Source organism: Grus americana, chromosome 6 (assembly GCF_028858705.1).
Source record: "Grus americana isolate bGruAme1 chromosome 6, bGruAme1.mat, whole genome shotgun sequence".
Classification (NCBI taxonomy): domain Eukaryota; kingdom Metazoa; phylum Chordata; class Aves; order Gruiformes; family Gruidae; genus Grus; species Grus americana.
The window spans coordinates 22709735-22770682 of NC_072857.1; the positions used below are offsets into that span (position 1 = coordinate 22709735).

Below are 60948 nucleotides of genomic sequence, written 5' to 3' on the forward strand. Positions count from 1 at the left end.
GGCAGCATAAAGACAATTTCAGTATGGGAAGTGTATTGAGACCTAATTTCTAGAATTTCTGCGCTAAACTTGTAAGCATAGCAAATGCTGACTCTCAGATTTTTTGTATTCTTGAAAAGATGTGTATGAATTGTGGAATAATATATGCATTGCTTATTACATTTGTATGGCTTTCCAGGTGGGTTATCTTGAAAGAATACTCGCTCTAGACAAGTATGTTCTGGACTTAAAAAAATAGAGCTTGCCTGTAGTGTAACATGAAAAGCTATGTGCAGTTTACTAAAGTTGTGACACATAATGACTACTGCCTTTCTATTCATGAGCCCTGCTACCTTGCACTGCTCGAGGGTTCACAATGTTAAGTTAGCTTGGGTACCACATTAAAGACAGACATTAAACATGTAACAAAGCAGCACCAGTAACATGTCCAGGAGAAGGCATGCCTCCAGGCCTTCTGCTTTCTCCCATATGGAGGCAAAAGTAGCAGCAGCTCCCAGCTCTGCTTGGGGCTGCGTGTAGCACTGAAAGAGACTGAGAACTACTCAGGCAATACCTCTTCTGGACACAAATGGTGATTCAAATGTTTGTGTGCGCCTTTTGGAAGGAGTATACACTTCTGGAGTGGGCACATTATGCCGAAACTCTGAGGGTGGTTATTAAACTCTCTTTAAAGAAACTTGTTTCTGTCATGTCCCTATACTATTATAACTGGACTCATAAAATTGTTAGTTTGGATTTGAAAGATGAAGGGAAACCTCGTAGAACACTAGATACATACTCTGAATTTTGTAGCTGTAGCATGAACTTTTACAGTTGAATCTTCTATCTCTGGGTTTATTTCTTGGAGTACCATTTTCACCATCCTTATAACCGACAACATAAATACTGTATGATTTGATCATGCTGATGGTGATTTGGTGTTTGTGGAAGCCACTGATAATACTGATCTATTTATAGACTTTCAATGACAAATAATTGAGGGGATTTGAAAGTTCCATAAGCGGAAATAAGCCTTCCTTATGCTTCAACATAGTTACTTCATACACTCACTGTTTGGAGCACTTTCACTTGTTTAAATATGTTTTCAGTGTCACTCTCAACCATTAAAAAGGGGAGGCAAATATCTGTGAGTTGTAAACAAAAAAGTTCAAGGAAGTGAATGGAACTGCTGAGAGATGCAGAGTCAGTAAATATGATTTCTACTGTTGCCATCATTTAATACATGTCAAAGAACAGAATGATGCTGTCGACCCTAGATGGGTACTTACTGCGTGGGAGCTTTCTGTGCCACAAATTATATTTAAGTGAAAAACATACATGCAAAAGAACCTATTCTTGGGACTCATGTTCAGATCACAACCTTTTTTGGCCATGGTACAGACTGGAAGCTCACTAGCTTTGTTCAGCAAAAGCTGAAAAATACTGTATTTTTATTGGGATATTATTATTATAATTTGGGGGGAGAATGTGTTTTGTTTTCTCTGTGTGGAAAATAATTGTTTTTTAGTATAAGGCAGTTTAGCATTTGGACCACAAGTGGTAAGCAATGATGTCTCCCCTGCAGAACAAATCTCTAAAATACCTATTGAAAAATAGGTCTGATTTCACCCCTCTATGTACTTTTGATTACTAAGTGCTATGTAAATATTAACAGGAAGGTTTTTGAATAGGTGTTAAGTCCTCTGAACAATTTAGGTAGTATCCAGTTCTTTCAGTGGTTGGTCAGTGGGAGGGCTGTCAACAGGAGGTGGCTGATGGCCATTGGGAGGAAATGTTCATTAATAAATCTTGCCACACTGACCTCTGTGGCTTCTCTGTTCACCTGTTCATGACCACAGTCTTGAACTACAGGTTAGCAAGATGTGCCGGGAGCTGTATATTTTCTATCCCAGCTTTTCTTTCTGATAATGGTAGGTGTCCCGAAGAGACTGGTGGCACAGATGAGGCAGCTGCAGTCAGCATGATCTGCCATTGCCTAGGGTGAACACAAACAGAGGGGAGAAAAACAGCATTTCAGGCAGCCAGAGAAAACAAGGTTTAAGCTGCATGGTTTTGTCTGCTGGACATGACTTAAAAATAAGCATGGTCTAAAATGTGGAGGTATTGTAAAACCTTATTTTTTGTCAGTGAACCCAACTTTGATCTGGGTTGCCTTGAAATTAATTGCAAAGAAAAAATTCTTTATTCATTATACTCCTTGAAAAGCTTGGATAATAGAAGGCTTGTTAAAATGTGAGATAAAATTTCTTTTTCTTTGTGGAAAGCAAGAAAGGAGAAAGGTAGCAAGCTAAATGACTTCCTTTCTGATACTTTATAAATGAGGAATTTTCATCTTCCGGAGTGGGTTACTAAGGCATCATATTATGTCTAGAACTATTTTGTCCTTCATTTTCACATACGTTCATTTTTCAACGAACCCATTTTTCTGTAGAGAATTAATATTTAATATAGGATTATCACAAATCAGTTATCGTAAATTTTGCTGTGGCTGTAAAACCTCATTAGAGATCAGTTTGGTGAATAATGATGCAATTTTTAGTATTTCTCTCATTTATATGCTTGGGATTTTTTTGTTTGTTTTTTCCTTCTTTTTTTTTCCCCACTACTGGAAAATTTTTTGTAATATAGGATGTTTCATCCAAAAGTGTGAAAAAATAAGAATTCATTCAGCATTCTTCCCCAGATGATATAAGAAAATACAGGTATGGTTTGTATTAAAGTTATCTATGGTTTGTGGGGGTGACTGTTCAACTGAGACACTTATGATGGGTTGATTTCTAGTAGATGTTATAAGCAACTTGTAGTTGTACTGCTCAGTTGTGCAAAAGAATTTTAATTTTTTTCCCTCAGGTCTGAATATAGTGTCTTGGCACCTAGCTGGAGAAATTTTCACCTGTGGGATGAGTTCTTATCTCTGTAAAGCCTTTGCCTGTAAACATACTTCAGGTATGGGAACTATGTTTTTTCATTCTGTTACCTCCTGAATATAGCTCTGTAGAGAATAGTCTTTTATGTAGTAACAAAAAGAAAACATTTGGCTTTTACCGGTGTGTCGCAGAATTCAATAAATACATGGTGGATGCCATGCTAGATTGACATGGAACTAACACCTGATGGCAGACATGCTACAGAATAATTGCTCCAGAATAAAGTTTGTACTTTCTGAAGCTGGAAAGTCTGAAATTCTGATTGCATCAATAACTTTGTGTGGCAGACAAGAAGATTTGGCCAGTGTAAAGAAATTCTACAGAGGAGTTCAGTGAAAATTTCATTTTATATCTCTACAGACTATAGAAATAAAGTTACTTTTTTAAAAAAAGTAATACAATGACCAGTTATTAAAACCTTATTTATATTACTTGTATCTAGAAATCAAAAATCAAGGAAGTTGGACATGAATGTTTAAAGTGAAGTGTACTTTGAGTTATTGTTAATTCTCCATGTAAATATCTTCTGTAGAGTTCTCTTTTCCACTTTGTTTTTTTCCAAATTTTTCCTTTTTGGCATTAATGATTAAGTAAATAGCCACTATGGAGAAGGGTTAGATGCCCAGGGAGGGATGCCTGTAATTCAATATGTTGAGCTGAGAAGCCTCCTAAGCCAGTAACCTGGAAATAAGGAGTTTAAGTCTCCTCAGAAGAGTTTCCATCCTGAGCCTTTTCCAAGAGTTAGGCACCCACCCTTTCTCCTAGCACAGAGGAAAAGATGGAGTGAGAACGCTGTTCTCCCTTTTCCTGAAATCTGAGCAGTTGTACATTCTGAGGTTTTTTGAAACTCAGTTCATTTTGCCTGCAGGGATTTAAATCTCAATTCTCATTCCTCAGGGGAAAAAAATCAAACCAAATTGTATACCATTATGGATAGGGGCTGCGTTGTACATCTGCTGAAATTATTCCTTTTCCCATGATACTATTAAATATTTGTCATGCCAGCAAGGAAGGAACAAGTGTGAGAATAGCTCATTACAAATATCAAAATGCTGTCACAGGAGTCAAAGACATAGGCAAGGTGTGAGGACAGAGGTAATGTCTTTTGTTGGACCAGTTTGTATAACTGAGGAAAAGTAGATAAATACTGGACACAGAAGCACTTCTTCAGGTCTCATATTGAAACAGAAGACTTCAAAGCTAAGTGTAAGTTAAGACTAATGTGGTCTGAGTTTAAACTGATATCTGTTAGTTAGGCTGCAAGAGGTAAGATGGTACTTTTGAAATAAATGGGGTATTAAAGGGATGGATGGGAGAAGTAAGGTGGTTATCTCCTAAGGAAAATGCACCAGATTTCTCGCTCCTATCTAATTCCATCCAATCTTGTTCTTGCATACTCCCCTCTAAGCATATGCACCCTCTTCTGATTGTCTTCATTCCTGTACGCCTGTCCTTATTTGTGTGGACCTCTAAGTACATGCAGGCTTGAACTAAAATATGTGATTTTGTACATTCTTTCCTACTGCCTTCCCAGTTGGGTAGACCTAAAATACATAGTACTGAGTCATTCCCTTGACTTTGCTTTGTTTTTCTTACCTGAACCACCATCTTGCGTGAAGGGTTTGTCCCCAAAATATTCAGAGAAATTTTTGAGAAATTACTTTCTTTAAAAATTGACAGTAGATGCTCCCTTTCACCATAGTTTCCAAGGAATGAGGGGCCAAACTTTCTTGAAAATAAGCCCCTTGGGAAAATGGCAGAATTTAGCTTGTGACTTTCCATTGAGAACAGCCAATTTCAAAGGAAGGAATTTGGCTGTATGCATTTTACTAAAGACAAAACTCTTTAACAAGCAAATTTAATTCTTAAAAGGAAAAGAAAGAAATACGAACTTTCCCACAAGATTGCAGTGAATTCAAGCTGTCCTAGAAGTCTGAAACAACATACGTTTTTATGTAAGTACATGTTTAGTTTTTGTGGTCTGTTTTCAATTTAGCATTATCTTCCAAATTGGTCAATATATTTTCATGTGTTCTGAAAATTATTTGTATGATTGAAAAAAAAAAATAAATTGTGAACAATACACGTTTTTTCATCTAAAGTAAAGATGTCAATTTTCTCTTTTAATCTGTGTAAGTCATTGTTACACTGGAACTGCAACTGATGTCTCCATAAAGGTGTTCTGGTCTGCATCAGTCCTTTGACATTTTCATATAAAAAAAATTGAATTTTCTTTACTTTTTTTTCACTTGCTACTATATTTTTGATGACTACTTTTACAAAAAATTATTCGCAACTGAATCTTATGGGACAAAGCTGATAAGATTAATATCACTGAGACTCAGTTGAGCCCAGTAATGTGACTCTGTTTGTAGCCTAAGAGTGATTTTTAAATTCAAAAATTTAATCATTGATGAACATTCATTCATTCATTCATTCATTCACATTCATTCAGCTTTTTGTCCTGGGTATCAACAGGAGGATTGCATTTAAAATCAGATGGGTGTATAGACAAGAGAGATTTAGACAGCTACCATTTTGAGTTCTTACTAGTGGAAGATGCCATCTCAGTCCCATTGCATTCTTGCAGTAAGAGATTATTATTTTTTCTTCAGGTATAATATTAATATCTTTAAAGTTCATAAACTCTTTTAAGTAAATTTTTAAAAGGAACCTTTGGATGTAATCATTAAATAGAAAATATTTAAAACTATGTACAAAAAAACCTTATCGGTGATCATCACTAATGAATAAATGTTTCGGAGTTAATCTGAATATATAACATGCTCTGCAAGTGCTATTGTTGTCATTAATAGATTATTCTGCTTTTTTAATTCAGATGAAAAATAATCTAGGAACCTTCAGAAAGCACTCAGTAATGAACTTGATGCTGAAATTGAGCCAAATACTATTGAAAATCAAAATAATTATGAGCCACTAGGAGAAATATCAGATGATGATGAAGAAAGTAGCAATGAACAAAGTGAAAATGAAGAGGGAAAACTTGCTGCACCAATAGAATTGTTGGAAGAGGTAAATTTTCTTTATTAAAATAACAAATTAACAGCATGACTAAGTATTATGGAGTCAGGTAAGCTGAGGTACCAATTCTGCAGTGAATGCTTCTTAATTCTTGTCAAGATTTGTCAGCAGTATTAATTACCTAGTTAGCTGGCCTTTCATTCCCAGACCTAGGTTTACATGTGATTTTGGCTTATAGTGAAAACTACTCATTGATGAAAATGATACATCGTGTCAGTTATTACCATGATTTCTCAGCAACAACTCCTGGTAATAAATATATTTATATATTTTGCTATGTTTGCCAAGCAGCACAGCTATGGAGGCCTGGTTGGTTGGGTTACAATTGTTTCTCTCTTGCCTGCCTGCTTGCCATCAGTTAATTGAGTAGTTGTCTTTAGTACTGTATTCTTCGATCTCAATTGCTGTTGTTTCCAAGTCACCTCAGCTGGTTTCTCCTGGCTCTTTGTTCATTACTTGGTCACCAGCTCCTGCATGCACTGTTCTTTAGGATGGGGAAGGGAACCTTCATTTCAACTAATTTTTGTTTTTTGTAGAAAATGCAATAGAGAGGGAAGGTTGATAAGGGGAGGAAGGATGGCAAAACCCAAAATACTGGGCACTTTGCTGTAACAAGAACAGTGAATTTTGTACTATCTTGCAAAAAAATGCAGTTGCACAGCCACTGTCTAACTGAATCTTGAGGGATTTAATTATGGCAGGTTTCACCTCAAAATTATTCTTCCATGTGAAATTTTTTAGTTTAATTGGGTTTTCTCACTTTATGGTGCATGTGGTATGCAAAATAATATTAAAGCTTTTTCATGTCTTACTATTTTAGGGTTTCTTTCAGGTTTAACCTGGTGTCTGAATTTTCTGTTATTCTTATTTACAATATAATTATTATATCAATTACGATCTTTATTTAAGTTCTTTATGATCTTACTGCTCTTAAATGTCATTTGTCTTCTTTCCATTCTAATGCTAGAATTAAAGTTTAACCTGGAATTATTAATGCCATTAGCTTTTTTTTTTTCTTTGCATTGCAGACATTACTCAAAGTTATGATACTACCCAAGAGCAGAGGTTGTAACAGTAAGCTTGATAGTCTTCAGGTTATGAATATCCATTTCTGATATGTGTATATGTAAAGTTTTTCATTGGTATAACTGCACTTTCATGAACGATAAGTGCAGACTTATTTCTGTTTTTTCCTGTTTATTTTGTCATCATGTACATGTTTGCGATATATTATGTTGTCACATTGCAGTTGTAATCTATGAACCAGAAAATATTGAGACCAAGCAGTTTTTTCCACTTCTTGCATAAAAGGTGTTGATGGATAAGTTTGAGAATCGCAACTGCAATATTTATTGTAGAGGCATTCTTGCCTTTCACAAGGCAACACTGAGAATTACTGTACCAATAGGAACCTGACTATGTGTTTAAAAAGTCAGTAATTGAGAAAATACTTGTGTTACATCTGGATTTTCTACATCTTAAATAGGCTGCCTCTTCTTACAAATATAGAAACAGTCTTCTAAACTCAGAATAAGTAAAATGGACCAGGTGAGTTCCCATCATCTGTCTCAAGATAATATCAACTAACTTGGTCCAAAGCATCAATAAAGACCTTAAACTAATCTGGCTCTCCCTGCACTGAAGTGGAAGGGAACATTTAAAAAAACTCTTTTAGCACTTGGGCAGGAAACTTCCAGCAGAGAATATGTAAAAATTAGTAAAGGAAATCAGTTTTTAAACTACCCCGCATAGATTCACAAAAAGACATCTGATGACAGTCTGAGATGTTACCTATGATCAAGGCAATTGAATTGTGCCAAAATGCAAGCCATGTTTGCCATGAAATGAGTATTAGGCTGAAGGGTGTTAACCTCAAGAAGACCTTCTGAATTCTGTAATATGAGAAGAAAATAATTACAAAAATAATTTAATCCATCTTTGGATACTCTCAAGCCTGGTTTAGATGTACATTTTCTTCTCTCACATATTAACTTTAGCATACACCACTTATTTGTGATCAAGACTTCCTAGTCCTGTATCAATTAGGATATAAAGATACCTGGGGCAGGGGGTAGAGAGAGGGGGAATATTCTATTCTCTTGCCACTCTGCAGCTACAGGAAACAGGAACAACAAAGAAGCTTAAACAGTGGCTTAATTCATCTGAGCATTCTCCCATAAATGAGTGATTTTCTGGTGACCAGCTGTGCTGGTTTTGGAGCTGTGTTGAGCCAATTCCAAGTGCAAAGCGGTCGCAGCACTTTTCAGGATACAAGCTGACTTCATAGTTCTAACTCTGCAGTCTGCCACACAATTATTGCAGGGCTTTCTTCACTTGGTAGAAAGGATTAATCAGTATTTAATGACTTAATTGAAAATAGGTGAAACTAATTGCTCTACTTGCTTCTTTTTAACTTCTTTTTAAGAAGATGCAGTGCAGCAATGAATGTTTTTGTGTATTTTTTGTGGTAGAAGTAGCACAGAAACTTGCCAGTGGGAAGAGTGAAGATGATGAAGAAACAAGTGATGAAAGCTGCGATAGCAACACTAAGAATACTAACTGTTCAAATAGCAATAATGAAGAAAAGGAAGACAGTCCTGATGATTCCGAGAAAGATTAGTCGATGATTTTGATTCTGCAACAGGCATGTTGAAGTATACTGTTTAATCATAATTTCTCTTAGAAATGTCAGTAGTCTTCACTAGCATTAATATCAGGTCTTAGAATTTTTGTAGTCCTTGTAGTATTTTCAAAGTTAAATGTGCAAAAATCACCTTGTACTGTAACTTGATGACTCACGTGAACTTGATGTATGCAGAAGTAATTGATAAAGTATTTTCCCACTGGAGTAGCAAGTCACATGGAAACTGTGATATAGACTGTGAGTTGAGCAACACATAGTATTTTAGGAATATTAGACTTGCTACCTTCCTTTGCACCACTTGAACAGAGGAAAATTAATTTTCCAGCATGATTATATGAAACTCCCTATTCTGCAAAATGATGATGTAGTTTTGAGTGACATAAATGCTGCCTTAAAATAAAAACACTGCTTGCTGAAAATTGTTGTGATTTTTATAGCCTTGACAGTAATGAAATAGCTGTTAAGAATACTTTAACAGAAAAGCCTTACCTGAGGTCTTTGTAAAAATGTATTGCTTCAGTGACAGACTCTTGTCCAGATTTCGAGATAAACCATATAGCACTGGCAGCTGGCACTTGAATAAGTGCCAGTTGTAAAATTGATCAGAAAATCTACATAATTGATAAGATTGTGACTTGTACCAATTTAGTATTTGTTTATTGTTAACATATATAGAAGTTATAGACTGAGTTATAGAACTACAGTAGCGATGGCAGCTGTCACTGTGGTGTGAAATATTCAAACTCAACTGGGGAAGTTTGAATTCACACTCCTGGTGAGTTTGGTCTGCATAAAGAGATTATAGGATTGAGACTCTTGAGTAAATGTACTGCAGATATTCAGCTGTTTCTGTGGCCACAGCTATGCTGTAGAAAGAACAAAAGTTTAGTTTCTAGAAACAGATAAAAGATAAGTAAGCCAGCTGCTTTCCAGAGAGAAGTGGAACACCTCCCTTCTCACTTAAATTGAAAGGATTGAAAATGATCAACCTCTCTGAGGTTGTGATTCCTGAATTACTAATACTCATTTTAGTGTCCACATCATTCAGCTTCTATTGCTTGGGTTTTTTTAATTTGGAGATTTTTCTAAGAGGGAACAATTTGCTCAAGACCTAAATGAAGTCATATTCATGCTTTTAAAAATGACAGGTAAAAATCATAGACTGGTAGTCATTCTTCCTACTTTATAAATATGCTGATTTTTCTGGACTGGCATTAAAACTTTAAAATGACTAAGATATGCTCTTGAGAGTCAAATTCCCTTTTAGTAGAGTATCTCAAGAATAGATTGTATATATAAACTCAAGATGGTTTACATTTTGTGCTAATATCTTCTGCCATTTTTAATGCAGACATCTATGTGGGATGTCTGCCATATGTATTGCCTCAAATCAGTTGGTGTCCACATGGAGAGGACTAAGTGAACCATGTTAGAACACTGAAAGAAATAGATAATAAGTTAAATGTTTTTAAAAGTTTGGATATAAATTGGCTGGCATGCCTATAAAAAGATATGCATCTAACTCAACAGATAGTGCAACTCTCTGGCTTTAAAATGATGAAAAAATGCTTTGATTAAGCCATGCTACTGCAGGTAAGGCTTGTACCCAACTCTTACTGTATTTACAGTTTATTTTTTAAAAACAGTAAGAATTTTACTGTACAAAACCTTAAGTTATATGGGGATGGAGAATTGGACTGAGTGTAATCACATTCAGTAAAGTCAACTAATGAAAACCAAACGTAGCTAACATGCTGTTCTGGAGTAGGCAGAAGAAAAGATAGAGTAAACGTATTTTATTAAACAAAGTTTAGTATTGCTTTTCACTACAGAAATTCTAAGGCCTGATATTAATGTTTAAGACTATATAGTAGCCATTTCATGCTATAATTTTAAGGGTGTATTTTCCTTTTACCTCAGTGTAAGAAAAAAGTGTTTACCAATGATCTGTCTAAACATTATTGAATAAATGCTTTGTGTGTTCTTTTTCATATGAAAAATAAATGCTCAAGTAATAATGAGACTATCCAAGTTTATAAGTCTTGGAGCAATAATTGGTTAATATTTTCACGTGTAGATAGATGTGCCTATATATGAAAACTTCTGCGGTTTCTTATTGCCTTTAGCTGCTGTGGTATCTCTGTGTTGTGTTATTTTTATTTCAGTAATTCCTGATGCAGATCTGTTTGGGTAAATATGACAGAGAAGATGCTTATCAAATACTTGTGACTCTTAACAGGACTTAGCTTTGCAGTGTCTGTTTCTTTGTTTAACCCCAGCAGCATAAAGGACATGAAACCACAGATTTTGAGATAATTTATTTTACTTGAAGAGATCTTCCTGTGTTGCAGAGGTGCCTTTGCAGTTCTCCAGTACTTCATCTTGGTACAAGGTAAATGTGTCTCTATCTCGGAGGCATCTAAGACCATTCCTGGAGTCCCTGTCATTTCCAGTATATTCTTGTTCTTCATGTTTCTTGTAGAGAATTACTGCAAAGTGAAAGAGAAGTATAATCGTGATTTGGGTTTTTTAAAATTACTTTCAAAATGGGCATGTCATCTGCTTTCACAGTCCCATGCTCAGAAAAAAACCGAGGTGCATGTCACAGTACTCAGAAAATGCCCCTCTGGGAATGGGGAGTGCTTAAGGTGCTCTGAAGTTTGAATGATTGTCATAGCTATTTTGTTTTTATCTTTATACAGTGTCCATAAATGAGACTAGGTGAAGCTCACATACTGATACTGAGGAATTGGACAGAAAAGCATGAGCAAAGACAAATGGACTAAAATGGAGGGTCTCTGAAGTCCTCTGAAGTTTTACTGAAACTAATTCTGTCTGGTTAATCAAAATGAGAAATTAATTAAATATCTTGGGTCTCATTTCTTATGTCTAATGACACAAGTTACATTGATAACTGTAAAACACAAAACTAATTTTCATTCTTTGCTGAATGTGCGGGGTTTTAAACCTCATTAGTAAACACTTGTTTCTTGATCTTTTGAGTGGCTGAAATTTGTCAAATAGTTTCTGAAAGGACTTTGCATCTTTTGTGGGTTTTTGGTTTAAAATTTGCATTTTCAAACTGGCTGTTGATCAACAAATATTTCAAAGTAGCAGATTAATCTGTAATGCCTTTATCTGATGTACCTAAGCTTTAAAAAGCTTTGTTGTGGCCGAATATGAACTGGTAAAGGTGGCATGGCTAAGTTGTGTTTCTTATTCTAGTGTCAAGTTGCTAACACCGTCCCAGATGACAGCGGCTCTGCTTTTTCTTGTGGTCACCTTCTTCTGGTGCAGCTATCAAAATGCCAGCAAGAGGAGTCAAGAGCATTAGGTAAATGTGAGCTTGCAGAGAAGTTTTGAAGGGCCAGAGTAGGACAGGAATTTATTTATAAATAGGTCTGAATATGTGTCTGTAACATGACAGCTCTAATCTGATTTTCTCCCTGGGGGCTGATGTCTTCAGTTTGAATCACCTGTCTCTTGATCTGGGAGAAGTGTTTTTTCCTTAAAATTGCCCCTCGATGCTCTCGTAATACTCCATACTAATACTGAAAAGAGGCGTGTGTAACAGCTAATGGCTTTGCTTAAAGCTTATGCACTTCTCCATTACCTCTAAATAGGAATCTGTTTATTGTGAGAATGCTAATGAAATCAGCTTAGATTAGGGAGTATGAACTACTCAGAGAGAAAGAATCTTTTTCTTAGCTACCCATCTGTTTTCTGTGGTGGACAGACTCGGTATCTAACCTCTCAGAGTGCAGTGTGCCTGTTGTCCATTTTTGTAGTTGTTCATATTGTCCTGATTGTGTTTCTGTGCTATGTTTGCACCTTGTTATAAAATTTAGGTATTGGTTTTCTGCTTAAACCACTTTCATTTCAATCATGTGCACTTAACCTCCCTTTTTGGAAAAGGTTTTTTGGGTTTTTTTCAATTTCTGTAATACTGTAGCTAAAAAGATACCAGAAGGGTGAAGGGTTCCAGTTATGGTCATGCTGAAGGCATACTGTTTCACAAGTACTGATGACTATTCAGGGTGAACTGACAAATTCATCAAGGCAAAACCTGACTATCTACCACAGAGAAAAGAGGGAAAAGAAAAAAAAAACAAAAGCCCCCAAAACCTGAGACTTAGGAAAGCCCATACCTAAGACTGAGTTACGATTTGAGAAGTAGAAAAGTAGCAGAAAAGCCCATATTTCTTGTCTCCTGCACATTCTTTATGAAATATGCTTAATTTAAATAAGGTATTAAAAAATCCCAGAGTCCAGCTTTCCAAATTCATTCTGAGATTGGAGAGCCAAACTGCATTGTCTCCTACAGCAGCGTTACTGAAATTACTGAATGTTCTCATTGTAAACTGATGCCCTCCTATGGGATAAAAAGATATAATTCAGTGAGACATGTAACAATTATAACAACATATCACAAGGGGAAAACCCGGCATTAGCTGTCTTGGCTCTACAGGGTTATTGGGGGAGGCAGGAAATAAATTTTATTTCAAACACAGGGTAAACAGTTGCAATTCCCTAAAACTGGTAGAGAGCAGATTCACTGAGTGTACTATCACTTTTGTTATCATATTTCATGCTGCAAACACAGTTCCCCAACTTAAGTAATTTTGTTTGATCCATCTAGATAAATAAGGTTTTCTGTTGGGTTTTATTTCGTTACGGTTTGGAAGAGGGTTCTTTGCTTACTTCCATGTTTGCTTGGGGGTTTTGAGAGTTGGGATTTGCTGCTGCTGTTGTTTCAGGATGTCAGCTGTTCTTTGGGATGTTTTTCAGATGAAGCAGATCAAAATGGACAGCAACACATGCCAGCATGGATCAGGAAGGGGACATCCTGAAACAAGAAGCCACAAAGTATGTAAAACAATGTGGTTCAGATTAGACTTTTCTAAGTGCCCTTCATCACTGCAGTGCTGAATGTTCTAGCTGGCAGCTCTTCTTGAGCTGTCTTTGAAATTTGAGTGATGGACATGATCCTTAAATATGGGACAGTTGGGTACATCAATGACTGACCGATCATAAAACCCAAAGAAAACATATCACTCATCTTCAATACATTTTTATCCAGTGCCATAAACCAGCAAAAGTTGTCTGTAGAGTAGGATTATAAATCCGTAGTCCTCACCAGTTTTCCATTTGTAGCATTTTCTGGACAGGGCCATATAATTAGAGCAATAGTTTGATTTTTTTTTTCTTGGCATGTTCTTTTTTTTTTGTTACAGATATACAGTAATTTATATCTGTATTTTTTAGCTCTGCAGGTGATAGCCAGGAAAGTTCTGAAATATGTAGTTTTGAACAGTTTTCCAATTTTTCTTTGTCAAGAGTTAAGGAAATCTGTCATTTAAATTATTCCATTCTGTTAAAGATACAGGTAAATGAGACATAATTGTGTGCCAGAAATGGTAGAAAAAGAAACAGATAGCTGATGCAATGAATATATTTTGTAGTAATGTACTGGATTACAAATTATTGTAACTGTGCAATTAAAAAAAAAAAAAAAAGAATCACAGCCTGCAAAGATGAAAATACAAACCCACAATTTCAGGAACATCCCAGAAGTTCAGTGTACATACTGTTGTATACGTTTTTAAAGAAAGAGTGTGCCTGGTACCATCCAGCTAAAATATTCACAATCCAAATAAAATGGCAATTAAAAGGTATCAGAGAGAGAACACTCATGGAGGAAAAAACAACAATCATAATAATCACCAGAAGGCCAATTTACTGCCTTGCCTGCAGATAAATGCATTTATAACATCACTACAGTTCAGAATATGAAGAAACAAGAAACATTATTGCACAGTGCCTTTCCCCTATTTGCTTTTCCATTGGCATGTAGTTACACTGTGAATCCTTACAGTGTAGGCAGGAGGCACTCCTGCTGTCAAAATACTGTATGCAGCTTCTAACACAATGACTCTTCCACAGGCTGTAATACAAATATTAAAAAATTTTCCTCTGCTCAACAGTCACAGTTATAAACACTGTATAATCATTGAATGGTCTTTGTTGCTAAAGATATTTATTGCATCACTTTCCTTCCTGTGCCCATCCAGGGTACTCAAGATGCGTATTTTAGCATGTCCAGTTAGTAGATGCAGATGAACTAAAAGAGACCCCATGGTCTGGCTTTTTTAAGTGAATTCTAACCAATGTGCTGGTTACAAACTTGGACTAAGGGAATTATACATCTACATCCTGCTTCCTTGCTGATACTGTGGGTCAGGTTTTTTTCCTGTGTTTCACATCCTCAGTAAATGTCAGGGTTCAAAGCAAAGATCAAGTCTTCTGGGGCTCCAACCTGCAAAGAGATTCTCTGTAACCCGTGCCTACAGTGCACTTGAGCAATAGCCACAGGGAAGGGACTGACACATGGAAAGAGAAAACAGCAGAGAGGGGTTGAGCAAAAAACTCGGGCAGCACAGCTAAAGGGAAGGCTTTGAGCTCTCTCACTGAAACCGGTCCCTCTCTGAGTGGCCTCGCCTGGGTGTGTACATCTGGCAAGAGTGTTTCAAAGGTCTCAGTTAGTGTGGCGAGCACTGAATGAAGCTTCCAGAGCTGGAGTGGTTTGGGTTTAGGTCGGATTTTTAAGGGGGTCCGTTGCAAAGGAGAGTTACTAAGCGTTTCCTTGCGTGGTGTACAGCCGCCCTGTAGATGAGCGGGGAGAACGAGGGGAGAATCCGCGGAGCCCCAGGGTTTGCTGACTCCCGCTCCTTGTCGCCGCCGGGGCCAGGACGAAGAGACCCTTGTCAGCACAGGCTCCGAGCAGCCGCAGCCGCTCCGGGCGGGCTTTGTGCAGGCCGGCTTTGCTGAGAGTCTGGGCTTGAGATACAGCACCACCTAGAGGGGACGTGGGGCGGGGAGCCGGTGCCGGGCTCGGCGGGGTTTGGTTTCGACATTTTTCTGCCCGCCAGGGAGCGAGGGCGGTTGTATACCCGCCTGGGGCCGTGCGGAGCTGCTGCCCGCGACGCGTCCCCCCGGGCCGTGGGGCTGACCTTGCCGGGGCGGACGCGCCGCGCCGGACCGCCGCTTGCGGGGCTGGGCGGGGCGGCCGCCGGGGGCGGGGCGGCCGCTGTCCGCGGTGCTGAGCGGAGCGGCCGCTCCCGGGCACGGGCGGGGCGTGGAGGGGCGGGAGGCGCCGCGCCGCCGGCGGGATCGAGGTGCCAGAACGACTCTTATTTCCAGTATGCCGCGGAAAGCCCGCTGGTCTTAATTGTCTGGCTCCTTCCCCTGACGGGCCTCAGCTTCTCCAAGGATGTAAATATTTATGTTAAAGCATGTCTATTTACTCCAGACACACGCACTTCTGGAAGGCCAGAAGGGAATGAATGGGGGCACATGCTGTGTGCCTGCCGGGCAGAGACACAGCCGGGTCGCGCCTTGCAGTGACCGATGGCTCAGGAGATCTTTGCGTGATCTTTCGTTGACTCTTTGTACTGCAGTCCTGCCACGATTTCCTATGAATGTTTGTTTGCGTTTATAAAGACAATTAGCTACAGTTATATTATTATTTCTTACGCTCTGCACTGAGCAAACGTTTTGCCCGATTGGTTGAAACCACCTTTAAAACGATAGCCGGGAATAGATGGGTAAAAGGTCATGTCAGCTAGGGCTTTTAGTACCTTTAAAGCTATGTTTACAAGCTATATTTGTGTTGTCAGTGTTTTCATAACGCATCCAGTTCCTAGACAGTAGGTGTGCTCGGCAAAGCAATCGTCTTGGCTACTTAATGCTGTCTCCGGTCAGTCTCCTTTCCAAATAGGGCTTGTAAGTTTTTGCTCTTCTCTCGAGTCCTTCAAGAAGGACACATCCCTGCTGCTCGTTGGGCTGCCCAGCACCCCCTGCACCCGATGAAATTCTCTGGCTCCATCGGGCTGTTTCCCCTCCTCCTGTCTCAGTGCAGATTCCTTCCAGCTCCTTACGTGCCATCTTTGTGAGAAGGGTTTGGTTTAGGCACCTGCGTAGCTACCGCGACATGCTGAAATGTAGCACCGCGGTCACCACCGCAAAACGTTGGCGAAGCATGTTCGGGGTGTGGGGTGGAGAAACACAGATTTGGGGTTGTCGAGAGTACAAAAAAAATGTTGGTCTGACGTTTCTTGTTTTAGCAAAAGGATGTCTGGTATGAAAATGAGGGCATGTCACAGAAATCCAGGTGTTCCCCTGTGGCCGGGAAGACAAAAAGAGCGGCAGTGCCTGTGCCTCTGCCACCCTCTGGCGGAGAGCGGAGCGGAGGGCGCTGCTGGCAGCCGGCCGCGGGGACCGCGGAGTGAGCCGGCGGGGCACATCGAACCCTCGGCACAGCGAAGGGGGGGGTGGGTTTGCTAAGCTACAGTTCACACAGACCCCCCGGCTCACTCGTGCGCCGCATCGTGCGCAGGGGAGTGCCGGGGCCGCAGGGACGGTCCGAGCCGGAGTTCGCACCCGTCGCCTCTGCCGGTACGCTGATGTGTGCGGCGCTCTGCCGCCTGTTAGCACAGCCCGCGACCTCGGGTCAAGCCAGTGCTATCTAGGGAAAGCCTCCGGCACCGTCCGCACAAGGGACTCAACGGGGTACTCGCAAGGCAGAAACCCCTTCCTGGGCTGACGCCCCCGCCGCTGCTGGGCAGCCCTACCCGCAGCGGGAGTCAGCCCCGCCGCCCTGGGGCGAAGCAGACCGCCGGCGGCAGCCGAGGCCGGGTGGGCCGCCCCTCCCCGCCCCAGCCGGCCGCCCCGGCGGTCCCTAGCCCCCGTGCGGAGCGGCGCGGAGGGGGTGGCGGCAGCCCTGTGACTCATGCCTGCGTCGAAGCAGATCAACCGGCGATTCACGCTTTTAAAAAAGCAAATCCGAGCACTTCTGGAAAAAAAGGTCATCTCGCATTAAATTCCGCGGCGCGATTGGTATTCCGACGTCGTTTCTGGCGGAGTTTATAAGCGGCGGGTCGCTCCCAGGCTGGAGTCGCCTTGTCTGCCTGGACTCCGGCAGTACGAGTGGTCCACTCGTCCCCTCGGTAAGTCTCCTCTAAACAGCTTCCTATTTTTCAAATCTTTGGGAACCTCTTTCAGGATCTGGAGCTTTTTTTTTCCTCTAAAATCGGTTTTGGTCGCCGTCGTACCTATAGAGAGGTAACGGGTATTTTGGTACAGCCAGAGCCTTAGACATTGTGTTAACCTGTTACTTCACTTCCAGGCATTGTCTAGAGAATCTCTTCTCCTTTATGGTTGTTTTCTTTTTCCTCTTAAAAAAGTGAAATACTTGTTTTCCATTGAAATCATGGATCCGTTGCGTTTACACGCGGGCGTAAATCCGCCCAGCAGTGGAAATGAATCGGTAGCTACCGACTTGAAAAAAGCCGCTAACAAAGAAAGCGTTCGTTCGTTACCGCGACCTTCATTTTCTTTACAAGGGGAATAAAATAAATCGCAGGTAGCCGTGGGGACAAAGAGACGAGCGGGGCAGTGACCCGGCAATTCTCGATCAGCGACCCTGTATTGGTTATCGGAGCGCCGTGTCCGCCAGGAAGGAGCTGAACATCTGGCGAGGAGCGAGGGCTGGTCCGGCACCTTCCTTCTCCCAGACAGACATGCCTTCTCCTGCCATTTGTGCCGCTAAAGCGAGCGCGGGCACAGGAGACCGCTGGTTAGTGCTGGAGCACGTACTGGTCCCGATTTGCTGGAACATGTGTGTGCAAATACACGTGTGCGGCGCCTGTCATTGGACCTGGGCAAAATGCACCTTTGTGGTGGCGGGGGTTTATCCGTCAGTCTTTCCTGAATGCTTAGCCTGGCATGTTTGGGGCTCGGATGATAACGCACAGAAACGGGCTCCGTTTGGGATTGTAGGTCGTTTGGGCTGGTAATTTCTAAACCCGCTTTGCACGTTGCTTTCCATTTGACGCGAGTCACATAATTGCCCTGCTCAGCGGCCACCGATATAATTGCGATAGACTTCATGCTCCGCTAAATCCGTCACTCAGGCGCGCGGGTTAGCGCCTCGGCATCCAGCGAAGGGACGATTTTGCTCTTCAGCCTGTCGAGGCATTTTACCGGCGCGCCGCTCGCGCCTGGCCCCGCGGCCCCGGCGCGGCCGGCTCCTGGCCGTCCGGTCCCTGCTCGTCCTGCCGCCGCCCCGGGACCTGCGCGGCTCGCGCTGGGCTGCAGACTGCCGCCCGCCGGTGTCCGGACGGGACTCCTGTGCGGTTCTCCTGGAGACCAGACTACTAAAACCGCCTTTTCTTCCTTCCAGCAAATTCCTTGCTGCCCACCCCTCAGAGGAATATCGGAGGAAACCCGGGCTACGGGGACTGGGGCTTTTCTGAAGGCATGGCTTCTTCCGCTCCCTCGTCTTCCAACGACGCTCCGGACCCCACCCCAACTAATTTGCGACCCACAAGTAGGTTTTAATATTTTCCTCGTTTAAAGAATTTTGGAGGCTTTCTCCACCTAGGCTTGGAAAGACCAATTTCGAAACGAAACGACAAATCCGTGAAGCCCTGTTCCGTGCCGTTAAGCAAGGTGCGGAAAGTGCTCTACACAAAGAAACCATCTTCCTGGTGGGAGCGGGAGAGGTTGGTCCGTGGCGAATAAAACGCTAGTAGGATAAGCCCACCTCAGCGACCAGCGCTGGCTTTATCGTACGGCCACATTTGAGGGATTTAGACAATAAACTGAACACCCAGATGGCCAAAAAAATCGAGATCTTGTAAGGGGTGTGGAGAAAATCAATCAGTTAAAGGACGAAGTTACACCAGTGGCTTAAAGCGGGTGTTCCCCCCCTTACATTTTATAAATGCTAATGCTGCAGCTTCCTTTCAGCCTACGCTGAAGCCTGTAATCAAGCGAAATTTGGATGCTAATTGTAGCTTTTCAAAGCCTTGTATTCCTAATTGCTCTGAATTCGCCTTGAGTTATTGAGGTGTGAGTGGGAAGCAGAGGCTGCTGCAGGTGGATAGAGAATCAGTTTATAGCCCTGCCAGGCAATTCAGACCGTCGCCTGCCGAAAATAATACTAAAAAAAAAAAAAAAAAAAAAGAGGCTCGATGCTATAAAGCATCAGAGACAAAGAGCGGGCAACAGTATGAAATGAAAGGTTGTCAGGCACAGCAAAGCGGGGAATAGCTTTTACCCTGAAAGGGCTACGAGGCACGAGCATCGGAGTCATTATTGTCATTATTCTGCAACTGGAAAGAACGGGGGAGGGGGCGAACGGCAGCACTGGGTCTTGTTCCAGGCGGGGGTGACAGGCTCTGCTGCCTTCGTACACGCAGAAATCGAATTAACTGGCAACGCGGCTAAAAATGAGATAACCTCTGTCAGCGGCACCCCGCCTTGCCCGCCCGGGGCTCCCCGCCTGCCGGCACGGGCAGCGCCCCCGCCGAGAGGGCTCCGCCGCCCGGCGGGCAGCGCTGAGGCGCTTACCCCGCTTCTCCCTCCCCGAGGGCCCGGCCGCTGCCCTCCCCGCCCAGGTGAGCCGCCCACGTCCCAACCCCTCTGCCGCTTTCTCCCCTCACGCACCAACGCCACCCCGGCCCCTCAGTGCCACCGTCCCCGGGCACCCCCTGTGCCCTGCCGCGGCCGCTTCCCCCTCCCCGCCGACGGCGGTGCCCGCCGCGGAGGCCGCCGTGGGGCCTCCCGCCGCCCGGCGGGGAGGGGCGGGGGTTGCGAGGCACGGCCCGTGCCCCTCCGCCCGCTGGGGCCTCGTCTTAGCGACAGCCCCACGACTCCACCGCCGGTCCTGCGGCTGCCCCGGCGCCGCGGGCGAGGGGGTCGGAGATGCTCGGCTGTGCTCTGGGCCGAGGCCGGCACCCCTTCCACTTCAGCCCTGGGCTTCGCTCCTCGCTTCCCCCCGGCTCAGCTGGGGCCAGCCGTGGCATGGCCGGGCTGCCGCTTACAGGGGCTGGGAAGGAGCTTGTCCTCTCTGTCGATGCGGTCGCGCCGCCGGCGCTGCCCCCGCGCAGGAGTCTCGGCAGCGTCTCCTCGGGCGTGCAGGGCCGGCGGGCCAAGGGCTACCGGCACCGGGGCCACCATATAGTGGGCCGGAGCGTCCCTAGTATGGCCGTCGGCGGCCCGTCAGTCCGGCCGAGGCTTAGTCATGCAAGTCCGATCATCTAGTCAAATACTATTTTTCACCCAATTAATTCCTGAACTCTTTTGTGACCCCATTTCACGCCATTTTATTTTAAGCTGCCTCTTCCCTGGAGCCCCGCCAGTAAATTATTAGATGTTCGGGTCCCGGGTGCCTTTCCCTCTCCTCTCGGCGGGCCAGCGTGTCACTTCGCTGTCACCCGAGCCTCAGCTGCCCCGCGCGGGGCACGCTCCGGCGCCGCCGAGCTCGGGAAGCAGCCGTTTCTCCCAGACCTCGTGGAAGGGGGCGCGGGGGAGTGTGCAGCGGAGCGGCAGGGCGGCCGGGGAGACCCGCCGCCCCAGGGGAACGTATCTGTTCTCTCTTCTAGCTTACGACTCGTGGTGCGGCGTGGCTCACGGGTGCACCAGGAAGATCGGGCTGAAGATATGCGGTAAGTCCGCCCGTGCCTCGCCGTGCGACACCCCAAACACACCCTCACGCTTCGCGACGCGCCCTGCCCCGGCCGGGGCCCTCCCGCTGCGGGTCGCCACCAGCACCGGGGGCAGCGGTGACCTCGGGCGCCCCCTGCCGGCCTCACGGCGGCTCCGCGGCCCCGGCCCGGCCGCTGACACCGGGCGCCGTGCCCTCCCTTGGATTTGCGTGGGCCGAGGCACTGTCCGCCGCGGGAGGGACGGCTGTGGGCCCCGCCGCCCCTCCTGCCATAAACGGGGGTGTGCAGACGCCGGCCGCCCCCGGCGGGGGGAGCGCAGGGCCCGCCGGGGAGGCCGGCGGCGAGGAACTAGCGGGCGGGGGTTTGGCCGCCTCTCACTGTCTGAAATTTTTCAACCTTATCTGACTAGAAAATACGGATCTCCTGGGGGAAAAAGATTAACGAGAGCCTTATTAAAGAGCAATTCGTCAGCTTGCTGCGCTGGTAAGATAGCGCTGGCAGCCATTCAGCGCGCAGGCACATGAAATGCAGGAAGGGAAACAAATGCACAATCAGATCGCAACGTTATAGCAAGAGATTCATTTGCAGATAACAAGCTGTCTTCCTTTTCCAGATTTCTCAGTAGCGCTTTCGCAGACAAACAGCCAAATATTCATTTTCTGATGGGGAGAATCGTTCAGCTTAGCCCGTGCCCCTTATGAATAGAAATTATTTCCCATTTTCCCCAGCTACCTCTTTTTGGGGGAGTGGAGGATTATTTCGTGGGAGAAACGGGGCTTTTTTCAAAGCAAAGATATATTTAAACCTCTTGCCCTGCTTGCCCGAGTCGAAGCTCATTCGCTAAGGGTTTTGTTACATGGAAGTTTGGACTGGAACAGAATCAGGGTGCGAATGTTTAGCCCTGTGTCTGTTCGAGATTTCATTGGCACCCGCAGGCGACATTAACGAGCAGTCGCTTAGTTCTATAAATAGCTCCTGATCTGGGTTTAATGGACCGTTTCCCTACCCGTCCCTTCAGTGGCTGGAGCGATGGGCTTTTTCATCATCATTTTAATTTAGCCCGGCAAGCAGAACTGATAAAGTAACGCACCGTTAGGCTTGTTCCGTGTTGCTAGACTACCGGGGTTACAGAGGGACATCGCAGCTTCTCTCAATGAGATCAAATACACTGAAAATTAAATATTCCACCATTTTGGATTTGAGAAAGGCAAAAGAGAGTACTAGAGGCTTTGTGAAGGGAATTCAAAACAAACAGGGCTGCTGTGTTTTTTGCTCGGGTTTGGTGCTCGGTTTTTCTTTTCTGTTTTATATGAAAAATATACTCTGAATAGCGACAGTGATTCGGAACAATCGGATTCGATCGCAACCACTGTTTTTGATCGTATGGACCCTTCCATTTGAATCTAACACCTTCACAAAGACAGAGAGGGAAGGTTGCCTTTGGTAAATACATACAGCGAAGTGTTAGCGTTGCCAAGAATCCTGATTAAACATGCTAAACAAGTTGACGTTTGACTATTACAGATGATATCCCCTCGTCTTTACCTTTCATAAGACATCATTCCAGAGCCTAAATATTGTGCAGACACAAAGCTATAGTAAGCCAGGCGCCTCGGAATTGTTCTTGCTGTATCGCACAGAAATCGATTAATTTTGAATGCAAACTTTAAATGAGGGTTATGCTCAGAGGAAAGACAGGTCTTGAACAATGAGTCGGTTTTTCCACCTGTGTTCTATATTGTGTGTTTGACATTTTCAGCAATTACATATCCAAGATGTATATGTCATTTCTTCTCAAACAACTGACCGATTTAAGGATTAGCTCCTTTCCTTTCTGGTTGAAAGCCACCGCCTGAAAAGAGCCCTGCTGCTGCCACACCCCCACGCTCTTCGTCTCTGCACATCTGCACTTAAAGAAAAGAGAACATATTTTAAAGCGGTTTAATGAACTGTCACGGTGGGCAAAGTGCGGGCAGATTTCCCCGTGTCTGGAGTTACATGCTACACCTTTCACTGCCACCTCGGCAATGATTATCGCTGCTGGGACCGATCCTGCTAACATTTGCTTGGCGTCAGTGGAAATGCTCAGGTGCGTCTTTCAGCTGTTTGGCCCCAGCAGCTGATGATTCCCAGCCCGGCGAGCAACGCAGGAGAGTGGGATTTCAAAAGCAGCCATGTGAGTCAGAAACCCGTTTCCGGAGCGACTGGGATTTATGCTGCCAAGTCACGCAGGCGGTGCTGAACCCCCCGGCCACGGAGGGAACCAGAATTTCCTGCAGCTGCCACCAACGTGTATTGACCCAGGGCACGGACCGGGACCCGGCAGGTCTGTCCCTGCCTCGGAAGCGGAGGTTCCCACAGGGCAGCGAGGCCGAGGGGGGTTCACATGCCTGCCTTGTGCGAGGCGTGATGTGAAATCACGCCGGATTTGTGGTCACGTTAGGGACCGAGGAACTCCTCGCCAGTCTGGTCTCACTCGGCTTTTAAAAACTCGGTCTCTTAAAGCGCATCGATGAAAATACCTGTCAGTGGAGCACCTGCCGGAGGTAGCCGCTGCTGGGAAAGGCTGCGCTCTCTGCTGCTACAGGAGAAGCAGCGCGGACGCTGTTTCATGCGCTGCTACTTGCTGAATCTCTCCTACACCGACCTTACTTTTCGCATAGGATACAGACGAAAGGTTTGCTACAGTCACGCGCTTCCCCCCTAGGCGCGGAAGGAGCCCTGGAGCGCAGGGTGCCGCGCTTCCCTGCAGCCCAGGACGCGGGTCGGTGCTGGGGACCGTCCCCCACCCTCACTTAAGGAGGAGGAGCGCGGGGAACAAGAGGGTCCGGCGGCTCCAAACTGGGGGGCAGCCTCTGCCCCGCTGGGGTCCCCCAGGTACCGAACCCTCCAGATCCGCGAGATACCGCCGTGGCCGAGGGACCTGGGCGAACGACACGTTATCTACAGCCGAATGAGCGATGCCGGGCGGCAGCGGCTTCCTCCCTTCAGGCTTTTTTTTTTTTTTAATCTCCGCCCTCGACCCGCCCCACGCGCGACCGCGCAGCCCGCGGGCCCCGCGCGGCGTACGCTGACAGGCCCCGTGCGAAGCCGCTCAGAGCCCCAGCTGATCCCTGCCGCCTGAGCTCGCTGCCTCCGGCTTCGGTAGATAATAAGGGGAGCCCCCGCGGGGAAGAACCGCCGCGAAGTCGTTTGGGCAAGGGGTGAGCTCCGTGCCCCCGGCGTGCTGTCACCGCCGCCTCCCTGGCTCAGCTCTAGTTAGTCCAGATCCTTCAGGGAAGACCCGGCCTCTCTGAGCCCGGTGTGAGCCGAACCGGAGGCAACTGCAGCCTTTCTCGGTTACTGAAGCGCTGCCACCTCCTTTTCCACCGCAGCCTCCGAGGGACCCGTGTCTGCACGCCGAGAAGAGAGCCAGTTGTGCGGCGAGGAGCACGGCTCTCGGGGAGACTGCTGCTCTTCTTGCAGACGTCTCTTCCCACTGAGAGCCTAGAAGAAAGAAATGGAAAAATAAAGCAAAATGAGGCCACAGGACCTGGGGAAAGAGGATCGCTCCGGAATTCAGTCTAGACTGCGCCTGCTTCGGTATCAGCTGCTCCACCTCACGAGCAGGCGAATAGCACTAGCTGTTGCAGGAGCTGCAAGGACCGTTAAAAGCAGTAACAACAAATTTTATTTTTTTTTAAAAAAAAGGTAAAGTCATCGATCCTGGACGGCTAGTCCTAATTTATGCACAATGAGAGATTCCCTTAAATAGTTTTTTCTCGTATAACTCTTGTTCCTAAAAGCATCATAGAAAGAAACTAATTAGTAGAAGATCAATATTAAAAGGCAAAATGTGAAGTATTCACTGAAAGGATGGGCTAGACAAACCTGCCTGCGAACAACCATCTTAGAGATTCGTTTGGGTGCCCGACTGATGCAGAAGGGGCTGCCGACCGGGGGCTACGTTTTCGGTAGCTTTTACGGGACTGTCAGCTGGCAGCAGGGTCCGAGGCACAGGTACCATGCCAGGAGCCATTCGGCCAGCGGCTCATCGTTGCTCCCTTTTCTCCGCACGGAGATGCGGCCCCCAGGGCCTGCCCAAGCCACAGGGGACCCGGGAGGGCCGGCGGTGAGCGCCCGGCGGGATGAGCCCGCAGTCCCGGTTCGCTGTCGGGGCTGCGGGCGGCCGGAGAACGGGGGCACATGGCCGGAAAGCGGAGGGCATTGGAGAGAAGCGACATTAGGGGACGTGGAGGAACGAAATTACAGCGTTGGTTTTCCTCCCTGCAAATTCCTCCTCTCTAGTGGACACCCCCAGCCGCGACGTGCTTTGGTTTCAATGGTTACTTGTTTAAAAAAAAAAAAAAAAAAAAAAAAAAAAAAGGCCGGCGCTGCCGTACTGTCTGCTCCAAACATACAGGCACGCTCGCTGCAGCCTGGGAGGTCAAAATCCGTTGCCTTCGTTAATAACGAAAAGCCCAACACTATGCGTGCTTTAGCGGGCATGGATTTAGTAGATCAAATCCCGAAAATTAATTGTTCTCTCTGCTTTGTTAAAGTAGACAGGTCTCGTTACTCGCCGCGGGCCCTGAGTGGCGCCCACCGCCCACCTCTTGGGGCGAGAGGATTTATGCTGTTGCACATAACAGCAATTGGGATCGTGTCCTGGGCGCCAGGGCTGCGTCTCCAGTGAGAGTGGAGCTCCTGGAGAGCTCGGGGATGATTAGTGTTAGTATCAAAGCATCTTTTCAGGTGGAAAATCCGCATCTCCTGGACACGTGCTGGTACGTACTGATAACAGAAAGGTGGGGTTGATGAGTGCTACCGGTGTCCTTAGAGCTCTGGTGCTCTCAGGATGGCTGCTCCAGAATGGCTGCTTGTTCTCATGCCTTTTGTGCGTGAGAGCACCATGAGGAGAACTGAAAGTGGCCCTGATTTTAATCATACATCATTGCCCCTGTCTGCTAGGTCCATAAACTTCGCCTGCAGGCTGAAATAGCATTGACTCATCCTGAACTCTCTTCTAGCAGCTGATTACTGAAGTGGAATCTGTCTGATCGACTTAATAAGAATTTACCACTGCACTAAATGACGAAAATTTGTTTTTTGCATGGCTGGGTTTTTGCAGTTGATGGCATTTTGAGCTCTCCCTCCTGGAGGCAAATAATCCCCATAAATACTCTTATTCCTGACCTCATTAGTCAGATCCAGAGCCAGCACTGCTTTGAACTGTTGTCTAGAGAGCTGCTTTAGATATTTCTAAACATGTTGGGAAGCGAGAAAGCTCTGACTTGTGCACCTTGCAATAACAATGTAGGGTTCCTGCAAAGGACCAACAGTCTGGAAGACAAGGGCCGGATCGTCAGCTCCCTGAAGGAAAGGCAGTCCTCCAAGAGCCTGCTGGCGTGCGAGAACAGCGAGAAGGAATCCAGGTTCCGGCGCACCGAGACAGACTTCTCCAATTTGTATGCCAGAGGTAAACGCCCTTTACAGCTTCTGCTTGCTGTAGCTCAGGCACACCCCTTAGTAGTCTGTCCTCACCTCCCATGGAAGTGCAGCCATGTTCAGACTGTGCTTTTGCCTGGTGGTTTTTGAAGGAAACTCTCTGTGTCTATGTTTGCTGAGAGCTGCACTGGCGATGCGTACAAGTTTTTTGAAATGCAATTTTGCGCACTTTGGGCTGTTCCTCTGCAGCTCAGCTCCAGCAGTTCCTCCAGGGTCACTCAAGATCCAGCCTTTGGGAGGAGAGTGATATTATATCTTATTTTCTCCTCAGTAAAATAGCAATGAAACGGTCTGTGATTGCTGGTACGGCGCCATTGACGAGGAGGGTGGGGAAGGGAAATCAATCCCTTTGTGGGTCGTTGGGTGGGGAGCATTGCAGGAGAAGGGCAGGTGGGGGTTTGGGGGTGCTCTTGGCCCCCGGGATTGGCAGGGGTGCCTCGGAGGTGCCCCTGCTGTTCCTGCGGGAGACCTGGGCTCGCCCTTGCCCACCGGGTGAGAGGGGCCAGGAGCCCTGGGCACAGCGGCGGGTTTCACTCGCCTGGGAGAGAGCAGGGCAGCCTGGGGCCAGCCGCCGGCCCTGCTACAGCCAGGCTGTGCCGGGGCTGCAGCTTCCAGGTTCTGGGAGAGCTGTGGGCAGCCGGGGCTGGTTCATCTCCACCTGTCGGTCCGAAAGCAGGTGCTGACATCTGGTTTGCCCCACAGATTTGCTGCCCGCCAAGAATGGTGAGGAGCAGACCATGCAGTTCCTACTGGAGGTTGTGGACATCCTCCTCAACTACGTGAGGAAGACATTTGACAGATCCACCAAAGTGTTGGACTTCCACCACCCGCACCAGCTCCTGGAGGGCATGGAGGGCTTCAACCTGGAGCTCTCAGACAACCCTGAGTCCCTGGAGCAGATCCTGGTGGACTGCCGGGACACGCTGAAATATGGAGTGAGGACAGGTAGGTTCTCACACACTACTCTGGAGAGTCCCTCCTGGGGCTTTTCTCTGGCCCAGGGTGAAGGGAGGGGGTTTGAGCCCACGGAGGTAAGCCCACACCCTCTCCACACCCCTCACCTTGCCTCTCTGGAGGCTCAGCTCCAGGGCTGTCTGCGGGCGCTGGAAGTGTCTCTGCTCAGAAACTTCAGTTATTGATGCTCCATCTGTCCCTGACAGGTAGGGCTCAGTGCTGTTTGCAGTGCTTAGAAACAAGTTTTTAAGACATAATCTCTTTCACTTGATGAAATGCGAACTGTATCTCCAGGGAGCAATATCATTAGGTAAATGAGGGCATAAATGACACTGAATTTGCAGTTTTTCTTCTTTATGTTCACCAGATGTTTAATGAAAAAGAGACTGAAATTCTAGGAATCCTCAGTAAAGGAACCCTGTGGATTTCAGCCCATTACCCAGGAGCCCTGCCTGTCCAGGTCCCTCTGATTCAGACAGAAATGCCCATTTATACTCCTTTTACTGGGTGAGCTGTGGCCAGGCTCTAAAAAAAAGCCTTTGCTTTTTCAGGCTGTTTGGCCTGAAATGTTTTACATCTCTGCCAGCAGAAAGCTTGGCTGGCAACAAGCCCTGACTGCTGTACATACCCAAGCAGGTGAGGAACTGGACCGGAGCGGGGGCCGTGTCTCCCCTCCCCAGTCGTGCTCCAGCATTTCAGGGCTGCTGAGTTCTACCCGGCGAGCTGCCCTCTTCAGCACGACACGGCTCGGCACTGCTGCCATGACGGGCGGCGGTCGTCCCGTGGAGCTGAAGCAGCGGGAGCTTGCAGGGGGAGGCTTTTGTCTGGCAGTCTCTGGGTAGGCAGCTGCGAGCAATGGCTCTTGAACGACGGGGCGCTGCTTTCTGCACTGTTTAGTTATGCAGCTGTGAAAAACCAACGCAGCGCACTGAAGGAACAAAATCTTGACAACTAATGTGGCAGACAGCTTCCTGTCTTTTCCCATTTACATGGTGGTTTTATTTATTCAAGAGTGTCAGGGGCATATTTTGATTTAGTATCCTTAATCAAAGGGACTGTATTTCGCTCCCAGACCCGTGGTCATTGAGCAGGTGGCCAGCAGCAAAGCCAGAGTCACCGCGGCCTGTGTGCCTGCGTCGTTATTCAGGTATTGATTGCGCCGGGACGTGCAACAATCTCTTCCCCCCACCCTCACCTCCCTTGGAGCTTTTGCGGGACCGGCAGGACCTGTCCCCGGGAGCTGAGATGCAGGCAGCCGATCAGACACAAGCTCTGTTCAAAGCAGCACCCGATGCAGCTTTAAAGAAGAGCTGCTAGGGCCGTGTGACGACCCAGGACACACGCTCTGGCTTCCCGGGCCCCAAGGGCTCACGTTCTCTCCCCAGGCGAAGCTCCCTTTAAAGCCAGCGGAGCTGAATCTGCAGCCCAGCTTCAGGAGAGTGCAGGCTCGGTGACAGCTTTGGGAGGTCAGCGAAATGTCTCTTAAAATAACTTCCCAAACTGTGTGTCATGGCAAGGGGAAGAAGTGCTGATTTGCAAAGCAAATAGCTAAACCATGGTGATATTTCTGGGCTTTAACCCTGAGCCGCTTGGCTCCCTGGGGCGGGAGCAGCCCCGTCGCTTCGCCTCAGTGTTCCCCCAATTTCCGCGGCAGCCTCCTCTTCAGGATGTGCCGAGACGCGGCACTGCCGGCAGGCTCACGCCTCCAAAAGGTTCCCGCTGACATCGCTCGGAGTAGAATCGCAAAGGTTTCATTTATTTCTTTATGTCAAAAGATGCTGATGTTCCCAGTGTTGAGCCAAACGCGACGTGACAGGGTCCCTCCGGGCGTCGAGTGCCGAACGGGCTGAGCTTTCCTCAGTGTGTTATCTGCGTGTCCTTTCCCACGACAGCAGAGATAAGGGTTAAATCATGACCCCTTCCCCCTCCCCTCAAAGTCCGTCATCATTTGTTAGGAATTTCATCTCTTCCTGCTAGAAAAGTAGACCCCCAATAGTCGGGCTTATTGCTTATAAAAGTTGTTAAAACAACTTTGGCTGAAATACAAGAATATGATTGACTTCGGTCTGACAGCAAAGCCTTTCTTTGAGGTGAATCCTAGCTTTTAAACCACGTGGGGGAAACGCCCGTGCGGAGGAGCTCTTGGGGGGCTCTCAGCGCCCCTTTGCAGCGGGTCCCGCCGCACTGGGGCATTTCCCGCAGAGACCCCGCGGAACGCTGCTCCCGTGGCCGTGCATCTCAGTAACTGGCTCCTCTGCACCCCTCCTCATTACAAGCGGACGAGCCATTCTGTCTTTCTCCATTCAAATGCAAATGACCCCAGCACCTGCAGGTTGTTGCTGCCAAGTACCACCAACCCACCCCGCCCCGAATTCACAGCGCAGCGGAGGTCGGGGGGGACGGCCCTGGAAGTCAGCTAGCCCGAGCCCTTACACAGGTTCTGGAGGTGTTTTACAGGCTCGATCGGCTCTGAGGTTCCCTCTTTTAATTTAAACGCTAATGATTCCACGTAGGAGCTGCCTCCAAAGCGGGTTTTTCAAGTTTGTAATAAGACATCCGTGAATGTTGCTTAACGGTCTCCACATAAGCAGGACTTGCTTTGAAAACTTAGCTGCAAGGGTGTTATGAGTGCAAAACTGTGATTTGTGTAAGAATAGTTGGACAGTTTCAAATTGAAACCTGAGAGATACCGGTGGAGTTGTTCTAAATTGCTCTCAATTCTTCTTCCAGGTCATCCTCGCTTTTTCAATCAGTTGTCCACAGGACTGGACATCATTGGCTTGGCTGGAGAGTGGCTGACATCAACTGCTAACACAAACATGTAAGCAGTGGCTTGTCATCAGGGTCTGTGACTGGTGCTTAGAGGGGCTGCCGTCTATCAAGTAGATGTATATTGTCATAGACATGAATAATTTTCTTCTTTAAATGCCGATTGCTGCCTCTTCAATAAAAGCATCTCATATTTTTCTTAATGTGACAGTAATACAGTGAAAATAGTTATATAAAGCTGAACAGTTTTACATTTCTGATAAATAGAAATGCAAATATCCCAGAGCTCATGGTAAGTAAAACATGCTGATTCTAATATAGCATGAAATTATTTTTCTTCTCTTGGACCAATCTTCTTTATCTTTTCCTTTTTTTTTTTTTTAAATTTATTTTAAGCTTTGTCTCTAGATTAATTCTGCAGCTATCCATATATTAACACTAGAATACAAAATATGTAAAACTTTGTTGTCTTGTCTCCTGTTGACTTCAGAGATAGCAGGCTTGAGGCACCACCTTCTCCTGTTCATGTGCTGGTAAAGAAGTGGCTTCTGGGTGTCTCTAAAATGACTAACAATGTAACATTGAAAATTAATTTTATGACAACGAAGGAATTGGTCTAAGGTTTATTAAAGTTGTGTGTAAATAAATAAATGGAAGTATTAAAAAAAGGTAAAATTTTACATCTAGAACATTCCAATGAGGAAACTTTTCCTAATTTTTCTTGACCTCAAAATTAATGAAAGCTAGATGTAAAATTAAGGTATTATGTTCAATTTTTGCAATAAAGAGTGTAATTAATGAAGAAAAAAACCCCAAAACAAACCACCAAACCAAAAAGCCTTCTAGCCATTTTTTATTTATATATTGATTTGTATATGCTCAAAAAAGTGATGGCAGCCCAAATACTTGGCAGGTAACAGACTGCCTTCTGTTTTTGTTTTAACTCAAAAGCTACCCCTGTTTTGGGTAGTTTGTTGCTAATTGGCAGAACACAGGAAATGTATCTGCAGATTAGAAAGTGAACAATATTTTCACTGGCCTATCCATGAGCAAATGGTTCATCAAGTATAGCTGATTACTAATAGCTCTGTGTAGATTACAAGCTGTGCCTGTTTTGTGACATTAGCAATAAAGAAAAATACATAAGATGCTCCAGCCAAAACCAGCCTGCTCTTTGCAATAATTGTCTTCTCAATTAATTCTCTGTTTGCTAAAAATTCGTATGAGATTCGTAAGAGACATTCAGATTTAAAAGCTGATTGGGAAGAAAACCCAGCAACATATATTTTAATCGTAAAACAAATATTGCAAAGTGCCTTCTTTTTTTCTTTTAAACACCTCAATTTAAAAATGAAAACAAATCTGATTACATTTCTAACAGAAAAAATTGCTTGAATATTGTTCCTCTGTGACAAAAACGTACTTCAGAGAGTGTCACTTTTCCTATTTTCCTTTGGCTAACTTTGTTATCCTGGCTTAGTTATCCTTTTATAATCAGTGAAATTGCACAAATATGATAGGACAGAATAGAATTCAGGTCTGTGGCAAACTGTGATAGTATTATGAAATATTGCCATCATTATTAAGAACATCGCACTCATTCAATTCTGAAAGAGTAACTCTTTTAAATGAGGTTGCTTTTGCCTTGGTTTTAAAAATAAATTATTAAATAGCTAGTTCTGTAAAGCTAGTTTCTGATCCATCTATGATCAAGATCATATCTTGAAAATACTTCTGCAAGCATGAAAATTGAGTATCTATTTGCTTGTATGAGGTTTAGCAGGTGCAAAATAATACATCACTCTCTTCTTTTTCAGCAAACCAAGGTCAAGATGATATGCTTTCAAATAACACAGTAGTTGCAAGGAAGGTTAAAGCAAGATGTTTGTAAAATAAAATTCAAAGAACTGACAGAGAAGGTTATTCAAAATAGCCAAATCATCTCTGTGAGCTCTGGGGAGCATACTATTTGTTTTGAGCAGTGTTCTGACCTTTACCTAGAAACCGTTCTAGTTCAGCTACGCAAGCGTGTAATGCACAAGCGGCAGTAACACTGGATTATTGTAGGGAATGCTTTCCATTTGCCTTTTTTTTCTTTTCCACCTATAAACAATACTTAAAATATTTGAGAACAATTACAAAATATGTGTTTTCTTCTACAAATGAGTTTTGAGTAATCAAAACATCTGTACTTTCTTAAAATTTTAAATTGTCATTAGGAAATGTTACTTAAATGTCACTGTGAAGGTAATATATTCAATTAAACGTAATAAGCTTCCCACATTGACTTGGAAATACTGTATCAATGTGCTATTCATAGCTCAATCGCTAATCATAAGACCTTCAGGGTAGAAATTTCAGAAGTTGCCATTATTCATCCAGCTCCAGGAATCTGTAGTGCAAGGCATTTGCTCACCATGCATCAGTCAGATGAAGTTAGAAAACAGTAGTATTATCTGGAAATTCTCTTTATGCCCACTGTTAGCTGAGACAAGAGAGTTATATTGGTATTTTCAGTATTATGCATTTGTGCTTATGAAAATGTAACATAGAAAAATGCTGTAAAATGCTTTATGTTTATTTTCAGAATGCTTTTTACATAGTGGCAAACAGGAGAACACATAGCTAGAATGATTTGGCCTGATAAAATGATTAGGCCGTTAGGTGAGAACAGAATTAAGCCAGTGCTGGCCACTACAAAAAAAACCCCATTCATTTATTCTGTTTCGTAAAGAGCTGAGACTCATGACTGTTTTAGTTAATTCACAGAAATACCTATAAAGGTTTAACTGTACAAAAAAATCTAACCAGCACTTTTTGTCAGGAGATTGGTTCTAAAGTCGAACAGTTCCTTCCAAGCCAAACACATTTTCTATGTTTAACTGAAATTTTCAAAGTCATTTCAGTATGAAACAAATAAGTGAACTTTAGCAAGATGTGATTTTTAAAATCTTAGCCATCATCTAATATAGCTGCATTGACCTTATCATTTATAATCATCTGCAGTCATCTTTTATTTCTTTGTCAGTCTTTGGAGACTCAGAAAATAATTACATAATAAAATAAATAAGTGTTATTTTATTTGGGTTTAAGTATATTCAGAAGTCCCCTTGTGAACACTGGATAATTTATATACAAAAAACTTGCCTAACATTATATATTTTTTTGTACAAGCCTTTAAGTCTTCTGGTAAATATGTAGGGATCAGTGTAAAACATCTCAGGACAAAATTAAAACTGCGTTTAAACTGATGGAAAAGATCACATTGACTTAAACATATCTTGTATTAGACTACAGTGATCTATACACTGCTGAGTTCGCGTTGACTTCATTTGGTCATTCTGCCTAAATAAAGATTGGAATGTATCCTAGACTTGTAGTGCTTAAAACAAAATCCCCAATGTTAGCAGATGCCAACTGGTTTATTAATTTTCTCTCTCAGTAAATATTGGCAGCACTCAACTTCAGATCAGTGTTCAACTGTCTGTCTCTGACAGTTCTAATGATAATAAAAGCGAAATAAGCACTATTTTGGCTTCTGAAAATAGCAATTACAATTAAATTACAAATGCTGTTTAATCTTAAGGAAATGTTTTAAAAATAGTGGTAGTGTTTCTCTGATGGACTAAGGACACATAAGGATTCTAGAAAACATTAATGTTTTAGCTAACCAGTGTAGCTGTAAATAAAAGACGAGCTTTTAGGATACACGTTCCCTTCTTCATACCACGTCTCCTTCAAGTTTGCCATACCTATTCTCAAAATGTCATTTTAGTATTAGAGAGACAACACATACATTTTGGCAAGATTATTCCAGTGGAAGGCATCAGTCAGAGCCAAAGTGTCAGGTTGTCATATTCTTAAAGATTCCTTGGGAAATCATAGGTTGACCATTTTTTGCAGCTTCCTTTTCCCCCCTCCTTTTTTACTTTTTTTTTTTCATACACAGTAAGCAGTGTTTGTTTACAGCAGTAGCAATTTATCCATGTACCTTGATCACCAAAAGTGGGTTGTATGGCTGTCACTTTCCATCCACATATCTGCTTGTGACATCAGGGCATACCAGACTATGCAATGTTTTTTGCCCTCATTAAGTGGATACAATAGTTGACTGCTAACTTGTTTTTTTGTAATTGGTAATTAGAAAATCATCGTTTATAATTACTCTCGACAGTTATTGATCACATGGTATTGTAGAAATAAGTTGTCCTTGGAGATCATCAACAGAATAAATCCACATAACTAATTGTATTTAGACTTTGAAGCCCTGGCTCAATACTTCTAATTATGGTTGTGTTTAGCTCAGTGAAGTTCACTGTTTTCATAAGGATTTGGCAATATGTTATTCCACAAGTGTGAAATTGGCACTTCAGAAACAAATATTTTACTGTACAAACTTGTACAGCAGTCAGCAGCACTATGATGGTGAGCGTTAGGTCTTATGTTGGTTACACAGAAAGTTGCAGAAGAGCTAATACTGCAGGTTTTATCAACCGATATCTCCAGTATTATCTTCCTTAGGATTTTTGCTTAGGTAAAGGTTGCAATATTAGAACCTCGATTTATAGGAGAACTTTTATGAATCTTAAGCATTTTCACAAAGAATCATAGACTGGGAATTTATTTTGTGTTTTTAGAATCTGTATTTGATCTTGTTTGGTTGGTTTTGTTTACTTTATCCATGCAGGTTTACCTATGAAATTGCCCCTGTTTTTGTCCTCATGGAACAAATAACACTTCGGAAGATGAGAGAGATTATTGGATGGTCAAACAAAGATGGAGATGGAATATTCTCACCTGGTGAGTTTTTCATCTCTGTTTTGGTGATTTGACTAAAACTTTAAAAGTTGAAATAAACATAAGCTGTGTCTGAATGCCCACAATATCTGCAACACAAAACAATGTGTCAGGTATTTAGAAGTAGGAATTTCCCCTCTGAAGTACATGCTTTGTTGAGGCATCCCACAAAAACGTTGGAGGAGGGGAACTCTTTGAATATGTCTATGTATCGTGGCTGGCCAACATTTTAAACCTGACTATGAGCTCTGATACATAGTTAGGCATGCTTTTTTTGTGCTCCATTTCTGGAGATGCTGAGCATGAGCTTTAGAGAATCACGTACTGATCTCTTTGATGGTCAGTGAGGATTTGGGCCCAGTCAGAAAAAGACTGTGACTGCCTGTCACTTTCTGGGACATATTATCTGGGACATAATCTGACTGGATTCACAAGTATGATTCTGAAGACCAAGACAAAGTGTCTTCCCATGAATGTGATATAAAGGCAGGCAGCAGTGGCATAAAAACTGGTAAACCATATGGAAATCCTGGACCCATGTGTGGCAGAACTCCAGATTTCTGGGTTTGTGGTGGGGGAACACCATCCTGTTTCAGAGGATGAAGGACAATTCCACCTCCTTTTGGAACAGCAGTAGAAAAATACAGATCCTTCTCAGTGTTCTGGTTGACGAAGAAATTTTAGAGAAATAAGTTATTGTAGACTTTATGGATAAGATTCAAATTACTAAATCTTGAGGTCTGCATCATAGAACTCAGCTAACTGTTCTGGGCTCTTTTTAGTAGTAAACCAAGAGAAATAGGTGCTTTCCCTCGACTCACATTCTTCAAAAGTATGTGTTAAAATAGATTAGCAGAATCATAGCCTGCAAAGTGCCTCTTTCCCTTAACTGACTATAAGGAAGCTTAGAATAACTAGCTCATCTGTAGAAATCTCCCTTTTAGGCATCTGCTTCTATATCTACAATGAGATGGGATAAATCCGTCCAGTACGCAACATTTCTTCAGTCTCAGACAATTTGATAAGTTCCTGTTATTCTTGCTAACAAGAACTTATCACGCAAAAGCAGCACAATGAAAGCTGAACTTTTTAGGGGTGTGTTACAAAATGTTCACAATTGAAAGAGATGATGGATAGGAAATTCTAACTATAAGTATGACTTTCTAGAGGGTCTGTCCCTACACTGTTTAGACAGTTTACTGACAGTTTATAGTTCGCTGCCACTTTCGCTACGTAATGCAAATGAGACTTGTATGTCTTTGGTCTAATAGGCTTTTTTTCTCATTATCGCTATTTTATTATTCATTCATTTATTCATTTACAGGAGGAGCTATCTCCAACATGTACAGCATAATGGCTGCACGGTACAAGTACTTCCCTGAAGTCAAAACCAAAGGCATGGCTGCAGTCCCTAAACTGGTTCTCTTTACCTCAGAACATGTGAGCTTAATATTCTGCTAATTCTTAATTTATTGATGTATGTTGTGAAGATGTTTCTTCACTAAACAACCACTCCATTAAATGTGCATACATTTTGCTGCAGAGTCACTACTCGATAAAGAAAGCTGGAGCTGCGCTTGGATTTGGAACAGACAATGTGATTTTGATAAAATGCAATGAAAGGTAGGATGAATGTTAAGGTTTTGATGTATTAAATGTGTTCATCTGTTAAATTTGTTGTATTGTGCTTAAGGACTGGTTCAGTACAGTGTGTCAAGTTGCTAATGGCCTGTTGAGAAAATCCTATTAAATTATTTCAACTGTAGCTAGTATTTCCATACACACTCTTTAATTTTCTTTGTCCTTCTGTTTTTACAATAATTACAGAGGCAAAATAATACCAGCTGATTTGGAGGCAAAAGTTTTGGAAGCAAAACAAAAGGTTTGTGTTTTTAAAAATTAGTACTTAAATGCTTAGCTTAGTAAAATTACCTCTTCCTTTGAAGGCTGAGGGTTAACATTAAAATAGGACATTATAATGCTATAAATGTTATAATAATATTTTCAGCTGCTTAATTATACATTCATGTATTGTTTAGGGAATTATCTGTATGTCTTGCTAAGGTTTCCATTTACTGTTTAAAACCAAAATATTTTTAACTCTTGAACCGCATATGTATTTTATGATATTCTGTTTGGAAATATATGGAAAAAAGAATGAAAACATGAAATTAATGTACTTTTATCCAAACTAAAGTTTAGCCAAAACCATCAAAAATTCTGTTGAAGTTTAGTCCTAAAAAATCTCATAGATTTCAAGGCTGCAGGGTTAGTAAATATGGCTAGTAAGTTCAATCTTTTGAGGCATTCATTGCTATTTCTTGAATCAATGCAATGAAAAATCCATTAATTTTGTATAAAACCACCAAAGTTAGAGCAGTCAAGATTATTAATTTTTTATTTCTTAACTTCATTACATTTGGGCATTCTATGAAAATGCAGTTCATATTTATTTCATCTAATTCAAAATTGTCTCACTTTGATCTGATAGTTCCACATTTATTGCTTTTATTTTGGATTGCTTTGTTCTGATTTGTTCTGTTCGGTAGTAGATAAAGACTAAAAAAACAACTTCAAGCCTTCAAATCACAACTTATAAATCACATTTAATTAATTTTCCTTTATACTGCTGTAGAAGTCTCTACTTGACTATTGCTAGTCTTCTACTAGAATGTTTGCATCTCCTCACTGAAAGAGATTAGATGAAATAATATTATTTACCTTTTGACTAGTAAATTTTGTGAAGTTACAGTAGAATAAAAACAGAGTTTGTTCTACCATATATACAATTTGTTAGTTTCTACTGTTGCTTATATGTACCTTTCACATGGGAAAAAAAAACATTTTTAGGCTAGAAAATGGGATAGCAACATTTCTAAAATGTTTTTCACTTTTTCTTTTTTTTCCCCCCTCAAAGAGGCTGGATTTTGTATTTAATATTTTTATTTTTATTATAGGGATGCATTCCTCTTTTTGTAAATGCAACTGCAGGCACAACAGTATACGGAGCCTTTGACCCAATACAGGAGATTGCAGATATATGTGAAAAATACAACCTCTGGCTCCATGTAGATGTAAGTAACTAAATGAAGTGCTATTATTCAGGCAAAAGAGGATTTTTGCTTACACATGTCTTGTCTTGAATTAAAATATTTACTAGATCTTGAGATCCTGAGTAAATTAAAATATGTTAGGCTTTTCCAAAACAATGAGTCTTTTTTTTTTCTATCTCTTCCAGGCTGCTTGGGGAGGTGGACTCTTAATGTCCCGAAAGCATCGTCATAAATTGAATGGAATAGAAAGGTACTACATGGTGCTTATTTGTAATACTGTTATTAAAGTACTTTCATCAGGTGCATGACACTTCACAAATTCATGAAAAGAGCAATTTTCTGCATTAAGGATTTTAAACGTTAAACAAAAGCAAGACAGGAAAGGTTCACACTAGGAAGATTGAAACAATACTACAGAAGGAAAACAGCGATGTACAGCTGAGTGAAAAGTAAGTTTTCAGCAGATGTGAAGGAGGACAAGGATATTGCTTGGCAAAAAGGGAGACTGTTCTATGCATAGCTTTGAGGGGATCATAAGTCTGGGTGAAGAAGGATTTAAGGAAAAAATGAAGTGAGAGTACTAGACTATCTCTGAAATGTAGGGCTTTGAGAATAGCAGTGAGAAATGAGGAATCCAGAGAAGATGTTTGATGCATGAGTATCTATGATGGGAAGCCATGACATGGTGGGAATTTGTAGAGATTATCTCCTGAAAGGTGTTTGCAGTTATTTCCAGAAAATAAAGAATATATGTGCTTCCTGAAAATGAGTGTTCTGTAAATGAGCATTTATAAATATATATTTACACTTGCTTTTCTGTTCCTTATTTATATATACAGACACATAAATATGTATTTGTATACAACAAAGAGAGGAACATATGGTAGAGACTGAACTAGGAGTAAGTTTTAGGGGCAAATTTCAGTACCTGTAAGGCTGGAAAGGACTAATTGCCGTGGTAGGAAAGGCCTGGTAGGAAAACCATGTGGACCCTTCTGTTGCAGGGACAGCAGTGTGTGGTGTGGCAGGAGTACCCTCAAGTAACAGAATCATATCAGTCTCTGCCCAATCCAATTTGCAAGTCACTCATGTTATGGCAACATGTCCAATACGAGGTCAGCATTGTAAAATAATTTCCTTAAGCAACACAGGTTTGGTCACAGTAGTTTGGCACACCTCTCTTGACCTGAGGTCAACCCAGAGGTGCTAATCAAGACCATAATCTTAAGAAAATAGAGAAAGTAGCAGGCCACAAAGCATGATATAATTTCTTTTCTAGTCAGCTGTATGTATCTCCAAACATGGGACGGGGCCCATGTGTACTGTGTAATTGCCTGTCACGGGCCCCAGCTGGGGTCTATTGCTAACACTTGGGCCAGATTCAGCCTGCCTGGAGACTTGGGCGTGTAAGGACTGGCTTGGTGCCGCCATACAGAGCTGGGATTGCCTCTGATAGGATAGCCTCCAGCTGGCTGGCTGTGCAGGGTAGAAAGTGACGTCTTCGTGTCAAAACAAACCAAATGCTTCTTGCGAAAATGACTTGAAATTGTCTTTGTTTGGAACCCTGAAAGTTAAATAAATGTGCTAAAACAAAACTATAGCACTCTCAAAAGGAAATGAGCTGTTACATAAATTTCTGCTGCTTGACTACTCCATCTGAACTACTAGTGAAGTTTTTTTTAAAAGATAATTGCCTCCTAAGTCTGAGCTATATACCCGCTCATTTGCAGCGCCTAAGCAGGAGTTTTTGAAGGGATGGTGAGCACCCCAGGTATAGCACAGGCTGCACTGTTCTTTTGGCTGAGGGATGCGATGGTCTAACCTAGCGCAGACAGGGGTTGGAATCGTATCTGGAATTTTTATGGAATTAGTGGTCCTCAGACTGGGGTGAAGAAGTCATCGTGTTGCTTAAAACAGAAGAACTGTAGGGGCGCGTGTGTTGCCTGAGAGCGGGGTGTAGAAGAAGAGGAAATATCTTTGAATTTTCCTTCAACCACATTGTAAAAACATACACATAGTCTGTGAAATATGATTATAGACTTTCCCTCTCTGGAACACACAGTGAATCAAGGGGACATTTGGTAATTAATTACTTAGGATGAAGAGGTCAATGGATGTGCAACGTTGGCACATTTATTTTAGCATTATCATTAATCTGTCTAGGATAATATGTTAAAAATACAGAACATCTCATCTGTTTGGCTAGTAAATTAGGTGATCTTGTATATCCACCTGTGCTTACACATAAAAAGTTTTAAGCTTTACATACAGAATGGTAGGATTGTGATGTTAAGTTTTATTGCCTTTTAATGGTCCATGGGCTTGACAAGCTAGTACAGAAAAGGCCTCTTGTGGCTCTAACTGGAAAAGCAGATAAGCATGTGGACTGTCTTTTCCCTTGCTTTCTACTTTTCCAGCAGTTGTTCAGTAAAGAATTGTATTCTCCCACAATTCACATTATTTCCTTAATTCTCTGACACCCTCCCCCAATCAGTACCTTGAATTGATATAACCTGTCAAACTGTTTTTGTTAGTTTTATCAGTGCTATTTCTAGAAGCAGAGTCTTCTGGGGATGAAGTTACTATATCAGCTAATCAGCATAGTCCAACACTAATTAGCTGGTATTAGTAATAATATAAACTAATCAGAAGTCTGACATTGCATTGTTAACATGCAAAAAATTCCTTTCCTGGACAGTATAGCTGGGAAAGAAGACACTTGAGACAGTAATACTCTCCGTAGTGAAATCATCATGGTCAAAACTCCATATGTTTCCAGCTGAATGCAGAAAACAAAGCTGACTGCTTCAGGTTAAGTTTCTGTTTTCGAGATCTGTCTGAATGTGTCATTTTTTTGCAGAGCCAACTCAGTCACTTGGAATCCACACAAGATGATGGGAGTGTTGTTACAATGTTCTGCCATTCTTGTCCGGGAGAAGGTCTGCCTTATATTTAATAATTAAGCAGTTAAAAAAAAAGAAAGAAAAGAAAAAGTAAATATCAAGCCCTACTTTGTAAGAGAGTAGTGCAAAATCCATTTAATTTCAAAACTTCTTTTGGACGGAATAATTGTGTGGATTTACGTTGTGTTCAGGAAGTTGTTTTATCTTTTGTGTGTGTGTAAAACTGTAGACAATATGGATCAGATCTTTAGCTGTTGAATGTTTGCATATTCTAATAACAACACTAGAGCCATGCTAATATACTTCATCTGAGCATCTGCCCTGTTGTTTCTATGATATCTGAACATAAACCCTTGATCATAGTAATCAGTCACAGTCTAAACTGTTTAAATAAAAAGCAACTTTTTTACCTTACACAGTGATTTAAAAGTTTCTCAGTTTTGTTGAAAAGAAAGCATGCTGCTTTTATTATGACTCTATATGAAGAAAGCATGCTGCTTTTATTATGACTCTATATGTATTTTTAGGGCTTTCTTCTAGATTCTTCATTGTCATCAATAAAAGCAAGACCAATGTCTTAATTCGTCTAAGTAATATGTATTCTCCTTAGATGTTAACAAAAAACCAAAACAAAAGTTAAAAAAAAAAAAAGTCATGTCATCTGTGATCCTTGTGCATAGACAGAACTGGGATGTAGGAGTTCTGGGTTCCAGCCCTAGGTCTGCCATTGCTCTTTCAGGTGACCCATTTCTAAACTGAAGACTGCAGCATTTATTTCCTTTTATATAACACTTTGACATCTATTGGAGGGCAGCACTAGCCATTATTTAGTGGCATGCATGCTTATCATGCTAACTATTGCAGGATTTTGGTGACATTTTTTATTTTCTCAGTGAGAACTTTGATAGGTGTTTTTGTATTTATCAGACACGCCGGTGTCTTTGAGTTCTTCAAAGAACCACTAATAAACTCTAAAGAAGATGCAAACCATTTAAGAAATGTCACATGTAAGACTCCTGTGTAACATCCAGGAATTTGCTCCTTGTGTTTCCCTTGGAGATGTTTACCAGTAATCTGCCGGTTTCTGCTGGTCTGTGGCCCATATTTGTTTGTAAGCAAAAAATATCTAGTTTAGGTCATTTGTACTTATATTTATCATCAATGTTAAGTGTCAAATAGCTGGACAATATATGAAGTTGAAGCCTTCAATTACTTTTTTTTAAAATTTTTCTGTAGCTATTTGCTGCACTGAGAGACCACAGCCTCATTCTACCATGTAATTTAACACATCAAAAAATTTTTATATAGCCTTACAAAGTGAAGTGGACAAAGTTAGTATCAAGAATCCAAATTAATCTGAGAATTGTTTTTCAGGTGTGGGTGTGTAAAACCACATGACTACTCAGGGACTTCTAAGAGAACCACCTTAGGTTATGAAATTATTTTTGTGGCTCAGGTTTATGAAACATTGGCTCATTAGGGAACAAGTCTTCTGTATATATTTGAAATACATTTTTAATATATTATTAATGCATACAGTTTTATATGCACATATGCCATATAAGTACATGGATTTTATTACAGGGTATACTTCAAGGCTGCAATCAAATGTGTGCAGGCTATCTCTTCCAGCAAGACAAACAGTATGATGTATCTTATGACACGGGAGATAAGGCAATACAGTGTGGTCGACATGTGGACATCTTCAAATTCTGGTTGATGTGGAAGGCAAAGGTAAATAATAAAAGTTCAGCTGAAAAATCAGAAATGTATTTAATTTATAAGTCTCATGTAATGTAACACTTCTTTTTAACATAAATGTTTGTGTAATTACAATCTCTAAACACACAGGTATCTGAGTATTAAGTCAGAAAAGAGCCATTTGAATTGTAGTATAATGGTAGCCATCAATAAATTCAGCTGGAAATTAGAAGAAAGGTTTAAGTCACTAAGTGAGTCCTGCTGTAAAACCAGTGAGGGCAGGACACTGAAATACACTTTATATTTACATATTTATTTTATGACAGATTACTTACAGTAGTAGCAGAGTAGACTTGATGACTTACAAGGGTCCTTTGAGCATCATGTTTCAATGCATAGATTTTATAAGCAACTTTGAAAACAAAGCCTTTTTCTTAAGAAGCTTTGCCCAACTGATGATTTTACAGTTGATTCCCTGCTACTACTGTGGTATGCCTGGATGGCTGAATGTAAGCATGAGCTTATGTACAGGCTTATGTGTTTACAAGATAAGAGTCCATGTAGTCAAGAAGACACATTTCATTTTTATTTCTTTATGTGCAGTCATCTTATTACTATTCTTCTTGCTCTTCTGCTGACAAGATGGGAATTCAGTTGGGTAACCTGTCCACAGTCTAATCTCTTTTTACAAAACTGAGATTAAATCTAATGGCAAAATGTACAATCACAAAACAGTTTTCACTTTTGGGTGGGAATTAGACACCAATAGTAAATAACCTGTGATGATAAAAGGTGTTTTCATGCAGATTTCCTCAATATTGAAGACTGAGGGAAGAAAGTAACAGAACTTTAGATATACAATTACTTTTAAACAGATTGTAGAGTTGTCATTGTTTATTTTAAAAAGTACTTCAGAGGAAGAAACACAATATTTCAATGCAAAATACGTACAACAATTACTTTAGTAATCAGCATAGGTTTGATTACCAGGCTAAGTACATTTCAGTTCAGACTCAATTCTTCCTCCAAAATAAATCATTTTGGTACTGTAATCCAGTAACATGAAACTGCTTATGACACATTAGAAACTGTCTGTGACTAGCAACTTTGAAGTGTATTGTTTATGGTTCTAATTACCAAGTGCTGACTACAGACACCATTAAAGCATGGACTGAACATTTTTATAAATACCAGCCGAACACATTTTGTTAAAACTAGCATGCTGATTCTACCTCTGCTGTTACATTCACCTGTTAAACTGACCTCACTAAAGAAGGAGAGGACTTCACAATGGGAAAAAAAAGTGGGGAAAAAAAAAAGTCCAAAAATTAGTTACTTTGGATTTCTGTTTGGTCTTGAGAGAGATTCAGATTTCTTGGACCTGAGTTCTCTGAGGTACTGGCTAGAACCTGTTTCTAGCAGGTTGCATGATTATATTACAAAAATGTTAAGAAAAAATATTAGGAGCTATGGAAATTTTTCCTTCAGTATTAGCCACCATGAGTGATCATGCTCTTGTCCTCATAGTAGAAATATACAGCCTAGGCCCAGAAGTATTCTTCTGACTTTACCTTCAGTCATTTTATTTAGTACAGAGAACTTACCCCAATAATTTAAGAGTGTACTTGTCTTTCTTACTTCTTCATTCACGTGCAAAGTGTACTTCAAAAAACTCCCAACACTTTTTTTTTCTTATTTTATTTATTATCAACATTAATCTACTTTTTCTGGGATTACAATCTTTCAAAACAAATCAGATAGGACAAAAGATCAGTGGGTAGACAAACAACTTTTAACAAACATATTGCAAGCTTTTGCTTGCTGACTTTTTTAAATGCAAATTTCTAGCAAACTGTTCAGAGGAAATAAATTACTTTCCAACTCTCACCCTTTCAACTGAGCTCCCATTCCATGTTCCTAGTCTTTCAGCAAGAGCTGGGAAGCCAAGACTTAATATTCATAATATTTCTGGAAACAGGAAAAAAAAAGTGCTAAAAATAATCTATTAAAAATATCAAAAGCCCTTGTTATTATGATAATAAATTCTCTTAAAACAAGACCAAAACCAAATAGCGATTACAGTTAGACCACATTTAGCCACTTTTGTAGTGTTCATTAACTTTACTTTTAAATTACAAGAAATAATACTGCTAAATGTTTTCTGACTGAAAACATTTAAGAGTGAAGCCTATCTGAAAAGATGATTGCAATGGAGGAGGAAAAATGACCATATAATTAATACTTATTTTCTTTTTAAAACAGGGTACAGTAGGATTTGAAAATCAGGTCAACAAATGCCTGGAGCTGGCAGAATATCTCTACACTAAAATCAAAAACAGAGAAGAATTTGAAATGGTTTTTGAAGGGGAGGTAAGTTTTCTTCCATTTAGCCTGTGTGTAGGAGCCAAATCTGAATTTTGAAAACAGTCTTCACACTTCTCACAGTTCTTCAAACCAACTATGCAAAACTGCTTTTATTTTCTAAAGAACTGCATGACTATTGGCGTCTGGGCAGTCTTTTGGCCACATGCATGTCAGATTCATCTCTTCCTCTTCTGCAGAAGACTTCTCAGTTTAGGGCATGAAGACTATCTTAATACAATCCACTTATGCAGAGATTCCACATTATAACATACATAACTGAGAATCTGCTATTTTTCCTGTATGTTCAGTTGCTAGTGCCACTGCATAAGCTCTTGATTGACAGAATAACAAATATACTTTGTCTCTCCATTTACTAAGAAAAGAAAAATCGGGTTGCCCTAGCTGCGATCCTGGGAAACTGTTGCTCATAAAACTGCATGAAGGTGAAAAGCATTTGCACTTCATTAGCACCCTAAAACATTGTAAATGGGACAATATAGAGAGAATCTAAGACAGCAGATGCAACCAGTAGTACTATAATCCATTTATTTTGCTTTAACATGCAGAACTAGCAAAGTTAATACTATGTTTTGTATTTTACATCTGTGCTAAAATATGCTACTGACTAGCCTTTAGTGTGTAATCGATCTGTGTTATTTTGTTTATTGATGTATGTGTTTGGTTCTTTTTGCAGCCAGAGCATACAAATGTATGTTTTTGGTATATTCCGCCAAGTCTCCGGGGCATGCCAGACTGTGATGAGAGAAGAGAAAAGTTACATAGGGTATGTGGTTTTTGTTAAATGCAAAATTTTAGTCTACTTTTTCAACTCAAAGTATTCTGTTTATTAAAAATAATAAATACATGTGGTGACACATGTTCCAAATTCTGGGACACCAGCTCTCCAATTGCTTGTTATGACCTTGATATTTGTTTACCTTTGTCTCCTATTTATACTGAGGCTGAAGTGACATTTTCCCTACAGAATGAGATACAGAACATACTTAGTTATTCTTTGTTTTGTATCACTTCTGTGCTCCCAAAAATCTTAGGAATCTTTAAAAAGTAGCTAGGCACAAAGACATCCCAGTTCTGTTTGAATGGAACAGCATATCAGCAAGAGAAACAGAAGGGCAATTATTTGAAAATGCTGGGACAGGTAAAGGACATGGAAACCTTGAAGTCCTTCTCAGGTCTTTATTTTGATTTTAAATGTGCTTGGTTAGTCATGTATTACTGCATTTCAGTGAAAATGAATACCCTTTGGAGGACTTTGGGATAAATTTAGTTGAAGAAATAATAGAGGGAAGTGAACGCATCGTAGAGGTACCACCAGGAAAAGTATTGTGTTACTTGGGACTTGAGGGAACTGAAATACATTAATTTTAGTACCATTTTAGACAGACAGAAGTGGAATGAAATACATTCAGGAGACAAAAGAATGATTTTATAGTTGTCAAAATGAATTGCAATTTTTTATGTTTGGGAAGGGAGAAGAATGGGCAAACTTGGGAGGTTTTGTAGAGGATTTTGTGTCAGCATCACACTGAGGAAAGAGAACAGAAGAGAACAGAAATTCCTGGGTCAACCCAGTGACATGTTAGATAAAGAAAATGCCAAAAAAGAGAGAAAAGAGGAAGATAGATAAGACTGGTAAGAAGGATGAAATGTTTGGCTTGACCCTGTTAAATGTTAGAGGACATTGTAAAGCATCCTGCAAAACAGTGAAAGAGCCAGACATCTGACCCTGGCTGGCAGAGAGTAGAGCAGGAGAAAGGAGGTCTGTTTAGAAAAACTGGGTTCAGTCAATACCAAATATTAAGATTGTCAGAACATGATTCCTTGTAAATTAAAGTGAGGAAGCGAGGTTGTGGTAAATATACAGTATTGCAAAACTACTGGAAGGTTTCCATGGTTTATGCTAACACAAAATATTATTTATGACATAGATCTTGTTAAAAAATTTCCATCGTTGTTGTTCCCCCCCTGAAAATTACTTTGAGAATATTCTCACAGAAAACTTCTGTTACCTTCAAAATGTGATTCTGGAGTAGGTTTTCATAAAAAGACAGAAAACATTTCTTCATGATGAATCCTCAGCAGAAAGAAATGACATGTGTATTTAATATATAAAATTGTTACATAGTGAATACTTTATGATGCTATTAGACTATTAATCAAAAAGATGGACATTATTGTTGTCAATTTTCCTTTAAATATTGAATCCTACATATTTAGTTTTTCAAGCTTTTTCTGTTACAGATCTTTTTTATTAAAAACTAGTGCCTTTCTGATCTGACCATTTATTTTTCTCAAATTAAGAAGTGTGACATACAAAGAAAGGATATTTTTAAAAAAAAATCTCTTTTTTCTTCTTTTCTTTTTTTTTCTTTTTTTTTTAAATGATAAAGGTGGCACCGAAAATCAAAGCACTGATGATGGAGTCAGGTACTACCATGGTTGGATATCAGCCTCAGGGTGATAAAGTCAACTTCTTCCGAATGGTCATCTCAAACCCAGCAGCAACTAAGTCTGACATTGACTTCCTCATTGAGGAAATAGAGAGATTGGGGCAGGAGCTGTAGTACAGTGGTTGAATTATTTATTTCTCTAGTTCGCTGTTTTCCAGCACTGGCCATTTTTTTAACTGAGTTCTGCAGAACATGTTTTAAGGAAATTCTCTTTCTGTAGGTTTCAATCTCCTAAGACATCCTTAAACAAAACAACTATAGGCTACTGAAACATATATGTATTGGTAGATCATATTACTGAGGGAAAATGTATTATCTTGAAGTTGAAGTACTATTGACTCTTACATTGGTCTTGTTTGTTGTAGTCAGCAGGAAATTAATAAGTACTAAAATAGCAAATTAAGAACTCTGCACAGTATATATGTACAGTATAAATAAATATATAATTATATATATATACATACATATATATATATAAAGTGGTTATAAACTTAGATCTAAGCCACAGCATGTTTTCCACTTTAAGACAATTAACTTTTCCTTCAACAACTAATGATGTGGATAATGTGCTACAGATTTTTTCTGCCAGGTAAAAATAGACATATAGAAACATTTCTAAAATGTAGATTCTTAGGAGCTAAAGATAATGTATAACAGTATTAAATCTTATTGTTGGTGCTTCTCTCACGTACAAAACAGCAATCTCTAACAGCACCTTCGAGTAAAATAGTTGTATTTCCCCTTTAGTGTCACATCAGGGGATAATAGTAGCAGAGTCATTGTAACAGGTATATTATTGCTGTATTTTTAGAGGTTCATTTGTGTAGATTGTGTATATTATTGTTAAATGACTTTGTGTAAAAGGATTTAAATGTAATAGTTTTACAGCAAGATAACTGTTGAACTGTAGGTATATGAAATATTTGCTTATTTATATGCAGAGATTTACCATGCTGAAGAGTTGTCTTGTATTTTCTTCCATTTGTAATGTATCCTATTTATATATTATTGAGGTTCCAAATAATGTTTATGGTATTTTAGTGTCTTTGTGAGCCAAAGAAAAAATACAAAAATATTAGTTGACACTTTCATTTAAATCCTAGTGCCCTTAAAATAATAACTTACAGATAATTTTACTGAATATAAGGAATTCTAACATTGTGTATAGACTGTCCAATGATGAGATCCCTTTAATCTATTAGAATTTTCAGGTTTATTTATTGTAATGTCAGACTGTCTGTTCAGTGTTCTGAATGCTTTTCTAGTGAATATTGGTTGCTAACCAAGGCCCCTGTTCTTGAGTTGTATTTCAGGACTAATCTCTATGACCATTTAATCTGAATTCTGTGAGAAGATTCCTGAAGGTCTATAGCATTTCTGTGGGAGTTTTAAACAGCATCATTCTTTCAGTGAAATGGAATTCATTATGCCTTTGGAACTTATAAAATAAATAAAAACAAAAGTAATCTCAGAATCTTTAAATACAGCTGGCTTGTCATAACAATTTAAACTGGCTAGACTTCTTAAAGTATAGACACCAGAGTTATCCACAGCTTGTTCAGTTTTAATCATTAGATAATCAATACTACAGAGTGGAAAACTCCATACTGGAAGCAGAGTAGTGGAACAAAATGAAGATTCAATAATCCTCTGTCTACTGAGTTACTGTCATGGTGATAAATGGAATATGCTAATTTCAGATATTTTCATACATGATTCTATGGCTATCTTCTATGTAAATCAGTAATTAATTATTTTTTCTTTTCTTATTTTTTTTGTCCCCAAATCAGTAATAAAATTAAATTATTTTAGAAACATTCTGTGAAATGCAGACATGCTATGCAGTTTTCGCACCCTCTCTGACCCCCTTCAGTCTTGTGGAAGGACAACTACAGCCAGGAGAGATTTCCATCCTGCATGTCGTACAGGTTGTCTTCTGAGGATGCCGTCTCACATCTTTGACCTGGTCAGAGCAGGGAGAAGGAAGAATCTGTCATGGTAAATGCCATATCATATAGCACAGACTTTCCAACTTTTTATAGCACTATTGCTTATCCCTCTTCTGTAGCCTTCTGTAAAACTTTCTTGAAATTATTTGAGTTGAATCTAAAATTTATTATAAATTTGTCACTGTCTTTTAGATTTATGAGTATGATTTTCAAAATATTATCTACATCATTACTTTTATGCCATGAACCCCCCTGGTAATCTCACCAGTACAGTTTGTCTTTCATTAGGTTATTTTCCTCAAGACAGTGTGGTTGGTTTCTTGCCTTCTTGATCTTAAACCTCAGTCTTCCTTAATGATAACCCTGATACCTTACCATGTCTTTAACACTTAACATTTCTTGATGTAAACATCCATGCTGTATGACCTGAGGCCTGCAATACAGAAGTAGTCAGTGTGAACATTGACTTTAGTATCAACTTCCATAATATTAAATGCCATTCTTTAGAGATATCAGCTATTCATCAAAACTAGAGCGCCTCTCATTGGGAGCTCTTTTTAGAGTACAGAAATAAGTTTGTTCTGAAGAGGAAGTACATGTCATATTTTGATTCACAGGCTTCTGCCTGAAATCTGGTCTCTGTCACAGTTTTACTTTATTCAAAGGGCAGCTACAGAAGACTGAAAGATTTCTCTCAGTCCTTCTTGTTTATGAGAAACAATATGAACTAGTATGATCAATGCAAAGATGTATAACTGCTGGCCTAGCACCACTAAGGGATTTTACATCTTCTACACAAGCAGCACCATAGTCCTTGTGATTTCTTCAGCCAGTTCCTAGGTGGGAATTTCTGACTTCCTCCACCTCCCTCATCAAGATATTTCAGCAACAGTATTACTGAAACTCCCAATTAACCTGTAATCCTTTAACCTTAATATTTTAACCTCATGGACCTTGTATCCAGATCATCATCTCAATATTCTAATAATTATTTATTGTATTTGAAATTTTATATGTCCTAGAAGCATATAAACTAGGTAAAGAGAATCATCCTGATGTAACTGATCACGAAACTGTAAGACTGTAATATGGCTTACTGGCATTCATACAGGAAACCTTGGACAGTCCTGTGATGTAGTCAGAAATAGATTTAGATCTTTTCAGCACACATACAATGTTTTGCTCACTAAAATTTTTGCTTCATTTAACAGCGTACCTTGTGTTTTAGAGGTCAAAAGCATCGGAGTCCCTACCTGTTGCCATCAATCGTTTGCAGCTAGATAGGAATAAAGGAGCCACTCCTGCCTGTTTCAGAAGTGAGACAATTATCACAGAGGTGTTTTCTCTAAAGACAGGGGCTTAAAATTTATCTTCCTACCCTCTGCATTTTATCTTGCCTTTCTGCAATGTTGTGTCTTGACACAGATGATACCCACAATAAGATTTTTGCAAAACTTTTAGTTCTAATATCAGACTCTGGAGTGTATCCCTATTACATGCACCTGCTTCCACAGGCACAGGGTTTCTATTAATTTCCAACTTGGTTAGCTGATTTTAACAGAGCAGTTAACAGTCATCAGTGAGAAAGCTCATCTGTGTTTTCTTTTCAGTAGGTAATTTTCATCTGAGTAATATGTTACAGCTTCTCAGACAAAAGCTTACATGGAATTTTCCTGCTTCTTAATCCATACACTATTGACAGGAAGTATGGATATACAGAAGTGTTGACTAATTCAAAGCATTGTAATTCTAGGTGAGTAACTTAGGTTTTTTGAGGTTTAAAATATACTCTAAGGTAGCAACTTTGCCTTTAAAATAACATGGACAATCACTGTAATTTTGTGTGTGTGAATTCAGATCAAATAAATAATAGGCAAGATCTTAGCCGAACACGTAGCTGCAGTGCTTGTTAACTGATATAATTTATTTGGAAAAGACTGACCATTGAATAAAAATCAACAGCAGCTGTTGATTTTGAATGAGCAAAATTCTGATTGTATTATTAAAGGTACTTTTTAGAGAAGATAATTAGATTATACCATTCACAACAGACAGACGGAACCAGGGGCCTTGGGAATAACCCAGGATTTTAAAATCATCATTGACTTAGTTCATAATCTGTTTTTTGAATGGTGACAAATATGAGGAGATTTTTTAAACAGAATCTCTGTTTTGTGGTTTAAGAAATGTTGAAGTTATAAAGATATGCAATGCAGTTTTAATTTTTCAATAAAAGTCAATCTTAAAACTGTCTAATTTGTCTCATATAATTTTTGCAAGCTCTTTTGTTTCCTTAAGAATATGAGACAAAAGCCATTATCTCTCACATTAAAACCAGTAAGGCAAATGCTAAGGCTACTGTTTAGTTTTAATTGTGAATTAAATGTGAGCTTGTACCAACACAGAGTGAGGAAGAACCCCAAGCTCTGAACCTTGATCAGTTTGAATAGGGTTGTCAAGACATTAGTACTCAGTAGAAATGCTAAAAAATAGAGAATCTAAAAATCTTTCTGTGTGGTGTTTTGTGTGGTTTCTGAAATCCTCATCCAACTTATACAGAGGATCCAAGAAAGTGAACAGGGACTTTGGAATGAGTAAAAAGAGTAAGATGAAGCCCTTGTGCTAAAAGCCCTGCTATTTAATCTGTGGGTATATTTATAAAACTTATTTCTTGTAATGCAGGTCTTACTCTCAGGAAGATTTGAATACATGCTTAACTTTGCACACTTTGCAATGCCACAGGTTGATCTCAGTGTTTGTTTATTAAGCACATTTATGTCTGCACACAGTCAGAACTAGGATGTTTTTATGCAATAAAAAATCTGCTTGACTGAAAAAGTACTTTTCTGTATGAAAAAAAAATGCAGGACAGGACCAGGCCGAAAGGTGTTTTGAATAGTGGTATGTTTCAGCACTTCTGTGCTTGTCTGGCAAGAAATTATACAGAGATGGCAAGAAGAGCCCTCATGGTCATACAACAGCACGCTGCAGAATCAGTACTACAGGATATACTGGGTGCCCGATTGCAAAAACATTCAAAGTTTGCATAGCAGAAAATCTGTGAGTATTATCAGAGTTAGTTAGAACTGAGTTTCTTTGTTCAGCCACTTTTCTATTAAGCATTACAATGCACAGTCTTTTACAGTAAAAATGTTTCCTTGAAACACAAATAAATGAGATATTGGCAGCTTTATTTTGCGAGTAAAGTAAATATGTTTTGTATGAATAATTTTGTAAAGGTGTGCAAGGGAAGCCTAATCTTGCCACCACAGAAGTCGACGGGAGAATTGTTGCTGATTGCATGAATCTTTCTCATTCTTGGAATTGAAAGACCATTTCCTAATAAAACAACAGAATGAGACCCCGAAAGTCTGAAATACTGAAATTCTAATATTCTCTAAAAAAAAGGCTATGCATAATGCAGTAACATCAAACACATTCAATGTATCTCCTATAGAATCATAGATGTTTTAAAATACACCAGAAACTGCATTTGAGCATAAAATAGTTGAAATGTAAAATTTATAAGAATGCCATTTCAGGGAAATACTATTTTTTTCCTAATTGAACTTTAGTGAGGCATAATAATTACAAAATGCAAGTCTTTCCCTGTGTTAAATAGTATGAATTAAAGCTTTTGTGGCAAAGCTTTTAGCACATGATATATCTTTATTTATGCATGATATATACTTGATATATATCATGTATAACATGAAAAAGGTGATTAAAAATTCTGGATTCTAGACCACATTTTTGGGGCAACCTCCCATTCTATTATGGGAGTTAAATTTATTTTTTTTTTTTTTTTAGCATTCTTCAAGTAGGATGAGTTTTCTTAAGAACAGTTTTCTTTCCAGGTTAAATAATTTTGTGCAGCAAGCTACGCATGAGGAAAATACATGCTGCAAAGAAACTTAAATCCATTAGTGTAGCATGCAAATACCATACTGTAAAGCATTAAAATTATGGAAGATTATTGTATCATGTGTGAGTATTAAGGAATGTTCAGCTTACAGACTGTTCAGTAACACGTTAGGACCACAATAAGACCATTAGTAGTTAGGTACAGCTCACTGCAGTCAACAGAATTACATCTGCCTGAATTTCTTCTCTAGTGTTTTATAATTTGCAAATTGTGATGATTATACATTAGGGTGATGATACACGACTTGGGAATACTACTCGCTCAAGAACTGCAACTAAGCTAGTGAAGAGGAAATGAGAAGATGCAAGCATTGACTGAAAGCAAAGGTTAAAAGGAAGGATGGCTGCACAATATGGAAGGGTTTGGGCTTCATTAGAGCATTGGGAAGAATCAGACTTCTGGACAAAGCAGAATTAAAATTATGGTTAGAATAAAAGATAAGATGCAAGTAGAAGTTTTTAAGTAGACCTGGTAAATAAAGAAAAAAAATTTGGTTCTCTGTTTCAATAGATCTATCTACTGAGGAAAAATGGAGCATTGTTTAGTAATGATAACAGAACAATTTGAAGATAAAGTATTACACACCTTGATTTATTTCTGCTATTTATCAGGTAATCTCTTCAGCATCTGAATATAATTATTTTAGATTGGATAAGTCTACTGTATATGTGTATTTGTGAGTATTTATTTCTTGATATAAAACACAAGGAGGACACATGCATGTATGTACTTGGTGTGTATCAGAAAAAATGAAGTCTTGCATGATGTTGACCATTTGGTGTAGGACTTTTCAGGACATCTGCAAAGATTCTTGAAATATAACATTAAACAAGTATACCATAAAGGAAATAGTAAAATATTTTCCCTTACCTCTGAAAGTACATGTGTGTGTTGTGTATGTATATGAATGATGAAATCTCTATCATGTGAAATTCTTAAATTATGTACCTTTTAGCAGGATACCAGTCTAGTTCATCTGAGAACAGTTGGTTTGAGGCAGGAATTAATGTGTGAAAACTTTTGGCCTTGTTTTATGGGGGAAGGTGGTGTCCCACAACAGTGTGAGTAAAAATATGTAAGATCATTGCAGGTGATAGGAAATGGAGAAAAACTAAGTTTAACGTTTCAAGGAAGCCTAGAAAAATGTCACTACAAGCAAAATCAACAAATGTAAGTACAATTACTTTAACTTAGATTTACAGAAGTCTATCATCTGTGACCACAATGTAAGCTGATTTGAACCCGTATCTGCTTGGTGTGACATCAGCAAGAATTTGGATAATGCCAGTGTATAAAGCAAGCATATTTGCCTTTAAAAAAATAAAAACTTGAATGCTAACTTTAAACTGGACAGGTAAAAGTGTCTCTAAAAAGCAAAGTGAGAAAGGCATAAGACGTTTCTCATTCAGTGTCATGTTGGTCAGTGCTTTTTATGTCTTTAAAGATTGCACATATTATAAATTACATTCACAGTTCAACGTATTGCCTCATCAATTAGGACTTTCCATGGGCCCCAGCAAAAAAGGCCATTAATCTCAATTAAGCTTTTTCCTTTACTTTTGGGAAGGCTGCCTGCAGGGTAAGACTGACATTTATGCTTGTGGCGTAGGGCCAGACTGACCACTAGATTGTACGTGATGAACTCTTTATTTCCATTTCTCTGAGGTTTTTATGGTTCCCTGTTGCATTGTCTGGCTATGAGCATCCTTTGGAGAAAAGGCCTTTACTGACTGTCTCTGTCAGCTAATTTGCTCTTCTGTCACAGGTGAGGCACTGGCAATCATAAAAGCACTAGCATGGTTCTTGGTTATCTCAAGGAGTACAGCTTAACTGGGCAGTGGGGTGAGATCTCCATGTGCTGGATTTGACAGTGCTGAACCAAAGAACCATAGTTGTTTTGATTACAGCAGGATTTCCTATTTGTGGAAAATATGACTTGTCATTGTAACTATGACTTTTAATAACTCATTGTTTTAATTTGCTGGTAGGTATGCTGCTGCGATAATTTGGTGCGTTCACTTATCTTGGTCACACTTCTTAGAAGTATATTACTTGTACCTGATTATGTTATGTTTCAGGGCTATTATATTTCTTTATACTGTTTTGCACCATCATGGCTCTTCAATTATTGTACATGTTTTTCAAGAAGAGGCTTTTTTTTTCCCCACTACAAAAGAAAGAGGTTTATTTTCCCTGCTGTAAATACCCTATATCAGTGAGTTGTTTTTGTTGGTTTTACTCAGTCCTAGTGAAATGTAATTATTCTGTAGGTAGAAATTAATTACCAGCTCTATCTTACCGTATAATGCAATGCATATTCTTTTGTCTTCCCAAGGATATGAGGCCTGTCTTTTTGCAAGATATGAAGTCACAGGTTGCTAATTTGTGACCTAGCTCTCTAGCAGTGAGAATTGTAATTGCCATCAGACAGCTCTCTCTGCTTTCTTAAGTGAGTACACACTGACTGTAGCATTCAAGTTAGCATTGCAGTTGCAAGAAAACCCACCAAAATTTCTTCCTTTTGAATACATCAACGTTACTTTAAAAAGAGCTACTAGGCCAGTAATTGCTACAATTTGCCTTCCCCAAAAGCCTAATTTTAGGTTGTTTTTGTTGTGGTTGTGTCTGTTGTCGTCGTGTGTTGTGCCCCCCCCCCCCCCAATTCTGTGACTATAATGTAAATAATTATGCTCAGCTATTGCTGAACGACTTCAGAACTCATGTTGATTTTCTATATATAATGCTGCTATAATTGTACAATTACTGGTGTGCTGGAAGCAGTCCAGAGGTGGAATGGAGGTTCTCAGGAGAATTTGAAGACTCTTTTATTTACTCTGTAGCTCAGTCCAGAGCTGTTTCCATTAAGCTGGCAAAGTGGTCAAAAGAAGGAACTGAAATCACTGGATTATACTGTAGAGACTTGGTTGGATACAGAAAAATGTACATTACTTGAATTTGCAAGAGGAATGCCTCTTCCCTTCTCATCTTTTAGAAAAAACAATTAATTAAAAGAGCTTCAACAAACAAATGGCCCATACTTAGGACCATGTCCTGAGGTTGGAGTTTATGTAGTGAACTACTAATTCATCTGTCTGCCTACCTAGATAATTTCTAAATTGGCATAATTCATATACAAGTGCGCATCTCTAGGCTTGCAACATCAAATTATTCTTTACTTACAGGACATCCACAAAATTTTAGAAGTAAATAATGCTTTGTACATCCATCTTGCCAGCATTGCATATTGCTCATCCTTCCAATGAATGAATCAACAGATCCTTTCAAATATGTGTGTGTAAGAGAGGGAGAGTTACATGAAAAGCTTCTCTGTTAGATTGCCAAACCAGTCTTTCACACCTATCTTTCAATGGAAGAGTAGATTGGGAGGTTGTCCTAACACAAGAAAACAAAACTAATTCAGGCACCCTGACTTTGGTGGGGTTCTCAGGTACAAGTGAAAGGGGGAAGAGAGGTAAAAGGATTGATGGTGGTACGCCAAGGAGTCACACAGGGCCAATTTCAAAATACAGTAAAGTAAATAAAGGAAAATTGCTCAGCAGGCAAAAAGCAAATATAAAACACACTTCAGGCTGAATAATTTACAAAGTGGTAAAGCATCAGAAGAAGCCAAGAAATAATTCGATAACAGAATCGACACTAACTGACACTCATTGCATATAGTTTGAAATAGATACCAGCTTACAGTATGTTGTTTTGTAGGAATACATCTGACATTGAAATGTATGTGAATATCTACCTATCCCTAACTGCTTATTTATATAATTCTAAATGCACAAGATTTTTCTAGCAGTAATATTTTTTCGTTACATCCTTAGGCACTAGAAGCACTTTTTACCATCTACATCACTCAGCAAAGGGTGCAGAGAGGAATTGTGTAGAGACGTAAAGCTTTCTTCTACCCGCTTTGATTACTTATGTTTAGCTGTCTTAAATCAGGTTAATTTTCTAATAGTGTGGATGTCTATCAAATTATGTGTGGGTTTCCTAGGCTAAATAATGCAAGTTTCATTACTAAAATAATTTGAAATGCCAAAGGAGAAAACAATGGAAAATATACTGTATAGCAAACTGTTGCAATGAACTGTAGAAGCAAGTAATGTGAGCTAACAGATTATTCTATCTCTGGTTGCTTTGAGTCTGATGTGCTCTCTGAAATGCAGATTCAACAATCTGGGCAGCTGTTCAGCAGTTACAACAAGGAATACCAAGGATTTAGAAAAGTGGAGGCCCATTTCCTTATTACGCGTTATTCTATAAGAAGCAAAGAGAACAATATAATAGATCTAAAACATATACATATAAAAATATATAAAATGTTAGAAAGATTTTAGCTGTCATTGGGTTTTGCTTTCTTTTGATACACACTACAAATAACTTTTAAACTACCTTATAAATTGAAGATTTTTATCATGTAATTCATAGTTATCCATGCTCTATAAGCCACATTGTAATTGTAGCTAGTATTATGAGCCTGTATTATTTTTAGGTCTCTGGACTCAGTAACATTTTAGAAGATGCAGCTGTTGAATTGCTTTTAGCTGGTTCAGTAATGGTTGCAATTGTTTTGCAGTTGACTAATTCCTGGGATTTAGTGGGATTGCTATTTTAAAACAACAATAACAAAACAACAAACCATCAACAAATTACCTTCCTAATTTATGCAGTTAGGCTGTAATCTATTGATGGCTCTCTAACAGATTAAGACCTAATAGCATAAATAAGGAAGTAGTTGAGAACCAAACATAAAAAAACCAAAACAAACCAAAAAACTACGCCAACAAAATAATGACTTCACCTTGGTGTAATTCTATTGAATTTTAGTGAAATTACATAAAGGAAAATTAGGGCCAAACTTAATGGACTAGAACCAGGTGTACTGCTCTGGTTCTACAAGGAATGTGGCTACAGTAGAAGAAATAGACTGGTTTGGGGGAGAATGAGGCCAGGGTGACCAGAGGAGGTGCTTGGCATCCCTTTTGTCAGCCTGCACCTGGGTTTCCAGCTACAACGCTAGGTTAATATTTCATGGCTGAACATCCAGCAACTTTAACCTGCCAAACTTTGCTGCCGTGGTACAGCTGCACATAATAGTATAAGAATGGTGGGCACTGCACTCCCTCTGTGAATTAACTGGTTATCTTGTCCAAGCCCACTACTCAAATGGGGCCACCCACAGCAGATTGCCATGTTTTCCTTTTGTATGTTATGGAGAAGCCTTAGCACATACCTGGAAGTGGGAGTAGATTATTCCACCTGGGGTTGAGAGGGAGGCCTGGTTAGTAAAGTCTTAAATAAAAATCTAAAAATAAACAAAAAACCCCAACCAAAACCAAACAAAAACCCCCAACAAAAAACAAAAAACCCCAAACAAACAAGCAGTAGAAAGGGAGGAGCCAAAATGAAATATTTCCATCCCCTTACCAGACATCAGAAGAGTCAATTTTCAGGATTTAGCTCTATTCATGATTTATATTTATTTGGCCTGAACAATTATAATATTAAACATGCTGGAAATATCTCACAGGTGACAAAGAATTATATTGTATATTTACAAGTGAGAAATAAAACTATTCCCTGCAATCATCTTAATATTTTTGGTGGATATTAACCATTCAAAAACTCTTATACTGCGTCAGGCATTTCCCTAAGACCAGAGAAAATATTAAAGAGGTAGGGAGATGGGGTCCTCTGTGGCTGATGTGCTTGGACTACTTCATGAATGACTGGTATTGACTAAGGCAGTCTTTTAAAACTGTGTTGCTGTTTTTAAAGTTGTTGGGCTTTGATCCATTTCAACAGCTTTGCTAACAATTTGCAAATCATAACTTTTTAAGGGAACTAGAAACTAACCAGTATTTTTTTTTTTAAACTGAGTGGGATTTTCCAAACTGTTACCCATATTACAGTAATTATTTTAAAAGCGCTCTCATACCACTGTTTCTCATTACGATAGGTCAATGAGTTGTGTATAAAAAACCCAAACAACTGTAAGAAATCAGAACCACTTTTCCAAGACGTCTGTGTAATGTTGTGTTCTGGCTGCATTTTTGCACTGATCAGATTTTGAAATTGCTGCTTTCCAGTTCTCATTTTCTCAGCTAAGTCTCTGCATAAGGGACATTTTAAAGCCTAAACAAAAGGGAGTAGCCAGTTTTACCTGGGAGGGTGCAAGGAGGAAAAACAAGATAAAAACTGAAATGAGCTAGAAAACCCCTACAAATCTTACATTGTACATTTTAACAGACAAAATTGGCTTATAAAATTGAGACTTGTAATGGAAATAGTCCCACTGCCTTTGATATTTTAATATGAAAAAATACAACTCTAAAGTTTGCGTACAGCCCCCAGTCAGTAGATTTTGTGTTTCCCACTGGGCTTTCGGTAGTCATTGAAGAGAAGTGGTAGTTGGGGAGAAGGCAATTGGAGGGAAGGCCAGGGGAGGAAAACTGTGCACACCGGCATCTGGGTGAGGACAGAGCTCACATTGAGACCTGGATCTGAGAATTGTTCCCAGGCAGGTCCATGACTGTGAGCCTGTGACTCCCTCAGCTCCTGCTGGATCTGGGCCTGAGCCTGCAATTTCTGACTCTTGCAGCACTCTTTGTTCCTTTTCTAAGCAGTTCTGTGGCTTCCATCGTAAACCAGTGGGTAAACTGCCTTTCCCCTGCTTGTTTCCTGGCCGCAGCAATTTCCTCTGTGCTTCTGTTTGTTACACTCTCTATGGTGACCGCAGTTTTTCCCTTTCATGCTGACTTAAGTAGGAAAAATCCCAAATGATCATCTGTACTCAATTTTCTTCAGCTATTTAACTCTTTCTATCCTTGATGTTGCTTTGCCACTTCTTTCTTAGGAGCTTCTCAGCCCAAATTCCTGTTCCAGCAGTGCCTGGGCTTAGGACAACATCCAAGTTTGTGATGGGATTTAAAAGCCATGTGGAAAATCCCATAGTTCACTGGGTCTGACACCATATCAAGACAAGACACTCAGAGAAATACATTTGGTAGGTGGTGTCTGTCTTCCTGAAAACAGATAAAACATCTTCCAGAAACATCTTTGAAAGACCTAGTTAATGCTGTGTTCATCATTTCTCTCTAACACATGGCAAAATGCTACCACTACAAGTAGGAAGGAAGAAGCCCTCTAATGGTTGATATTCAAACGTTGTTATGAATAACACCACACTCTTCACAGTGTGTTATAACATAAAAGCTAGTCCCTGCATTCAGAGAGGTACTCTGGTCCTTGCAGGACTCAAGCCCCTTGGTTCTAACAGTGATCTGCCCAGAACAGCAAGAGGAGAGCCAGTGACAGCAGGAATAAAGGGGCAGCTCCAGAAACTAGCTGGGTCTTTCCAGCTGGTACATTACACTAAATCAGCAGTCCTGTTGATTGCATTAACACTTGGAAAATCTCATCTCAAGAAAAATAAAAC

The 60948-nt window shown here is 40.7% G+C and overlaps 1 protein-coding gene across 1 annotated transcript; it reads left to right on the forward strand.

Annotated features, from left to right (window-relative positions):
* The first annotated feature begins 16878 nt into the window (after positions 1 to 16878).
* Positions 16879 to 54263, forward strand: GAD1 (glutamate decarboxylase 1). The gene is made up of 17 exons (XM_054830715.1): positions 16879 to 17618; positions 18854 to 19000; positions 21060 to 21122; positions 26422 to 26580; positions 27312 to 27554; positions 30294 to 30384; positions 35020 to 35132; positions 36454 to 36569; positions 36673 to 36752; positions 36957 to 37011; positions 38087 to 38203; positions 38368 to 38432; positions 41043 to 41121; positions 42670 to 42819; positions 45049 to 45156; positions 45845 to 45934; positions 47562 to 54263. Exons 2-17 carry the CDS (start codon positions 18931 to 18933, stop codon positions 47733 to 47735), a joined length of 1773 nt encoding a protein of 590 aa, XP_054686690.1. The 5' UTR covers positions 16879 to 17618; positions 18854 to 18930; the 3' UTR covers positions 47736 to 54263.
* The last annotated feature ends 6685 nt before the right edge of the window (positions 54264 to 60948 follow it).

Bases quoted from the DNA above. Each gene is read 5' to 3' on its own strand.
- GAD1 (XM_054830715.1), top strand. From the start codon at position 18,931: ATGGCTTCTTCCGCTCCCTCGTCTTCCAACGACGCTCCGGACCCCACC. The intron at 36,753-36,956 runs GTAGGATGAATG...CAATAATTACAG, and splicing joins TTGATAAAATGCAATGAAAG to AGGCAAAATAATACCAGCTG. The intron at 42,820-45,048 runs GTAAATAATAAA...TTTTTAAAACAG, and splicing joins GGTTGATGTGGAAGGCAAAG to GGTACAGTAGGATTTGAAAA.